The sequence below is a fragment of the Lipotes vexillifer genome, unplaced genomic scaffold, assembly GCF_000442215.2.
Source record: "Lipotes vexillifer unplaced genomic scaffold, Lipotes_vexillifer_v1.1 scaffold268, whole genome shotgun sequence".
Taxonomy (NCBI): domain Eukaryota; kingdom Metazoa; phylum Chordata; class Mammalia; order Artiodactyla; family Lipotidae; genus Lipotes; species Lipotes vexillifer.
In genome coordinates, this window is record NW_006796561.1 from 589137 (window position 1) to 661225 (window position 72089).

Sequence of the window (72089 nt, forward strand, 5' to 3'; positions counted from 1 at the left end):
ATAAAAAGCAAAACAACCCTTGTACTAGGTTTTAATTTCCCCTCTGCTGACCTTATCACAATCTATTCTCATATCCCAGAAGGAGATAATTCATTACAATTGTCTGAAACATAATAGAATATGTTTTTAGTATATAAAATTGAATCATTGAATTGAATATAGATTATATTGCTTTATTGAGTTTTTTTTTTATTATAAAACAAGTACATATGCATGTTGAAAATTCAAGGAATTCTGAACTGCCTAATTAACAAAGGAAAAAAATCCTAACCTGGCAACCACTGTAAACATTATGGGAAATAAAATTTTCAAATCACTATTTACGAGCATACACAGGCACACACACACAATTTTTATAATAGGAATCATACCGCTAACAGGCCACTTGATTTTCTTACTCAGTAATGTTTAATCTATCTTAAGTATCAATACTACCTTCTACAGTGTAGTGAGCATCTGTCGTTTTTGTTTGCCTTACACCCTCACCCTGATTCCTTCTGGGAAACTGCTCTACACTTGTATCTCTGGAGAGAGCCCTTGTATGACTCACACATTCCTCCCATGACCTCTGGAGCAAGAGATTGACACAATCTGGTTCAATCATGGTACAAATGAGGTAAGTGAACAACAAAAATCTTTGCCATCCAGCTGCCTTCTCCTCCTTCCCACTCTCAGATTCAGTGTTGGTACTTTGCACTCTGTAGGTGGCCTATCACATCTTGTCATTTGGGCCCATTTTCTTTATTCATATACTCTTTGCATTTCCATGTTTTTACTTTCCTTGTTTTAGTCTTTTTATTTGCTCATTTCCATCATCCTTGGTTACTTCAACTTTCCTCTGATGGTGAATTTCCAGATTCCACATTTCTCTTTTGAGCTACACCAGTAGCCGTCTCTAGTGTTGGCATTCTGTGTCAGTCTTTTCAACAGCAATGGATCCATTCCTATAGCTCTGTAGCTGTGTGAGCGTTTGCCAGCTCTGGCTCTCTATTTTTAGTCCTTTCATGAACACTCTTCTGCAAGCCTACTCTTTTGTAAAGAAAATGCTGAGTGGATGATCATGCTGACAGAGTGACTAACAGCTCTTGAAGGAACTGGCAGCTCCTGGCCCTGCAAGACTGTCATGATCCTCCAATGTGGGACAGCCATCATGGTCTCAGCATTTGAAGACCAAAGGTGAACAGGCAACCCTTCATCACTTCATTCATTTACTTAAGCAAATGGATTTCCAGATGCTATAAGACGGGCTGAGAAGTGAAGGGTAAGCAAGATAAGATCCTTACCCTTAAAGAGTTCACAATTTAGTGGGATAGACAGCTAAATATGTAAGGAGATAATTACAGTGAGAGATACGATTTTATAAATACGTGTATATTTTCTTAGAAAAACATGCACCAAAAGGAAATATGCCCAGAGTTAGCAGTGGTTGTCTCTATCAGATAATTTTTCTCCTTTTTACTTACTGTCTTTTCAGAATTTTTCCTTCAGTGTATATTTATTATTTTTGAAATGAAAAGAATCATGTACAAAAAGCAGCACAATGGGATACATGCTACACTGGAAGTGTGCACAGTATTCTAAGGAAGCAACTAACTTGTCTGGGGAAGGGAAAGAAAACCTTGCAATATCTTATACTAATATGGGTCTCTCACATACCAACCAAATGCAGCATATGGCCTAATTTGGACTCTGGTGTAAGCAAACCATCTGTAAAAATATTTATATGGCAAGTGGGGAAATTTGAACTCTGACTGGTTATGTGATGATACTAAAGGAATAGTATTATTATGAGATATGATAAAGGTATTACAGTAATGCTAGGACAAAAAAGAACCTTATCCTTTAGGTAAATATCCTGACATACTTGTGGATGAAATGATATGAAGTTTGGGATTTTTACACGTAAATCATCCATTGGTTGGGAATATAAAATAAAAACAGTGGTCATGGGCTTCCCTGGTGGAACAGTGGTTGAGAGTCCGCCTGCGGATGCAGGGGACACGGGTTCGTGCCCCGGGTCCAGGAGGATCCCACATTCCGCAGAGCGGCTGGGCCCGTGAGTCGTGGCCGCTGAGCCTGCGCTTCCGGAGCCTGTGCTCCGTAAGGGGAGATGCCACAACAGTGAGAGGCCCACATACCAAAAAAAAAAAAACAAAAAACAAAACAAAAAAAAACAGTGGTCATGAATTAATGATTATTGAAGTTAGGTAATGAATTCAAGGAGTTTGTTTCAGTATTTTTACTCCTTTTGTGTTTGTCTGAAATTTTCTGTAATATAACATGCAATAATAATATAAATTTTTTCCTCTAATAAATATAAGCAAGTTCAAATATCTCTATCTTCAAGACTCAGCACAAAAGGCATCTTCTATACCAGTGAATGAGCATACAACAATCAAACCATGTGTGTCCACACATATACAAACAGCATTGACAAAGTCACTGTGCATTGTATGTTGTCTATTTCATGATCACCTGATCTGTGTCAATGACACTTGTCTTGCAACTTCAACATATATTTTTATATTATTCAATGTTTATAGTGTGCTTATACACAATAATCAAATATTTTAAATTTTTATTATTAAGGAAAGAGATCTTCTCTTTGAAACCTTTCCTGATCATTCACTCCATTATTTGCACCCAACCCGAACTCTGCACGTATAACAGGGAACCCATAACACACTCTCATGTTTATTTGTTCACTTACATTTAAGTGAGATCAATGTGTAGCACATGAAACCTATTCAGTAAATAGTTGTGGTGGTGCTTGTTATAATCACAGTCCTTTCTTTCAGGCTGTAAGACCAGCAGTGACCATACCTTACTTATCTTTGCATACCCAGCAATTATCTCAATACCTGGTACATTTTGAATACTCAGTAAATATCTCTTAAATGAATGAATGAATGAATGAAACTTTATCTCTTAAATGAATGAATGAATAAATGAAACTTAGGATTACTCCACTCATAGACAGATACTACGTCTGGCAGAAACATCCGTAAGACTGAGGAATGTAAATGACTCCAAGCCTTACAGTTTACTCAGTGCTCCACAGCTCATTTGGTCAGCAACAGAACATGTTCTTAGATTTAACACAGTCACTTTGAGTACAAATGGCAGAGAAGAGTCAAATACCTTTTTCATTTTTGGCAAGCAATGCATCGTGCTCAATAGCCACCCCTTCCCTTAATTCCATCCTGAGTCCCTCCCAACTGCAAACATATGTTGTGGGGAGAGGTAAGTTAAGGACAGGACAAAGGATGCAGTGAGGCTGGGGCGACAGAGTAAATCTCAGTGACTGGCTATTTCACCTAATATTTGGTAATGTTTATGAAAAGCTGAAAACACTTCATAACTTATTTTTTAGGCTGTGTCAAAATATTCCTGGCATCAAAATGATTTGATCAAGACATGTACTCAACTGTTCTCCACAATTACACTGTAAGGTAAACAGAGCCTGCCACCTCTGTTTTAAAGAAGAGGAAATTTGCCCTTCACTTGGCTGGGATTTTAAATTGGGAGACAATTTTTTCATGCAGCCTACTGGGATATTAATGCTATGTCATCACTGCCAAGAAACAACTATTTGTTTCAAAGCAGGTGTTAGATCCAAAGTACTCCTTAGATTCTTAAAGAAAGTATTTGAGTGATATCCAAATTCAAAGACTTCCAGAATGAGGGAGATTCATCTGTTTATTTTTAGGTACTTGAACAACTAACTTGCTCCTTGAAAAGCAGGGGTGCAGAAATCAAAGGCCTGATTGTGCTGAATTCTTCTCTTTGGTCATTATTCAGACTAGTTCCCAGCATGCCACAGTCCAAAGGAAAGGGTCCAAGCTCTGTTTAAAAATCAGAGACTAAACAGCTTACTCAGCACCCTGCTCACATTAGTGTTGCTTGTATTCATCATTTTAAAGTCTTTTGATAGCTCCTTTTATGCAATAATCTTAGGCTTCTGGGAATATTCTCAAAATATAGAAAGAACCTCCCTGACCTAGTTATGATGAAAAATGCTTTTCATGATTACCCACTCTTTTCAAGGAGTGCTGGAACAACCAAGTCCTTAGGCATAATTGAATCCTAGGGAAGAATTTTACAAAAGTGCTTTTTTTTTTTTTTCTTTTTTTCCTTTCTTTCTTTGAAGAGGTGTTTCCCACGGTGAGGAAGGGGAAATTTTTTATTGAAACTAGCCCCTATTGCTCACCTACCCTGGACTGATGAGGATATTCACGCTTAGGGGAACAAACGATGATTTTTGTTGTTGTTGTTCTGTTTCCTCATCTAGGAGAGTGAGAGTGTGCTGCAGCAATCTATTTGAAAGAATGTTCCTTAAATATCCCAATTCAAAGGACTCCATAGAGCTCAGACACAAATAACAGCACCAAGGGAGCCCTGGTATGTCAACCCAAATCACAAAAGGCACGGCTTTTCTAAGAATATAAGAATTATATCTACCTTTTAGGTACAGAAGGTGGAATGGAAAGAAGGGCTTTTTGGAGAAGGTATCCCAGAATAATCTCTAAGCAGAACCCCTTGCACAAGGTTATCTAGCTTTCCTTGACAGGTGCACGGGCAGAGATGGCATTTGGTCCCTGAGGTAACGTTTACTTGGGAGGTTACGACAACGATGTGCACGCTTACAGCAATCCAGGTGACCGTGAGCGCAGGAGCACCCCTAGGACTGCGGCACCGAAAATACGCTAGCTAGTCTGTCGTCCTCCCCGCTTCCACTCGCTGTGGGGATTGGAGCAGCTTCCGAGTCGCTGACACCACCCCTTCCCGCCTCTGGCTCGCAGGGAGCATGCGCTTCCATCCTCACTTCCTCTCAAGGAGGGAGCGAGAGTAAGGTGACGCCCTAGCCGACCCGCTGCCCGCTCCGCGTCACAGGAACTTCAGCACCCACGGGGCGGACAGCGCTCTCCTCCACCTGAAGACCTGAGTCCCGAGCGCCCAGAGTCTTTCTAATATCCCTTTACTCCGGAGCCCCAGAGAGCTCCACCAGCTCCGAGCACCCGCCACTCGCCCTCCCCGCGCCCGCCCTCCTAGCTCTTCCTGTTTTTACTCCTCCTTTTCATTCATAACAACAAAAGCTATAGCTCCGGAAGCCCGGCGCCAGGCTGTTTCTGAAGCCAAGCGTGGAAGAATGGGGTTCCTTTGGACCGGCACTTGGATTGTGGTGTTGGTGCTCCACAGCAGCGCAATTCAAGCTTTCCCCAAACCCGCAGGCAGCCAAGGTACGTGGACACTTTTCTTCCCACCTCCCTTTTATTTCGCCATGAAAAGGTAAAGCTTGGTATAAGCTGTAAATCACCTTGCCTCATTTTCTGATCACGTCATATCCGTGCATACTGACAGAGAAATCAGTTCGAATTCAGAGCCAGAAGACAGATTTTCCTCCCTCACTTTTTACATGATAGAACAATAACATAAGTTGTTTTGAAAGATCTTATTTTGAAATTGGGAGGGGGTGGCTTTCCCTCCTAATATGTGGCTTGTTTTCTGGATTGTTTGTTTGTTTGTTTTTTTCCTAGTCGTCTTACAACCTTTCTCAGATATTCTATTCATAAAACGTGCAGTGTATGAAGAAAGCTTTTAATGTGCCAATAATACCAATCCAGACTATGCTCTGTCTAGTTGAAAACAGCTGGTAAACCAAGTGTTAGAACAATATGTTAGATTTCTGGTCAAAAAAAAAAAAGAAAAAGTGTAATTGTATTAACTCAGGAAATACACCAAGATAATAAGCAAGGCAACACTGATAATCATAGTTATTGTATAATCTTGATAATCTCTGTTAATATATATATATTTGTTTCACAGTCATCCAAAAATATTTCTCCTTTTTTAAGAAGATTTTATTTAATGAGACATATTGTCTTTCCAATGAACAATTACATTTGTATTTGTGTGTGTTTATTCTAGACAAACCCCTACATAATAGAGAATTAAGTGCAGAAAGACCTTTGAATGAGCAGGTAGGTCAGAAGTAAAATTATAAATGCTATTCCATTTTATTTTAGTTATTATTATTTAATGTAATTATGCTGCGAATTTTTAGCCATTTTGAATTCACAAACCTCAGGAGCTTAATAATATACATTGAAATTATGATGGGAAATATAATTTTGGTAATTTTTATGTCCCAACAGTTAAATATAGAGAGTTCAGTATAATACAAAGAGCTGCCTGCATAATGACCCAGTAAGCTCAACATCACATCCATTCTATTGTAAGATTTCTTTATCAGAGATTTATCTTTTACCAATATTATCAGAGAGGGAATTAATATTTATAGACCATCTGCCCTTTATTTTATCTCATTTAATCCTTATGACATACTTTGAGATAGAAATTATTAACTACATCTTACAAACAAGAAAGCTAAATCCCATGGAGATTAAATTACTGAGCTGTCATAAGTGGTGGAGCAATGATTTAAAACCAGATCTGTCTCCTGTTTCTTTCACAGATTGCTGAAGCAGAAGCAGACAAGATTAAAAAAACATACCCTTCAGGTAATAAGAAATTACACTGATGTTAATTTAAATAATGTAGGCTATGAGAAGCTTAACTAAAACGGATGTGCCTGGTTTGGGGGCTTTTCTTCCAGAAAACAAGCCAGGTGAGAGCAATTATTCCTTTGTTGATAACTTGAACCTGCTAAAGGCTATAACAGAAAAGGAAAAGAATGACAAGGAAAGACAGTCCGTAAAAAGTTCTCCAAGTGATAATAAATTGAACCTGGAAGATGTTGATTCAACCAAGAATCGAAGACTGATTGATGATTATGATTCTACTAAGAGTGGACTGGATCATAAATTTCAAGGTAAATGAAGAAAAATAAGTTTTGCTACCTATTTTCTCTAATTTGGAGTCTCCCATTATGCGTTAAGAGAAAGTCCTATATTTTAAAAATATCTCTTACACACTTACAATCCTTTATTAGTCATGTCCAAAATTGAGATAAAGCCCAAACTTACTGATAATGTGCAAAGCTCCAGCTCCACAGAAGCCCAGATTTTATTTTCTCTTTAAAGTTTCCTTTACTGATGCTTTGAAAAACATTTAAATCTACTCTCTATATTTTATGTTATTGAATTCATTTTAACATTCCAATTTAACTATTAGTACAAGCAAAATATCATAATTCTCAAACAATTAAATCAACAAAATACCCCCCCTCCCCAAGTGGAATATTCGTTACTCCCTTTTCAGTGTTCTCTTCCTAGCTATATCCTTTCTCCCTAGGTCATTCTAACCTTTCCACGGCTTCAGTTACCATCTGTATCCTGATGTTTCATATCACTAGCCCAGAATTCTCTGAACTATAGACCTATATCTAGCTAACTACCGACTTATCTTCCCTTGGAAGTCTCAGGTGCACCTCAAACTTAACATGTCTAAGATTAAATTCATAATTTCTGTACACCTTACAACTTAGCCCTCTTTCCTCTAGGAAAGGCACTACTATACATCCAGCTTTTCAAGACAAATCTATGAGTCAAACTATTTCTTTTTTTCTTTACCTCTCAAATTCTAATCCATCAGTCTTAGCAATTTTATCTCCTATGTATCTCTCAAAATTTTTTTCTCTATCCCAAATCACCTCCATCTTTTTCCAAGCTCCAGTCATGTCTCATTTGAACTAGAGCAAAATCTTCCAATGGATCTTCTAGCATTTGCTCTGACCCTCTCCATCTTATCCTTCATGTAGCAGCCAGAGTGATCTTTTCAACACACAAACATGAGCATGTCTCTGTTTTGCATAAAACCTGTTAATAGATTCCCATTTCTCTTACGATAAAACCCCAGATCCTTAACGTGGCTTCTACACTCTTACATGGGCTGTCTACTTTTCTAGGTTCATCCAGCACACATGATCTGATAGAAACCTTATTTCCTTCCTTCATGGCACTTATTGCAGTTTGTAATTTTACATCCTTGAGTGTGACTACTTATGATTTATCTTTTTCTCCTAAACTAAACTGAAAACTCCATGAGAACAGAGACGGTGTAGTCCAAGTGTCTGAAGCTCGTGAATTTGTTGCATGAATTGATAAATGAACAAATGCACAAATAAAAGAATACATGAGGGAATAAATTAACTATTGTACCTAGGCATTGAGGTCTTCCTCAGTGTGTCTTCCATTCTGAGTACTGGTGCTTAGGAGTGACTACAGATTTTCTTATGTGTCTTAATTCTTTTCCACGGACCACAAGAGAATTATACTGATTATCTCTGTCAGAAAAAACTGCCAATTAAATTTGACTTTTATAGGCTATTGTAGCCTGAGGAGAATTCAGAAGTGTGTTTTATATGGATGACATGGGGGAAATGGTTTATATTTTGACACATTTCATATTGTATACTATTCAGGGAAATGTTTTGGGGTTTTTTTTGTGTGAGGGCTTTGTTTTTGTTTTTGTTGTTGTTGTTTTGTTTTGGCTGTGCTGTGCATGGCTTGCGGGATATTAGTTCCCTGACCAGGGACTGAACGCGGACCCATGGGAGTGGAAGCGATGAGTCCTAACCACTGGACCACAAGGGAATTCCCAGGGACATTTTGTTTTGAATTCTACTTTTTAAACTAAAACATTTGGGCTAGAAATAAATAGGCACTGGGCATAGCCCCATGAAAAATAAATTTAACCACTTTGATTGAATCGACCGTTTGATTTAATAAAATAAAAAAATAGTCTAAAGTTTGTTTGACTGCATTTTTTGGTCAGATGGGCTGTACATGCAAACAGAGGCAGATCTGTTTGTGATCTGATCACTAACTTGAGCAACTTATGTTTAAATTGTTCAACATTTTATTAACATGCAAATAGGTTCAGAACTACCAAGTGCTAGTTTTGATGGTTCCAGGTTTACCCTAGGGGTCATTTTAAGTCCACTTGAGTATACAGAAAAGATTCTTGGAGAGAATGATATGAGTGAATTACTGATTTTCTCTCATACCCTGGTAATCCTGGAACCAGAAGGTTTGGGACCACTCAGGTGACTAGAACCTCAGAGGTATGCAGACTTACATCCCAGAAGGGAGGGCAAGGGGCCTAACTTCTGCAGGGTGCTTTTATACCTTTAGGAAACCTCTAAATGGGCTTGTGCTATAGGACCCACCAATTCTCCTTCTCAGTGTTTTCTACAGTATGTATGATTCAGGATTTTTGTAAGTTTCTTTTAGGAAATAGTGCTTTGTGGCTCCTGTGTGCACTCACCAAACAAATATTCATTGAGCAATTACTATGTATCAGTCTATGAGCTAGACAGTAAGCTCTGTGCAGTTAGGGACCACATCTAAACTCTTTATCACTCTATTTCTAGTCCTGGCCCATATTAAGACTTTAATACAAATATATTGAATAAATGAAGGTCAAGTGCCATATTAGATGCCTGGAGATTCAAATGTAACTGAGCAGATGACAACTTTGAACAAGGCCCTTTTGCATCCACTTAGAGTTGTAAATGCTTTAAAAACTCATAAAATATTGAACTCACGTTTGGTTTCCCTCTGAGGTCTGTATAGGAGGGTGAAACACCCCTTCACGAGCAGTAGAGAAGCCATTCTGAGTAATTCTGTCCATTGTAGAGGAGGAAGGGAAATCACTGGAAGGCAAAGGAGCACTGCCCAACTCCTCAACTATCAACCCCATCTAGCGAAGCTCTGCTAGGGGAGCCTGAAGTTCCTGGCTCAAGAGAATACAGCACTGCAGAGGAGGAAGCTATTTCTTCAGAGCGTTGCTAGTGTTCTTCCTGTTGTGAAGTAAATGAACTGAAAAACAGTCATCTCATTTATTTTCCAGCTTCAGCAGGCAACCACTATTCTTCCTTTTTCAGATCCTGAGGGATAAGTGGGAAGGGAAATAAATGCTTCCACCTCTGCCTAGACCCAGGGAAGTTTCTGCTCCACATATTCCCGAGAGTCTGACTTGCAACCCACAAATGGAAAAATCAGACCTAAGTGATAGTGAGTCTCTGCTCCTGAAAAACATGGGTGATGAGCTCAATTTTCAGTCGGCCAGGAGGGGAACTGATTTTACAGGGTTTTCTAAGGGACTTTTCTGCTCATTCGTCATGCTGGTACACAGGACTTAAAGGGCTCACAGCTCATGAGTTGGCCAACAATTCAGCAATCATATACTGTCAGAGAACTTCCAGCCCTCTGTGTATACTCACCCTGCTCATTTTCCTAAGCTTCTTTCCAAACAACAAGAAGAGGATATTCTGCCTGAGGCTGCACATACTTCCAGCTTCATAGAGTCCAGAAAAAGTCTATGAATCCCCAGGAGCTATGGAAGAAAAGGAGAGAATCAGAATAGAAATATGTACTAGGTTCTTCTTTCTTTGAGTGAATATGATCAGAATTATTAGGGTAGGATTTGGCTAGGGATGCAATGTCTATTTTCTCTAGAAGATAATTGTAGTTCCTTTATTTCAGGTACAAATCTACGGTCATAAAACTACGTTAACTTTCATACGATACTTTGCAATTTAAAAGGTGCTTTTACATCTTATTCCATTTGATCCTCACAATCCCATGAAATAGATACTCTTATTAACTTCCTTTACAGTGGTCCAAGGATATATAGATAACAAGAGGGATCACTGGAGCTAAATTTCTGATCTTTCCAAGCTGCCTAGAAGTGACAGGTTAAGTGCCTTGTAAACTTGCATATATGAATATACTGTTCCATGTGGTATAGATTGGAAAAGACGAATTAATTCCTGGGAGTGCTCTGTGGACATAGTGCAAAGCTTCCTTGCCACCAACCCTACTGTATCCTTCCTTTCCCTCAGGAAGGGCCCTTGCTTTAGTCTGGAGTAGTGCTGCCAAATGTATTCCCAGGAAAGCCAAGGATACATATCTGCGAGCTTCTCTGCTGAGATTTACATAGATTTACATATTGCTTTGTGCAAACCTGTGATCACATTTTAAAAGCTTAAATTCCAGGTACATAAAATAAGTTCCCCATTCTCTGGAGAAAGAGGCTTGTCACATTAAGCTGCCTTACATAAAGGTGCCCTGTCACATACTCACAAGTCAACAGTTATTCCAGGTAAGTCATAAAATCTTCAGTACATACTCTCTGATTCTGGGTGTAAGGCAGGTTTCCCCACCCTCAGCCCAGGAATTTGCCTGCAAAGGGAGTACATATGCAGGTAATTCCAATCTACTCTTGTGGGGAAATGGAATATCAAATTATATAATATATAGAAGGGTGCTTTGAACAATACTGCATACTATCTAACAGTATTTTACTTTTTGTACTATTAGTGCTAAAAACGGAGAGGCCTTTTGTGTTATTTTCAGATCTTCCTCTTATAATCACAAAAGAAGCTTTCAGAATTTCCATTATCATCCTAGGTTCTTAACTTGAAGTCAAATTTTATTTTAAACCAAGAGTTTACATGGGCTAAGCACCACCTTAAACATATTCCAAACATATTTGAGTGTACAAGATATAGATTATAAATCTAATGTAATCCAAGAAATAGGTCTGTGACCACCACAACGTGAAGTTGTGATTGCTGTGTCTAGATGATCCAGATGGCCTTCATCAACTAGATGGAACTTCTTTAACTGCTGAAGACATTGTCCAGAAAATTGCTACCAGGATTTATGAGGAAAATGACAGAGGAGTATTTGACAAGATCGTTTCTAAACTGCTGAATCTTGGCCTAGTAAGTCATATGCATGAGAATAAACCAAATCTTAGGTTGGAATATGCTAAGAAGCCAAGCCAATTCATTCAAAGAGCCAAATGTTTATAACACATCTACTTTATACCAGTCACCATGGGTCTCGAGGAAAAGTAAGACACCATTCTTTCCCTCCAGGAATTTATGGTTTATCAGAGGCACTAGACAAGTACGCAAGTGCTCATGATGCAAGGTGCATAAGAACCATCTGAGTGGTTCAGTGTGCCAGAGGGTGGATTATATCCAGTTGTGCAATAAGGAAAAGCTTCAGAGGAGGAGGTGTTTGAAGTGAGCTTAGAAGGATGGTTAGGATTTAACCAGCAGAAGTTTTAAAAAAAAATGTGTTAGATGAGAAGGAAATAAGATGTGCAAAGCCACGCAATGATTGGGAAGCCCTAAGCAATTCAAACTGACCCTGCCCCAGCTTGGCTCCCAGATACTAACACAGGCCTGGCAGGCTTTAGGAGAGCACTAAATTTGCAGGTTTCAAAGGTTACCTACTATGACCTGCAGCTGAGGACTGAGAAACAACCCTCAAGTTGTTTCTCAAATTAAGTATTCTGTGGGTTCCAACAGATAGGACTGATGGGGCCCAAAGACACTTCTTCCCAGGAGTGCTGAGCAGTTACTGTGAAGGCCAGCATGTAGTAGAGGCATATTCAAGGGATGTTCAGAAGAGGGACCAGAACATTCTCTAGTCTTCTAAAAATATGTGTTCAACTAAAGAGTTTAGTCTGGATTTTTTTTTAAATCACAAAAATGGGAATAACAGTTATATGTTTTGACTCTTTATAACAGATCACAGAAAGCCAGGCACACACACTGGAAGATGAAGTTGCAGAGGTTTTACAAAAACTGATCTCTAAGGAAGCCAACAGTTATGAAGAGGAACTCAATAAGCCAACCAACAGGACTGAGAGTCAGGCTGGAAAAATACCAGAGAAAGTGGTATGTATATGCAAATGTATATGCATCTATTATGTATGTGTATATGCATGTGCATGGATGTGTGTGTATACTTGTATTTGTATATAATTAATACAATCTGTGTATAATTAGTACTTCAGTTTGTGCCAAATAAGAATTGGGGTATGTGACATTTTTAGCCCACTTAAAATATATACATTAATGAGATACCAATGAGTTAAAAGATATTAATGAACTCCACTTTGAAAATAGTATAAAGATGCATGTTATATTACACAGTAAAGATTATGCCTTATACCCCAGAATAAAATAACGCATAATATTATGTGAAACGGTTATTTCACATAACAATTCGTATAATCACAGTGCCCTGGATCCAAGTATTTCACAACAGAAGTTGGTATCCAACTTCTGTTCACAGTGGATGTCATCATCTGCTCCCAAAACCCCAAAAAAGAAACTTGGGCTGATGTGATCCTTTTCCACACCAGCTTTTATATTCCTCAGAGCTAGTTGCCTCATGCTGCCTCTCTGTCTACCCTGTGTCCTTCCACCTGCTTCTTCCCCTTTCCATTGGCTCAGAGGCCTGTCTGTCATCCTTTACTTAGACTTGCCATTCACTTGTCCTTGTCCTTGCTGGACTCCTTGCCTCTTCATCTTTTCTTTGGCCTCAGCCAAACTACTAAAATCATTCTCTCCTCCTTGAATTCCTTTTTAAACTTCTAGATGGAGCTAACTATAGGAGGATATAAGAGGATATCAAACTCCTCACCTCTCCTTTCATTTTCTCCACCAGAGCACCCATACCCCATGGCTCTCCAACATCCTATCCCAAATACAAGGAAAAAGGGTACATGGTCCTATTTTAGGGAAGGCTAGAAAACAGAAATTGGTATAGATTGTTTTTGTTTTTTACTGCTAGCCAAAAATTCTCCTTTGCACTCCCGACTTCCAATCCCCACCATCTGCCATTTTTAAAAACAGCTTTTGAAGATCCACCCACCCTAAAAAAAAACTATCTAGATTTATCACAGAACTCATGGCTTTTACTCAAACTTACCAATCTGAACTAAAACTGACATAGCAATTTTCATGATCCTTCACTCCCATTATATACTCCTTACTTCCCACCTCTAAAATGTCCATATGCTTGACCTGCTCTCTCATATTATCTAAATGCATAAATGCAAACAAAATATTCTTTCAGTAAATGTTTATTGAGGTACCACCTATGTACCAAACACTGGGGGTACAATGCTCATTTAAAAAGATATAGTCCCTGCTCTCATTATGCTTAAGGTCTAAGGGAAGAGGTAGATGGTCTTCAAATAGTCATGTATTTTATTTTATTTTACTTTATTTTATTTTTTTAATAAATTATTTATTTTTGGCTCTGTTGGATCTTTGTTGCTGCGCGCAGGCTTTCTCTAGTTGCGCGAGTGGGGGCTGCTCTTCATTGCAGTGCGCGGGCTTCTCATTGCGGTGGCTTCTCTTGTTGCAGAGCGTGGGCTCTAGGCGCACGGGCTTCAGTAGTTGTGGCACGTGGGCTCCGTAGTTGTGGCTCGCAGGCTCTAGAGCTCAGGCTCAGTAGTTGTAGCACACAGGCTTAGTTGCTCTGCAGCATGTGGGATCTTCCCGGATCAGGGCTCAAACTCGTATCCCCTGCATTGGCAGGCAGATTCTTAACTACTGCGCCACCAGGGAAGCCCAGTCATGTATTTTAATTGTGACTGCATTAAGTACTCTGAGAAAAGAAACATGGTTCTACTAGACCTCATAAAAAAGGAACCTGTCTTGGACTTAGGCTTGGGGAAGGCTTCCCGGAGGAGGTGACTTGAGCCAAAAACTGAAGGCTGAATAGGAGTTAACTTGTGAATATGATAGGCAATATGTAGAGAAGGATGTGTGGAGTACCCAAGTAACTGAAACAAGGACAGTGTGGCTGCCACACAGAGAGAGCAATGAGAGATGAGACTGGGGAGGTGGACCCAGGCCAGATCAGCAGGGTCTTATCAACCATGTACAGATTCTGATCTTTATCATAAGAGCAATGGGAAAACACTGAAGGATTTTAAGCAAAGGAGTCACATGATCATATTTTTAAAAAGATAACTGGCTACAACATGGAAAATGCAGGGTTGGGAAGAGATTGGAAGGTGGGTGGTGTACCAGTTAAAAACTAAGAAGTGAAGGTAGCTTGGACTAGAGTGGGGTAGTGGAGAAAGTGAGAAATGTACAAATTTGGGATAAATTTAGACAGTATGGCCAATAAGGCTACTGATGGATGGAATGCAGGGAAATGAAGAGGCAAGAAAGGCTCTTACATTTCTTTCTAGTTCACTCAGTGGAGAATGGATCATTAAGATAGGGAACACTGGACACACATCAAGTTTGGGAAAAAGAGTCTTGTGTACCCTCCCAGCCAGCGTTTAAAATGTCACCCAGGAATCACTAAGGTATGATTGCTCTGCTAGTATTAGACATTGTGACAGGCTTTCCTGTATCTTGGCACCATCCCTCTTGGTAGATTGTATAAACTCAAAGCTCCCCTCCTTGGTGAAAGGCAGTTCTATGAAGAAACACTCATGAGAACTGGTGGAGGGAAACTTGGCCAGAGCAGCAACCTGTCCATTCTCCCCTGAGCAGGAGCCAGGGTCTTCAGGTAAAGCACCTGTCTCTAAATCCCAGTGATCTTCCCATGTAACTAGTTGCCCACACACCTGCAAAAGAGTTTGATCCTGCACGAGCTTACAAAGGAAGAGATATTCTTGCACTTCAATTCAAGGGCATCACAGAGGAAAGAATCATCCTGGATTGTCATCAGTTCTAACAAAAATGTTTATTTTGTATTGATTTTTCCCCCACTGTAGACTCCAATGGCAGCAATTCAAGATGGCTTTACTAATGGAGAAAATGACGAAACAGTATCTAACACCTTAACCTTGACGAATGGCTTGGAAAGGAGAACTAAAACCTACAGTGAAGACAACTTTGAGGAACTCCAGTATTTCCCAAACTTCTATGCACTACTGAAAAGTATTGATTCAGGTAAACATTGTTTTCTGACCATGTGGAACAGAAACAGTAATTCCAGGAAATGTGTGGGTGGGGTTTTTTTCTTCCTGTTTTCAATTTCTAAATTCAGCTGTCTATGACGTATATTATGGCCTCGGGGAAAATAGTTCACACTGATTTTTTTCAAAAGAAGTGTACTAGCCATGGAAATATTTAGGAAAGGGTAATCAGGAAAGGTGGAATTTCTGGATAATTTAATCTTCATGTTAACAGAGGGTTCATTTATTTGTTCAATAAACAGGTATTGAACACATGCTGTGTTTCTGGGATTGTAGTGAACCTTGTGCCGATATAGAGATGAATCAGAGTGTTCCTGGCCTGACCCAGTTCAGCCTCAACTTTTATTGCAAGTCTCTTTTCAAAAAGGCTTTATTTTCCTCTCTTAGTAAGAACAGTGAATGGAACATAATTTATTATTTTTAAATGATTCAGAATTTTGCTTTTTAGATATTTTCAACTTGTCTTCAAATGAATTGAACTAAACATTGGACTAATGAAGGTCAGGAGCCCAAAACACGCTTGGGAAATGTTCTGCTTTTTTTTTTTAAAAAAAGTCCTTAATGTGTTGTTCTCTTTTCTTTTATATGTGCACCAAAATAAGTTGACTGAAGATTTCAGTTCATGTTTATTTTTGGTTAATCTGCAAGGAAGATAATAATGTGCCAATTTTCTGTTGTTGTTGTCCATATAGCTGCCCTGCACTGCCTTATAGCTTTTCTTCTTCCTGTTTAAAGATTCATGGCCAGTTTGAACATTTGTAATAAAGATTTCTGTAATTGTAACATCTTTCCCCAAGAAGTGACCTTAGAGTAGACTTCATTTCTGGGGAACATCCTTTTGTCCTTCAATCCCAGACATTGGCCAGATGGTATCAGCCCCCCTGCTGGTGTCTGCAGGGCTTGTACATCTTGAGGGTCTATTCTTGGCCCACTGGTTGGCAGATACCCAGCTCAGAACCTCTGTCATTCTGGTGAGTCACTTCTTGTCAGAGAAGTGTATCAGCATAATACCAAATATTTATATGGATGTGACCTTGAGCACATAATGTGATTGCTGAAGTTATTATTTACCTGCCCTTTTCCAGGATTTCTCTCCCACACCTCTTCTCCCACCTTCCTCTCTCCCAACTTTGTGACTTTTGTGGTATTTTTAAGATTCCACTGTATGGAATATTCTTTATTTTGTGTGTTTTTATCTTTCAGTTTCCTTGACCCCGTTCCTTATTGCCTTTATTTGTATAGACTTTTAATTTAAATACTTACACTGAGGTCTTTGGTAGTACCCATCTTTTTTACCCAAGGTCTGAACCAATTGAGAAAACCAAAGTATCTTTGCTACTGATACAGACCGGGTTGTAGAATGTAGCTTGGTGTGAGAGCCAGCAGTGGGCTTGTCTGCTCCCTACCCTCAGTCTAGCTCATGGAGCAGCCAATCCTGGAAGAGTTTGAGTCTGCACAGCAGGCACATTTTTCAGTTCCCTGCCTTCCACTGTTCCAGGGGAAGATTCCAAATCCCCATCCGTCAAGAAAAGTAGACTAATGGCTGTTGGCTACCAACCTCATCTGTGTGGAGGATGAAAAAATGGGGGGAAAGGCTAGAAGTATGCAGAGAAAATCCTTCCTGGCAGCTGAAAGAATAGGGAAACAGTTCTCTAGCAACTTAGTTTTTCTTTCCTTCAAAAATGGAAATAGATTTTTTTTTCTGATTTTAGAATTAGTATAGCCACTGAACTATTATGGAATCATTGGCCATCTTGTTCTATCAGGATACAGAACAGTATGTCAAATATGAAGTTTCCAAGAAACTGTTAGTAGTGGTTGCTTATAGGAAGTAGGAGTTGTGGGGAGGGAGAGGAAGAGAATATTGCTTTCACTGTTTACTTCTGTACCATTGGAATATTTTCACCATATGCGTTTATTCTTTCAAATGAAATAAATGTTAGAAAGCAATATATACTACTGTTAAAAAATCAACATTGCATTTAAAAACTAAACATGTGTGTCCCTATTTCAAATATTAAGCTTGATTAATGAAAACAGGTCATTCCTTCCCTCAAAAACATACGACCAGAGTAGAGAAAGGTTGTTGGGTTACCAGTCTTCTAACTTTCCTTTTGAGTTTATATTATCTCAGGTTGCAAACTGTCTCTATCATCTACTCTATCAATAAAATATTTTAGATGAAGGTAAACCGTTTTGGAGAAGTTATAATTACCCATTTCTGAAAAAGTTCAGTATACCTGTACATTGTTCTGTATTACCAATCAAGTCTTGGGCTTTTCAGAAATTAAATATATTTTAGCTATAAATGGCTTAGCTATATATGTAGGGAGAACTATTTCAATAAGATGCTGTATTTCATAAATTAACATTGAAAGATGAAGCTATACTCCACTAGTCTTTAAAAAATTATTTTGTCCTTTTATATAGAAAAAGAGGCAAAAGAGAAAGAAACCTTGATTACTATCATGAAAACGTTGATTGACTTTGTGAAGATGATGGTAAAATATGGCACCATATCTCCAGAAGAAGGTGTTTCCTACCTTGGTGAGCGTCCTACCTCTTTTGTTTTCACAGTGGTTAGTTTTCATTGTCCAAAATGAATGAGAGATTTGGCAACAATTATTTTACTAAGTTGATAATTTATGCCAAAGTAGCCTGAATCATCTGGGTAATCAGAATTGCCCAGCCTGACAACGCATACAAATAAAATTAACCAGACGTTTGCAGCTCTTTATATTTATAGATCCAGTTCAAATACAGACATTTCACCTTTGTTATATTTTGTCTTATTAACATTTTCTAATAATCTCCCCAGAGATAATATTATTAAAATTTGACTTTTTTTTTTCCCAATTGTGTTGGCATGGTTGGGACAAAAAGAGTCTTGATTTTAACCAGTGCGGCCTGTGTGTGGTGAGGAGGAAGGAGCACTGGACTAGGCATCAGAAGTTCTGCTTCCTGGTCCCAGCTCTGCCTCAGACCAGGTCTGTCATGCTGGGGAAGGCACTCACCTTTCTCGACCTCAGTTTCTGTATCTGTGAAATAAAGGACTCTGTTACCTCTAACCGGGGCTGGTAAACTACTGGCCATGGGCCAGTCTGTCCCATCACCTATCTTTGTATAGCACACAAGCTAAAAACAGCTTTTAAATTTTTTAATGGTTGAAAAAAAATAAAAATAATAGTGTTTTGTGACATGAGAAAACTACATAAAATTCAAATTTCTGCATCTATAATCAAGTTTTATTGGAACACAGCTGTGCTTCTTTGTTTTAGTGTTGTCCGTGGCTACTTACATGCTACCATGACGACACTGAGTAGCTGCATATGGCCCGCAAAGCCAAAAATACTTACTAACTGGCCCTTCATAGAAAAAGTTTGTCAACCTTTGATTCCTTGAACTTTATAGATAAGCTTAAACAATCTTTGATTCTGCATGCAGGTTGTTAAAAGAAGAAAAGCCTTTTGTTTTCCTGCTTGGTTTAGTTAATCACCAAATACCATTCATCTCAGAGGTCCTTTGGGCAAGATGAACTCATGGCCCCTTACTCTGATCACTGATGGGGGAGGGAGAATTAAATGGAAGAGAAAATCTCATAGGATAGAGTAATCCAGAGTTGTTCTGTATAAATGCCATTTTTTTCTACATGAAAACTAGTTTTACTGTTTTTTTCTGACTATAAAAGAACATATTTATTTTAAAAAATCAGTCAATGTAAAAAGATATTAAAAAGACAGTGAAAAAATCACTCATAATATATGTATTATGTATATAATACATAATAATGTATGCGCACATACACATACATACCTATGTCATTTTTTTTCTTTTATTTAACAAAAAATGGGCTTAAGTTACACACCGTGCTTTGTGGCCTACTTTACCCACTTAACAGTAGATCTAAAACATTGTTTCAAATCAATCCTTGTTTCATATCAATACCCTGTGACCCATATTTCGCACTTAAGTCATTTATTCTATGGAAATAAATTAGAGATGCCGCAAAGGCTTGTGTGCAAACCAGGTATTTCCACTATTATTTATAGCTGTGCTGTCCAGTGTGATAGTCACATGTTGCTATTTAAATTAACAGTAATTAAAATTAAGCAAAATAAAAAATCTGGTTTCTCAGTTGCTCTAGGCATATTTCAAGCACTCACTTGCCACAGGTAGCTTGTGGCTACCATACTGAACAGCACAGAAATGAGTATTTCCATCGTTGCAGAAAGTTCTGTTGGACAGCACTGGCTTATAGAAACAAAACAATAGAAATAAACTTGCTACCCCACAAGAGGAGACTATATAAATTATTAGTTCTTATTTAGACTAAATTTTATTTTTTAATGTTTGCGTTTTTAATAATTGTATGTTTATAAATTATGTTTTAAATATTGTTTATAAACAATATTTTATAAACAACTTTTAATAATTATAGTGTTTATAAACAATAAATAAATATTGTTTATAAAGACTAATGATGGGGAAAATGTCCATGATATATTATTGAATGCTTAAAGCCACTTAGAATATGACCTTAATTTTGGTGTTAAAAAATGGATATGCATAAAGAAAGAAAGTTGGAAAAAAAAAAAAGTTAGAAAGAAATATACCAAAACACTATCTGGGCACAGTAAGTGTTATTTTTTTCCTTATAATTTTCTGTTCATTTTCGTATATAACTTTTACAATCAGAAAATGAGTTGTATGTAGAGAATTTTTCTTTACAAGCATGTTGGCTTTTGACTGTCGCTGCCATGAAGGTACACCCTCAGACCCTCGAGGGCTCAGGGGCAGCATGGGTAGAAGAGAGAGGATTAACTAACCTCCTCCATCCCAGCATGTGACAGTGATCACTGATCTACCCTTCTGTTCTGGTCCCAACAATGTACGGTGACTACAAAGTTTGCCAGCTGTGGTCGCTATTTCAAAGAAGAAAGCAGAATGTGTCACACAATAGGATATACTGATTTTCTTCTCAAAAAGGGATGGGGAAGGAGAAGGCAGAATTTTCTTGGGGAGAAGTAATACAAAGTAATAATGGACTCTTTATAGACTAATTGCAAAGAACTGCTTGTTTGCAAATAGCCCTGTCCTATTAGTAGGATGGATATGTGACTGGTTAAATAACTGAATACCAGGGTTGTGGATTCTAATTCATTGACTGCCTTGAGGTGGTCACAGTCTAGATTCCTATCTGGTAACACCTACAAGATGTTACTCCAAAGAGCAGAATTAGGACAAAGACAAGAATACAGATTTCAGCTTAATATGAATAGAGAAATTCTCGCCCTTAAGACATCTAACATGATGGAGGTGTTAGCTAACCGTGGTAATCATTTTGCAGAATATAAATGTATCAAATCAGTATGTTGTACTATACCTTAAACTTACACAATGTTCTATCTTAGTGAAAAAAATATTTTTTAAGACTAACAATAGAACAGGCTGCCTCGTGAATTAGTGAGAGCCCTGAATGACAGAAATCCAACTGTTTGGCTTAAGCGACAGGGGAATTTATTTCCTCATGTAACTGAAAAGTCCAGGGGTGGGGGTAGTCTGGCTTCAGGTCTGTGAAGCCCACCACAGTGTGAGGAATCTATCCCTCCCCATCTCACTCACTTTTTGTATGTTGATTGATTCCAGATAAACTGCCCCATTCTGGAAACAAGATGGCTGGTACAGCTCCAATCTCACATCCACACAGTATAGCAATCCTAGTGGAAAGAGAGCCTCTTTCTCTTAGCATTGAATCTCACTGGCCTGGCTTGAGTCATGTACTCCTCCTTGAACCAATCACCATAGCCTGAGGGCTGGAGCAGCCAGGCCTGGGTTATTCAGCCACCAGTGGAGCAAATATGCTGAGAGTGGGAGAGGTCTGGGTTCTCCAAAGGAAAATCAAGGTGTAGTTACCAGAAGGCGTCGAGTAGGCCAAAACCACAGTTGTCCATTATAGGCCTCAATCACAGTAGTCACAGAAATGTGGAAGGGACTTCTGCAGTTAACTGAGTAGGAAGCTGAACTTGAGGATCTCAAATTGTATGCCTTTCCATCTTGAGAGTCAATGAAATATAATCCATATCAAAGCCCCTTACTAGCAGTGCTAATATTGTGGAATTGCTGTTGTGCTATTTCTGGTGAGATTTAAACATTTTTAGGAAAACTTTGAAACCGTCTTTTAGGACATAAAATTTTATTTCTTCTTCTCCCCCCCTCCAGAAAACTTGGATGAAACAATTGCTCTTCAGACCAAGAACAAGCTAGAAAAAAATGTTACTGACAATAAGAGCAAGCTTTTCCCAGGTATGGTTTATTTTAGTATTTTTCCCCCAGCTTTTGGCAAAATAACCCTTTTGAGTGGTAAACCATGAACTTCAATAAACATTGATAAAGAATTACAGATTTCAAAAAGTTTGAAAACCTGAAATCCAACCATGGGATTAAGTAGCTATAACCTTGGCCAGTCAGCACAGAAATTTAATCCCAAGAAGCACTGAAAAGAGATGAGGACTTTACTGAAGCAGTGGCTGGTGGGCAAAGGTGAGAGCTATATCCCAAGTTGAGCAATCCTTCCTAAAATTCTCCTTTAGGTATCTTTTTCTCTCCCCAGATCACCACTGTCCCTTACCCTCCATCCCCCACTGCTGCTCCCTCCCATACTCTCCCCTCCCAGCTCTTCTTTCTCCTCTGGGACAGTCTGTACCCCCGTGTGGTATGATTTATGCCCTTCTCTTGGTTTCTTCACTTCTGCATCTCTACCCATCACCCTGCTTAGCATGGCGAACACCACGGAGCAGAGCAGTGCAAAGGAGAATTTCAGGGATGAGGAAGGCACAAAAAGAGAAAAGATCACAAACTCTTTTTTTTTTTTTTTTTTTTTTTTTTTTTTTGTGGTACGCGGACCTCTCACTGCTGTGGCCTCTCCCGTTGCGGAGCACAGGCTCCGGACACGCAGGCTCAGCGGCCATGGCTCACGGGCCCAGCCACTCCGCGGCATGTGGGATCTTCCCGGACCAGGGCACGAACCCGTGTCCCCTGCATCGGCAGGCGGACTCTCAACCACTGCGCCAACAGGGAAGCCCAAGATCACAAACTCTTATACTTTAATTTTGTGTCCCTATCACAGAAATTATGTACCTGTATTTGATAGAATATACAGCCCTTTAAAATGATGTTTTCAAGCAGTTTTTAATAACATGGAAACATTCTTCCATAATTATGCTAATGACAAAAGCAAGGAAGAAAATTGTGCCACAAGTATGAAAAAAATGCATCAAAAAAGTATATATATATATACTACAACACTAGTAGTGGATGTTTAAGGAGACAATAACTGATTTTTCTTTTTTCCTATTTTTCTGTAGTAATACACCTTTTACTGAAAAAAGAAAAAAGCTTATCATTAGACTGCTTGGCATTCCCTATTTTACTGACTACAGGGATGCATTACCATTGTTTTCAAGGGGTTACCTACTTCAAGTTTTATGATTCTTTAATTCAATATAGGATTTCTAGAAGGAAGTATAGTTATTTTTAAGTGAGAAGTGAGCAAGCATTATTATTGACAGCAAGGGTCCAATACTCTTCTTTGCATTAGGGTGACCAGGGATAAGAGAGTATGAAGAAAGAGGCAGGAGAGAAGTCCAGCCATAGCCCCAAACCCTTAGGTGCTACTCTGAGTAACAGACTGTTCTTCAAAAACAACATCAAGGAGAGATGGGGCAACTACAGAGTTATTTTCATTTGGAATCAAGACTCAAATTTACTTTGGAAACTGACCTATCCCACTTGAATGCCAACATTGATTAAAATAAGGAGAATAAGCTACACTCTAATAACACAGTGTGGCAGAACAGAAAAAACACAGCCAGAATCCAGAAAGCTGGGGGTGGAGGGTGTTGGCCCAGCTCTTCTGCTAACTCAACAGGTGGCCTTTGGCACATCTCTCCGCGCTTTGGGCCTCAGTTTCCTCTTCTGTGAAATGGTGGGGAGGGAGGAGTCACACTAGATAATCACTAAGATCTCTTTCAGCTCAAAAAATGATCTGACCTCAAACTACACCTTTTTAATAAAATTCATTTCTACACTAGGAATTAATTAATAGATAGGAAATAGGGTTATAATAGTGCACAATCTGATTACAGTGCCATCAGAGAAGAGTCATGAAGAAACAGACAGTACCAAGGAAGAAGCTGCTAAGATGGAAAAGGAATATGGAACCTTGAAGGATTCCACAAAAGATGATGACTCCAACCCAAGAGGAAAGACAGATGAGCCAAAAGGTATGGAATTGACAGCTCTACGTTGACAATGAAATTGGGGAAGCAAAATCTTTCACTTGAAGGGTCATCCACAAGTCAAGCCCCACCAAATCGGAGAAATTAACATCATCTGTATACAGAAGATTCAGCACGTGGTACATTTATTTGAATAGCAATTTTTTTTAATGGTCTTGAGTCTCCTGGAATGGCAAACTGGTTTCATATTTTGATGGACTTTAACGTCCAATGTGCTTTTGCACTTTGGGAGGAACACTCATGACCATTTGTGCATCGTTCAATGTCCAATTTATGATCTTATGAATTTATTAAGCAATATTCATTTAAACATAATTGACACTCTTAATAGTCACATACTACTTATTTAACAAAGTCATCAAAATTTATGGATTTAACAAAGCAAATTTTCTTAATCATTTATACTGATTGCAATCTGACACTTTCAAAGACTTGATTAAAAATCATAAATCAAATATATTACATTTCCTTAAATAACCTAAATACCTTAAAAAAGCAAAAAAGCACACACTAAACTAGCCCAGTAATTATAAAACTTGTTTTTATCCTTATTCTTACACATTCCTGGGGCCAAATTTTTACTCAGCTCTAGTAAGTCTATATGATATAAATTCACATCTTCCAAGGTTTGAGAAACTTGACTATACCCAAAGAAAAAGACCCTATATAGTTGCAAGTTCAAAGTCATTAACCCTCTGATTTCAGGTCAGGTTGTGGGATCTGGTTGCATAGTCCAATATTTCAAGCCCCTTTAATTACAAAGTGTGCTGGTTACATCATAGAAAATTTATGTCTGTATCTCAGATAGATATTTTTTCTGAAACTCAGTGTCTTTACCAGAAGCTGTGAACAGATGGCTTAAACCTACTTTATTTTTTGTCGTGATATATTGAACTCTTTGGTATAACTGGAACCCTATTTATATCTTTTTCTGTATCTCATTAGTAGGGTCATTTTGAGGTTTCCTTCCCTGGAAGCTGAGGGAATGGATCATTGCTCTCTTGGGAGAGAGGGTAGCAAGTGTGACGTTCAGCTAATTTATCATCTGGAAGTACACCATTGGGCTCCCTTTTCATTGTTTATTACATATAATCATTAGTGGCAATGAACTGAGGGACTTCCCTTATTCCTTGCTGTAATATGATAGGAGACCACAAAAGCTGATCATGTTCATGGTATAGCTCTTAATTTTGAAGAGACTGCTTGGCCCTCATACAAGTTCCCAGTCTCTCTTGCTCACACAGATAGAAACAGGTTCACATTCATACTTGATAATAGACCCATGCTTAACAGTGTCTATGTATTAAGTAGAAAAGAAAGAAGCTAGCTATGTATTTAATACCTTGTAACTTAATAACAGCAATAAAAGTACAAACTATTTCTCTCTTATATTACTACTCTCTTTGTTAACACTTTATATTAAATTTCTCCATTTATGTAAGTTGTTCCAGTTAATGATGGTAATGACGACGATGATGATTTTTCTGTTTAAATTGGTGTAGCTTGGGCAGTAACCCTGCCTCCAAGTTTCTCCTTTGTCCTTTTTGCCCTGTACCCAGTGGTTTTTAAAGCATCTATGCTCTCTGGCAACAACAGGCTATTTTTTTTTTAATTGAACTATAGAAAAATGTTGTATTAGTTTTCGGTATACAGCAAAATATATATATATTTTTTCAGATCCTTTTCCATTATAGGTTATTACAAGATATTGAATATAGTTCCCTGTGCTATACAGTAGGTCCATGTTGTTTATTTATATATAGCAGTGTGTATCTGTTAATCCCAAACTCCTAAACAGGCTGTTCTAGACCTACTCTGAATTTTCCTGTCCCCCCAAAAAAAGAAAAACTTGAAATCAATTCTCCTTCAAAGAGTTCCGGTTCCTTTATGTAGAAAATATAGAAAATCCAACCTGAGTTACATGAGTTCAAGTGAGTGGTGATGTTAGCCAAAGGTACTGCTTGTATTCCAGTTATTGGGACTTTTTGACACAGGGCCGAAAAAGAAATTTTTTAATATATCAACTTCATGTCGATTTTTCCTATCTCATGAAGTTTTAGATTATTACACCCCTCTTCTCTCTAGGATGGATTTCATAGACCACCACAATTTTCTCCTATATTGACATTACTGACATATGAACTCTAATTGTTTGGTGGTAGCCTATATTGGGAAAGGTTATGAGGTTGCATCTGGACTCAGGAGGAAAGAATGTTGCGATAATTAATTAATAATGTTTGTCATGGGTATGGAAACGGGGAATTGGTAATATATGTGTCGCTTTTGCTGGCCAGTCATGCTGCCTTGATGTTTCCAATCAACCCTAGGCCCACTTTGAATGAGTGGTAAACTTTTTTTAATATCTTTTTAAAATTATAGTAAAATATACATAACATAAAATTTACCATTGTAGCATTTTTAAGTGTACAGTTCAGTGGCATTAAGTGCATTCATATCATTGTGCTACCACATCACCACCATCCATTTCCAGAACTCTTTTCATCTTGCAAAATTGAAACTCTAAACTCATTAAATAGTAACTCCCCATTCCCCCTCCCTCTTCAGCCCCTGGCAACCACCATTTTACTTTCTGTCTCTATGCGTTTGACTAATCTAGGTACTTCAGATAAGTGGAATCATGCAGCATTTGTTCTTTTGCTACCAGCTTATTTCGCTTAACATAATGTCCTCAAGCTTCATATATGCTGTAACGAGCGTCAGAATTTCCTTCCTTTTTCAGGCTGAGTGATAGCCCATTGAATGTATATACCACATTTTGTTTATCCATCTGTTTGCCTATGGACACTTGTGTTGCTTCCACATTTTGGCTATTGTAAATAATGCTGCTCTGAACAAATATCTCAAGACTAAAAAATATTCAATTTGGGCAGGGGGAATATTCCTAGAAGTGGAATTTCTAGATCGTATGATAATTCTATTTTTAAGTTTTTGAGAAACCAGTGTTTTCCGTAGTGGTTTCACCCTTTTACATTCCCACCAAGAGTGTGCAGAAGTTCCAGTTTCTCCATATCCTCACCAACACTTTTATTTTCTGGTGATTTTTTTGTTTTGTTTTGTTTTTATGGTGGCCATCCTAATGGATGTGAGGTGGAGGATGAGTGGTAAACTTCTGAAAGACAGCTAAGCAGGAAAAGAGTGGTCCTGTGGCCTGAGATAGAGAGCTAGGAATTGGGCAGCACAAAGGACTACAGCTCAGTGTGCCTGGATCATCTCCTCTGGGAGCAACCCACATGTGATGACCATCCTTCCCCAGAACAGAGCAAGCCATATCTATCTAGGTCAACTGACTCACTGAGGCAGTATGCTCATTGTTTAGGACAACACCTTATATCGCTCTGCAAATATCCCTAGGAATGGGTGCTACCCAGTCTCTTACTTGTTTTAGGAAAGCGTTATGTAAAAGAGGACTATGAAGGAGTTGATTCTTGGTAGCCCACTACTTCCTGTTTAGGGTGTGAGTGTGTGGAGACTAATGATGAGGTTAGATTTCTCATTAGGATTTCCATCAGGTAATAATGGGGAGAGAGAAGAGTAAAACTCCATCCAGTTAGTGTTAATCTTCTTTTTTTTTTTTTTTTTTTTTTTGGTCTTTTTTTTTTTTTTTTTTGTGGTACACGGGCCTCTCACTGTTGCGGAGCACAGGCTCCGGACGCGCAGGCTCAGGGGCCATGGCTCACGGGGCCAACCACTCCACGGCATGTGGGATCTTCCCGGACCGGGCCACAAACCCGTGTCCCCTGCATCGGCAGGCGAACTCTCAACCACTGTGCCACCAGGGAAGCCCAGTGTTAATCTTTGTAATGGCTCTCCTGAAACATTAGGAAAAGGGTAGGGATTTGGGGCTAAAATTAGCCCCCCCCCATTATTTAGAGACTTAATTTACTCATGCTACCCCTGATCCTATTTACTCTGGGATAAGAAAAACTGATTCTGGTATGGTTTAGAAAACACCAAACTGAGCTTAAGCCAAGGGCCAACATTTCTTGGAAAAGATGTAATTAATGCCCAAAAGGATGTATTATGACATATATCTTTGTATTCACAGTTGCTTTATTTGCACTTTTCTCAAAGGCTATTTTGCTTCTTTGTTATAAAACCCAGGGAGAAAACACCTGTTGTCTCTAGGTGAAAAAATAAAAGAATCTACGTGGGTGAAGGCAGGGTTGGCTTTCTTGATACATTTATTCAGCAATAAATAAACATTTATTCCAATGGCATGTCTGGCACTGTGCTCAGAAAGCTACAGAAGGAATTTAAGGACCAATGCCTGCCTTTGAGGACTCAGGCAAGCTCTGAAATGACCTAAGAATAGGCCTTGAGTCATATGTAGGCAAATACAACACAAGCCACATATGTCTCTCCGTTACTGATGAGTCAGCAGCATGTAGAACAGGCTCCCTTCAGAGAGGAAGCTGGAGGACATTACAGAGCAGAGCAAGAGATGAGGTAATAGCTAAAACCACTTAAGGAAATAATTATAAGCAGGACACATTGGCAGGAATATCTGTAGGGAGTCTGTTTTGGTCTTGTGATGTGAAGTGATGGCCCCATCCAACAAAAGCAAATATTGATTAACCATGCCAAGCATATGCTGAGGCCTGTGAGGAATAACAACAACAGGAATAACAACAACAGACTACATTTATGTCACTCTTCAACTTACAGAGCAAGTTTACATGCATCTCACTTCAGCCTAAATGTAAAAAGTCCAATTTAATTACCAGTGATGAAAAATGACACGTTCACCTTTGAAAATATTTTAGACTATTTAAACCCTTGCTTTCTACAGAGACTCACACTAAGAATAATATTTTAAGACATCGATTTCTAGTTGGTGCAGTTATTTGAATGATTTGATAATTATTCCTAAATATAGGGATATGCCAATGAAGTCAGATTTACTCCAATTTCAACCATATCTATAATGGTGCTTAATTTTTCAAATAAATTGCTCTCTGGAGACCGAAGAACTTTAAAGTTTTATTCCATGGGCTAAGTGGGGCTCTTTTTGCCAGTTTGATGTTTACACATTCACTTCTGCTCTATGAGTCACTGAAAATCTTTTTAAAAAATCATCCAAGGGGTGAGATAAGCATTACAATACCCATAAACTCATTCCAGTGCTATCATTTGTCAAGTTTATGGCTAGATAATGGAATTAAGATGAAAAGGTCATCTCTAAGATAACTTTCCCCTAAATAGCCTATCATTCCCCTATCTTTATTTTTTTTAATCTTTTAAAATACTTATTTACTTTTGACTGTGTTGGGTCTTTGTTGCTGCATGCGGGCTTTCTCTAGTTGCAGCGAGCAGGGGCTACTCTTCATTGCAGTGTGTGGCTTCTCATAGCAGTGGCTTCTCTTGTGGAGCACGGGCTCCAGACACGCGGACTCACTAGTTGTGGCTCGCGGACTCTAGAGCACAGGCTCAGTAGTTGTGGCGCACAGACTTAGTTGCTCTTCGGCATGTGGGATCTTCCCAGACCAGGGCTTGAACCCGTGTCGCCTGCACTGACAGGTGGATTCTTAACCACTGCGCCACCAGGGAAGTCCCCCCGTATCTTCTTTACAGAAGCCAGAAAAGAGAAAGCAGCTTATTTAATTAATAAATTGATAATAAGTTGACTAACTCACGGGGATGCTTTTATTTTTAAAGCAACACAGGAGGGGAAAATTCGTGTCTTTATTCAAGCCCCAAGGCATTCTGTTGGAAATGTCCAAAAATAGTGAGGCTGTCTTCTTCGCTATGAGTCATCAAGTGTTCCAGGAGCTAAGGCAGGCCAGAGACCTACCACCAACACAGGATTTTCCAGGACAGCAAAGGAGAATTTCTCCCCATATACAGAAACCACGGATCTTCTTTTCAGAATTCACTCCTTAATTTACAAATAAGTAAACCAAGCCTTAGAAGATGAACAGTCTCGCCCAAGAGCTCATAGGCAAAGAGTGGCAGAGCTGGGGCTTGAACTTCTGTCCCTTGACTCTCACCAGTGGTCATCCCAGCATCCCATGCTGCGTCTTGCAGGCATGTCAAATGGCATCATTTTGTACAAGTTCTTTTTTTTTTTTGGCAGCGCCATTCGGCTTGTGGGATCGTTATTATTATTTTGTGGGGGGGCTGCGTTGGGTTTTTGTTGCTGCGTGTGGGCTTTCTCTAGTTGTGCGAGCGGGAGCTACTCATTGTTGCAGTGCACGAGCTTCTCATTGCTGTGGCTTCTCTTGTTGCAGAGCATGGGCTCTAGGCTCGCGGGCTTCAGCAGTTGTGGCATGTGGGCTTCAGCAGTTGTGGCACGCAGGCTCAGTAGTTGTGGCTCGTGGGCTCTAGAGCACAGGCTCAGTAGTTGTGGCTCGTGGGCTCTAGAGCACAGGCTCAGTAGTTGTGGTGCACGAGTTTAGTTGCTCTGCGGCATGTGGGATCTTCCCGGACCAGGGCTCGAACCCGTGTCCCCTGCATTAGCAGGCGTATTCTTAACCACTGTGCCACCAGGGAAGCCCAGCTTGTGAGATCTTATTTCCCTGACCATGGATTGAACCCAGGCCCTCGGCAATGAAAGCGCCAAGTCCTAACCACTGGACCACCAGGGAATCCCCACAAAAATTCTTTAATTGAATGGCTCTGGGGCCCACCTTGACATCCATGATACCAGTATCAGTTGCTTTGTTCAAACTTATAATCATATAATCTTTACTATACGGAATTTTAAGCATTATAGCAAACAATTTTCATAAGCACTGTTTTCAAACATTTAATATCTTCAGTATATCCAATATTCAGTAGGCTAAAGCTATTGACTTCTACAGAGTCGTTTGTTTTGTCTTGGTTTGGTTTGGTTTTTTTGAGGGGATGTTTGCAGATCAGGGGAGCATATCAGGATCAGGACAAATTCATGTATAATAAAGGATATTTTTCTTGCAGGGCTGAGAACCAGAACAGCCAGAAAAACAGGGCTGCATCTTGACTCTGGCCCTCTTCCCATCTGCTTCAGCATATGTTTTAAGGCTTGTGCCATATTACCTCAGCCATGAGCTATTTTTTTCCAAAGGAAGCTGAAATTAATTTGAAAAAAATAGGCCAGTTTTCCAAAGTGGACTCTCATGGGCTTTTAATGCACACTGTGTAAAGAAAAGATTTGCTTTACAGCTCCCGAGAAGAGAAAATGTAAACAGGAACCAGCTGCTTGTCTCTAAGAGCAGATGAACACCTGCTTTTATTCCCGTTGTTTCCAGTGCCCCAGCAAATGTGCAGAGGTCCCAATACTGGCGGCAGTGGTTCCCAAATTTTGCCCCACATTCAAATCATCTCGGGATTGCTTTAAAAAACTCCTGATACTTAGTCCCTCCTCCAGATATTCTGATCTATTTGGTATGAGGAGTTACCCAGGCATCAGGATTTTTAAAAGCTCCCCCAAGTGATTCCAACGTGCAGCCAAGTGTGAGAACCACTGCCTGTTGGCCAGTTTGGTAATGACAACAACAGTCACTAAATCTGTAGTCGAAAAGGTGAATTTTACCCAGTTCCACTCATTAGAGGTTCCAGATTCATTCTGGTTCAAGATCAGGCTCTGACCCTTACTCAGCTGTCTGCTTGGGCACATCACTTAGCCTCTCTGAGCCTGAGTTTCCTCATGAGTAAAATGGGAACAATAATGCTTATTTCATAGAGCTCTGTGAAGATTAAGTGACACATGGATATAGTATGTTTAGCACTTTGGTAGGTGTTTTATTTATTTGTTTGTTTGTTTATTTATTTATGCCTGCATTGGGTCTTCGTTGCTGCACGCGGGCTTTCTCTAGTAGCGGCGAGCAGCGGCTACTCTTCGTTGCGGTGCACAGGCTTCCCATTGTGGTGGCTTCTTGCTGTGGAGCATGGGCTCTGGGTGCTTGGGCTTCAGTAGTTGTGGCATGTGGGCTCAGTAGCTGTGGCTCACGGGCTTACCTGCTCTGTGGCATGTGGGATCTTCCTGGACCAGGGCTCGAACCTGTGTCCCCTGCATTGGCAGGCGGATTCTGCCCATGCGCCACCAGGGAACCCTCAGTAGGTGTTTTAAATTGTTTCTGATGTAATTATCATTTAAATTCAGAATCCATTGAATTTCAAGTCTTGTAAATAAACAATTCATTTTTTGAGGAAGGAGGGAAGGAAGGGAGTGAGGGAAGGAAGGGAGGGAGGGAAGGAGGGAGGGTGGAAGGAAGGAAGGAAGGAAGGAAGGAAGGAAGGAAGGAAGGAAGACTTAAACCATTTCTTTTTAAAAATTGTAGTTTCCCTAGTTTGGATGCCATGCTCACCAAACAATCTTCTGATTATGATTAGCTTCTATATAAGAAGCCTTCATCCATTTACTCACTCAACTAATATTTACTGAGTGCCTATTTTGTATTAGGCTTTATTCTAGGCATGGGAGTACATCAGCAAACAAGAAATCTTTCTAAGGGAGGAAGACAAATAATAAGCTTAATAAATAAATTATGTGATACGGTAGAAAGCGATACATACTATGGATAAAAATAAATCAGAAAATGGGAATGAGGGTGATGGGGGTGGGGGGATTCTATATTTTAAGTTAGAGAAACAGCCCTAATCATGTATGTTATGATCCATAAGATAGTAGTCTTTTAATGGATTACAGTCTAGCTTTCTTTAAGCTGCAGTAAACTAAGTCTTTATTGTGGGATGATAATGTTAATATGGTGAATGAAATTATTTTTCATGCAGTTTATACTTTTAAAAATTCAACACCATTTTTACAGGTAGTTGGTCACTGAGCAAAAAGCAACCTGACAAGATGACGCTGAGTGCCCTACTTCCAATTGTCTTAGGTTGGGTTCCCTCCAAAGCAGACTGAGAGGAGGATTTGAGGTGGTGTTTTTAATTGGCAGGTGACCCCAGGAAGCTCTACTGGGGGATAGGTCCATGAGACAGGGAAGGGAAAGAAGCCACTGTGGTGTGTTAATGAGCAGACTTCAGCTGTGGGTGTGGGGCTCAGTCCCGTGAGGACGTCTGGGGACCATGTGGACCAAGCCCGAGGAGTGAAGAAGCTGGGGTGTGTATCTGTCAATCCTGTCCATCACTGGCTGAGGGCTCCTCTATTAGCATATCTAGAATACAGGAAGCATGAAGGTGGGGAATCAACAGTGTCTGCTACACTATGGCCAAAACCTCATATTTATATTTTACTCTCCTAATTCAGAATTTTTAATATAGTGTCGAAACAGAGTCTAAGCTGGGATATTCCTTTTCCCAAATAAGCTCCCCACAGGGTGTGGAGAAAAGGGAACCCTCCTACGTTGTTGGTGGGAGTGTAAATTGGTGCGGCCACTATGGAGAACAGTATGGAGATTCCTTAAAAAACTAAAAATCGGGCTTCCCTGGTGGCACAGTGGTTGAGAGTCCGCCTGCTGATGCAGGGGACGCGGGTTCGTGCCCCGGTCCGGGAGGAGTCCACATGCCTCAGAGCGGCTAGGCCCATGAGCCATGACCGCTGAGCCTGCGTGTCCGGAGCCTGTGCTCTGCAACGGGAGAGGCCACAAGAGTGAGAGGCCGCGTAGCGCAAAAAAAAAAAAAAAAAAACTAAAACTAGAACTACCATACGACCACCAATCCCACTCCTGGGCATATATCTGGAAAAAAACGTAATTCGAAAAGATACATGCACCCCAATGTTCACTGCAGCACTATTTTCAATAGCCAAGACATGGAAACAACCTAAATGTCCATCGTCAGATAAATGGATAAAGAAGATGTGGTACATCACTCAGCCATAAAAAGGAACAAAATTGAGTTATTTGTAATGAGGTAGGTGGAACTAGAGTCTGTCATACAGAGTGAAGTAAGTCAGAAAAAGAAAAACAAATACCGTATGCTAACGCATATAATATGGAATCTAAAAAACGGTATTGATGAACCTAGTGGCCGGACAGGAATAAAGACACAGATGTAGAGAATGGACTTGAGGACACAGTGGGGGAAGGGGAAGCTGGGATAAAGTGATAGAGTAGCATTGACATATATACATTACCAAGTGTAAAATAGATAGCTAGTGGGAAGCAGCCACATAGCACAGGGAGATCAGCTTGATGCTTAGTGACGACTTAGAGGGGTGGGATAGGGAGGGTGGGAGGGAGGCTCAAGAGGGAGGGGATATGGGGATATATGTAGCATAAAGCTTATTCAATTTGTTGTACAGCAGAAAATAACACAACATTATAAAGCAATTATACTCCAATAAAGGTGTTTAAAAAAAAAGATATGGTATGTAAATGGAATACTACTCAGCCATTAAAAAAAATGAAAGAATGCCATTTGCAGCAACATGGATGGGCCTAGAGATTATCATACTAAGTGGAGTAAGTCAGACAAAGACAAATATCACTTATATGTGAAATCTAAAATATGACACAAATGAACTTATCTATGAAACAGAAACAGACTTATAGACATAGAAAACAGACTTGTGGTTGCCGGTGGTAGGGGAGGGGATGGATCGGGAGTTTGGGATTAGCAGATGCAAACTATTATATATAGGATGGATAAACAACAAGGTCCTACTGTACAGCTCAGGGAACTATATTGACTATCCTGTGATAAACCATAATGGAAAAGAATATGAAAAAGAATGTATATATATGTGTGTATATATATAACTGAATCACTTTGCTGTACAGCACAAATTAACACAACATTGTAAATCAACTATACTCCAATAAAATAAATTTTAAAACTTAAAAAAATAAGGGGACTTCCCTGGTGGCGCAGGGTTTAAGAATCTGCCTGCCAATGCAGGACACAGGTGTTCGAGCCCTGGTCCAGGAAGATCCCACATGCCGTGGAGCAGCTAAGCCCGTGCTCCACGGCTACTGAGCCTGCACTCTACAGCCCGCGAGCCACAACTACTGAGATCACGTGCCACAACTACTGAAGTCCGTGCACCTAGAGCCCGTGCTCCGCAACAAGAGAAGGCACAGCAATGAGAAGCCCACGCACCGCAACGAAGTGTAGCCCCTGCTCGCAGCAACTAGAGAAAGCCCGCGCGCAGCAGCGGAAGACCCAATGCAGCCAAAAAATAAAAATAAATAAATAAATTTATTTAAAAAAATAAGCTCTCCATATTAGGATATAATATCATAGGTAAGATTGTGGGAAGAATGCTTAAAGTTATTCAAAGAGCAAGACTTACTCTTTTTTTTTTTTTTTTTTTACATATAACAGAGTGAATCAGCTGTACATATACATATATCCCCATATCTCCTCCCTCTTGCGTCTCCCTCCCACCCTCCCTTCTAGATGGTCACAAAGCACAGAGCTGATCTCCCTGTGCTATGCGGCTGCTTCCCACTAGCTATCTGTTTTACATTTGGTAGTGTATATGTGTCCATGCCACTCTCTCACTCTCACTCTCTCACTGGGTAAGGGTCCCAGCTTACCCTTCCCCCTCCCCGTGTCCTCAAGTCCATTCTCTACGTCTGCATCTGCCATCTGCGTCTGTAGAGCAAGACTATTTTCACACATCCTCAAAAGTTTCAGAAGCCCTAATTACCTGATGTGCCAATGACAAATCATTATTATCTAGTCATTAAAGCAAGCCCTATGAGAACCACTAATGTGATTTAAATTCTTTAAAAATAACAAAGTTGCATTCTTTAGAAATAGTCTGAGATTTCTTTCCTTCTTCAGACCGAATTAATTTGAAATAATGCTGTGTTTTTTGGTTTTGCTTTTTGTTTGTTTTGTTGTTGTTACCAAATCTGATGATCTTCTTAGCAAATGGGCAACAGACAATGAAAATCTTTACATTCATTGTGCTGCAATGTTATAAGATCAGTCAGGAGGACATTGGTCTTTCACGTGCTCTAACATGCTTAAAAGCAAAGAATTAAAATCATTTACACGGGCAATTGAACTGAATAGGGGCTGAAAATTGTGGCTCTCTTCTTTTGTCCACTTACCCCTTTTTGCAAAGGAGTTTCTTTGTGCTTCATTGGGGACCAGGTAACATGGAACCCCAGTGGTGACGTAAGAGTGAGCTCACAAGATCAGGAAGAAAGATGCTCAGGAAGTCACTTAAGTAAATGTGGTGGTGGAAATTGGAACATCAGCAAATCTTAAGGCAATGATACTATTCGTGGACTATAGTCAGATGTACCCAGGTTCAAGCCTGGCTCTACTACTTACTAGCCTTGTGATCTTACTTCACAAGGCTAGTAAGTAGTAGCCTTACTTCCTCTCTCTAAGCCTCAGTTTCTTCACCTCTAAAATGGGGATTAAATAGGACTGCATCAAAAGGTTGTTGTGAAGAATAAAAGAGAGAATGTATTTTGGAGCACAAAACACAGCCCCTGGCACATAGTAAGCACACAGTACAGGTAGCTCAACCAAGAGGTCTGGGCAGTAGACTAGGGGTAACAGAGTTCAAAGGGGGTTCAGAACAGGTGGTCACCACACTGAGCTCTGACAGCCATTGCTTCTGCAAAGGCCCTGGACTTTAAAAGCCTCTTTTCTTAGGCCATCCAGTACTCTCCAGATCAACTGATCTCTTGGTGCAGACACTCTGAGCATTAGGGACCCACCTGATTAAGGAGATGGTTGATTTCTTTGAGAAAGAACAAAGCTACATCAGTGCTCATGTCTGAATACAAGTCTTATCTTTCAGATAGTGCAGGTAACAGAAACTTGGCCAGACTAGAGTCCAAATTTCACCTCTGTTATTTCCTGTATGGCCTCAGCCAAATCACTTAGCTTCTCTGAGCCTTAGTTTCCTCATCTCTAAGTTAATGATCATACCCACTTGCAGACAACAAGGCATCTAAAGGGTGTCACAGGGCGGGTGCTTCAGTGATGCCTGATATTTTCCTGCCACACTTAAAGCCCATCAGAGAACGTTTACATCCAGGGGAATTTTACTAGAACGAGTTCTAAGTTTCACTATCCAGCCTTGAAATGAGGTCCAGGTCTCTTCTTCATCTGAGTTTTTACATACTCCCTAACAGATTGGGCAGAAGACCTGTATAGCAGCTTACACAAAGCCACAAACTTGGACTTACTTCTCATTTATTTGGTGATGGAGTCTTAAGTATCTGCCACTCTGATTCAGTTCTTGACCTGATAATACTCTTCAGTTTGAAAGAACCAACCCTAACTGGAAATGACTCAATCTGAGACTGATAGGGACCCACCCATCCAGTGAACTGAATCAAAACTCTTCTGTGCCAGGACATCAAACTGTATTTATTTGTGTTGGGGGATAATGGCCTCTTGACATTGCCAGCCTGGACCTGCCTCCTGGACTCTTATCCCACCCACCCACAGAAATAGGCACACCACCTACTTAGGGATGGTCCCCACCAAGTGCTTGATAAGTCCAGTATTTGTTCATGGTCTCAAACATAAGTGTGGTCTTTAAAAAGGGATGCAGTGATATTTGTATGAGTGTTTAATATGGTTTCTCTTGCCTTTTCCAGGGAAAACAGAAGCCTATTTGGAAGCCATTAGAAAAAATATTGAATGGTTGAAGAAACACAACAAAAAAGAAAATAAAGAAGGTAAGGAATTAGTGTCGTTATAAACCACAAATTTCTCCAATTTGTCAGGAGCTCTTATTTTTCATTTTTTTATTTTATTTTGGCCGAGCAGCTTGTGGGATCTTAGTTCCCCGACCGGGGATTGAACCCCGGCCCACAGCAGTGAAAGCATGGATTCCTAACCACCAGACTGCCAGGGAATTCCCAGGAGCTCTTATTAAAGATTCCCACAATCGGGCTTCCCTGGTGGCGCAGTGGTTGAGAGTCCGCCTGCCGAGGCAGGGGACACGGGAAAAGACTCTAGGTGCTTCTCAGATGCGGAAGGGAATAGACCTCCATTTCTCTTATTTTTCAAATCAGCCTTTCAAGCAAAGGCATTTTCTTTTCTTTTCCATTTTATTATAAAAAATGTCAAACAGGAGCAGAGAGAACAGTATAATGAATTACCATGCATCCATCACCCACCTTCAATAATTATCAACATTTTGCCAATCTTGTTTTGTGTACCCACCCGCCCCCCTTCTCTTGGAGTATCTTAAACAAAGACGTTTCCTGAGCATATTAGGTGCACCCTGCAGTCACGAAGGTAGTCGCTCACTTAGTTAAAACAAAACACAGAACCAGACTCCGTTCTGAGTGTCAGAGATGTGAAGTGGTAAGATGCAGCCCCTCACCCCCTGCCAGGTTGCTCACACCATCAATAAACCTCCGGTGGGCACTGCACAGGGCTAACACAGATAACATGGTGGTGCAGAGGAGGTGAGAGGAGGGGGCACATCTCCTTACATTGGGAGAAAGAGCTGCAGGAAAGCCTTTGCTGGAAAGGCAAGGAAGAATTTACGAGTGAGGAGAGATAGAGGCAGAGGGAACACTGGTGCAAAGACATGAAGGGACAAAAGAGAGTGATGCATTACAGGAACTGGAGCCAGTTTTTCAGGAGCACTGAGGTCTGCAGACAGGGCTGGGGAGGTGGGCAGCGGCCAAGTCAGGAGGAGGCTTGTGCACCCTGCAAAGGAGGTTAATTTTAGCCCAAGGGCTTAAAATGAGGGCTTAATCAGGTTAAAGACTGAGAAATCTCTCTGGCAGCAGTATGGTTACAGATTGAAAAAATAAAACCCCAGGGCTTCCCTGGTGGCGCAGTGGTTGAGAGTCTGCCTGCCGATGCAGGGGACACGGGTTCGTGCCCTGGTCCGGGAAGATCCCACATGCCGCGAAGCGGCTGGGACTGTGAGCCACGGCCGCTGAGCCTGCGCGTCCGGAGCCTGTGCTCCACAACGGGAGAGGCCACAGCAGTGAGAGGCCCGCGTATAGCAAAAAAATAAAAATAAAACAAAAACAAAAACAAAAACAAAAAAACCCCAGAAGCCAGGTGAGAGATAGGAAGTAAGGATCTGGAGCAGATGTAATGCGACTTAAACCAAGGCAAAGCAGAGGAAATAAAGAAGAAGGGAGAGGCTCAAGAGCTATGTGGAGAGAGGATTCTAGTATGATTCCCAGGTGTCTGGCCAGAGCAGTTGCAAAGTGATGCTTTTAAAATGAGATTAGCAGTGCTTTTCAAACTTGAAAATGCATTCAAATCACCTATGGAGCTTCCAAATATCCTAATGCCCACAAGACCACTAAATCAAACTTGAGGGGCAGGACCCAGGCATCAGTATTTTTTAAACTTTCATGATTGCACTGTGCAACCAAGTTTGAAAACCAGTGAGATAGAACACAGTGGGAGCAAGAGGTATGTATTTTCAGTACCCCTTTAGCCTGTGATCACACAAGTTGAGTGAGATGGAAACAATTATCAGGTCTTCACACATACTTTATTTGGTTCCAAATGATATGAATTTCTGGGCTATCAGCTCCATTAAAATTCACATGAACCATATTTCAGCAAATCTGTCATGGATTGAAAAATGCACCATTGTTTCATGTACCACTACAGAAGAAAAATTAGAACATGCCATCAATTATGGCAAAGACTTTAAAAATTTTTTAAAGTTTATCTTAGAATCAGTGTAATACAGTATGTACCAAAATGCATTCTGAAACCAATGTAAATTGTAGGGACCAACCATTTAGAGTATTTATGTTATTTCTTTCACTTACTAACACATGAATCTGACTCCTGGTCATAATCAGCAACATCCTGCAATTCAGTCTTCCATTTCCAGAAACGACCAACCTAGTAAATCATGGAACCCTAGTGCATGCATATTGAAGGCTCTGTGAGCAAGCTTGCGAATGACAGTGGTGGGTACGAGGCTCCCTTCTGCCTCCACGAAGTGAGGGTGACATGCAGTTCACCCTTCTGAAGGCAGAAACAGAGAGCTCGTCTTCCACTGCCTTCGTACGTGCTCTGTCTGACTTGGGCAAATCTCTCAAAGCCTGTGGGGACCCAGTCCTCGAGCCATACAGCTTCTGCAGCTATTGGAGCAGGAAGTCTCACTATTAGTTCTGACATTTCTTAACCTCTGCAGATACCCTTTGCTTGACAGGGGGCTGGGTGACCTGAATCTCCTTTCCAAATGCAGGAAAGGGAAGTCCATGTGATGTGACAGTGAGGAAGATGATGAAATCTTATGGAGCCTTAAAAAGAAAGTTTGTACTTTTAGAAAAGTGAATTACAGCCCTTATCTCTTTTGAGCCTTACAGCCTTAAAACCTCCTTTAAGTAGCAAGTTAGCTACTCCTAGTGTATTCTAACAGCCAGCTAGGGCAGAGCTGGGATGGACTCCAATGGCCTTTCCTCTACACCATGCCAGTTTTCCCATGGCACACAGTGACAGCCATGTCATCAAGAGACCATTTTTCCATTTCAAAAGAAAGCAAAATATTTTCCCATTTGTCCATTCAAATCACCTGGATCACTTCACAGCTGTTTTGGGGAGTCTTTTGTCCCACTAAAGATATTGACCCAGAACATTCTGGGTCTGAACAACCAGTGATGATTAAAAGGTGCCTCTTTGTGCCCTGTGAGTCAGTCACGAATCAGCTTGGGAGATGCACACAGAATGTACACTCAGCTTGATTCTCTGACTCACGCCTGAGAGAAAGGGAAAGTCAACAACCAAAACAAAACTGAGCCTTCAAACACTTATTGAATGTTCTGCACGTGTTAGATGCTTCATATTCACTACCTCAAGGCCGTAGAGTGGTCAAAGCAGCGACTACAGACAGACCTGAATTCAGAACCTTACTCTATTATGACCGGAGCAAGTGACTTACCTCCTCTGTCCTGTTTCTTCATCTCTGAAACGGGGACAGTAACGCTTTCCTCATGGGGTTTTGTGAGGAGCAAATAAGATGATGGCTGTAAAGTGTCCAGGGCTGGGAGTTCTCACTTCAATCCTCATGGCTGAGCCCAAACTGAAAGGAGCAAATGCCCTCCTGGGTGGAGAGGAAACAACCTCTCTCTGAGCCTCAGCTCACCATGGTATGATAAACACCTGGTGCTTGTACAGAGGTCCTTCAAGTCTGGTTTTCCTTTCATGCAGGGGCTTAAAGATGCCCGAGTGACCCAGGTTCAGCTTCTATTCAGGGTAGCTAAAGGTGGCCATAGAATGCTCTGAGCTTTTGTATCCCCCTCTCTCCTTTCTCCTTCATAGGATGTATTGTATGTAGCCATTAAAAATGGTGTTTCTGAGGAATATCAATGCTCACTGTGTAAATTGAGTGAAAGGAATTAGGTATAAGGTTGAATGTACGCTGTGATCATAACTGTATTGAGAAAGATACATCCAAAAGCTAAAAGGAAACAGAACAAAATATCCACTCTGGTTATCAATGATTAATAGAATTTAGGTGATTTAAATTTTATTTTCATGTTTCTGTATTTTCCATATTTTAAAACAATAAGCATATAACACTTAAAGAATCAAGGGAAGATGTGGGGTTTTTTTCAAGCCTTCAGAAAGATGCCACCAGCAGCCTCCTTACTTGGTTGAGGATCTCTTTGTTTTTTGTGGACGGTTCAATGGTTTACCTAACTTTTTTGTTTAAGTAGGATAGAGGAACCACAAAGAGGTTATGGTTTCGTTTTTCATTCCATGCATGTAATTCAAACAACATGAAAATCAAGGTAATTCTTAATGTGGAAAAAAAAAAGTGGGTTGTCACAGCAACATGGACTTAACCAGTGTAACAAGTTCAAGTCAGAACACCTGGTTCTGATTATAACTTTTACTAGCGGTGTGACCTTGCATAAGGCACTTAAGCTTTAGGGTCATGTTACCCCAAGTGTGTTTCCCGAGCCAGCAGCATCAACATCTCCTGGACCTTGTTTAAAATGCAGAATCTGAGGCACCACCTCAGGCCTACTGAATACACATTTGCAACTTTCCAAAAGCCCCAGGTGATTGGTATAAATATTAAAGTTTGCCAAGGCCTGGTTTATGAGCCTGTTCCTTCTCTGGTCAAATGAGGGCTGTTCTCCGCACCTGAACACCTTGAAAAGTTGTGATGAAGAGCAGATGGGATAACATAACGCGTGGAAACATGATTTGAAGCTGCAAACTACAGCACAAATGCCAAGAACTAAAATGCCTTCCAACGTGAAAGACAGGGCATGGTAATGATGTTCTACAAAATGCTACTTCGTTAATGGTAATCACTGTAATGGGCTGTGCTTTCCTTATCTTTGCTCATGATAGTCTAATGATATTTTCCAGATTATGACCTTTCAAAGATGAGGGACTTCATCAACCAACAAGCTGATGCTTATGTGGAGAAAGGCATCCTTGATAAAGAAGAAGCCGATGCCATTAAGCGTATTTACAGCACCCTGTAAAAATGGCAAATGACCCAAGAGTCTTTTAACTGTTTCAGAAAACATAGTGTAGCTTAAAACACTTCTGTGATTAAAGTTATTTTGACCCAAGGATTATTAGAAAAGTGCTGAATTTATAGTAGTTAATCTGTTAGAAGTGGTTAAAACATAGCTTTCTTGCCATAAGAACGATCCAAAAAGTAAAGTTGTATGTAAGCTGACATTTTGTATATAGAATCCTTATTTCCTTATTGATTTACATTTTATAAGCAGATCTATGTTGCTTTGGAAAAGCCTGTAATGAACTGAACTTAAAACTGAACCCTCACCCCACTGTGTCACACATACAAGCACCCCCAGAAGAATTAGGGGGTTCTGTTTTCAAGGCATGCTGGGTACCAAAGCACCTCGTAGGGTATCTCTGTTATGTCATTTCCATACCTCTTCCCTTTTGGGAGTTTAAATAAATTCACATTTCCTCATAGTCTCTATAGCTTAAAGTATAGCCATCTGCTTTTTTGCCTGCTCCTGCTGGCTCTTTATCAGGCCCAATGGCACAGAAAGGAACCTGAAAAATGGGCATAGGATTTGCTGGATCTATTAACAAGTTCCCCGCACTCTCAACATTTTCTATTGGTGAGTTTTCAGACATTGAGTTTTTCTCTTAGGAGGGATACTACCTATGTACTTTCCAAGACAAATGAGGTTATAAACGCTACATAAAGCAAGATAAAAATTGATGCCAGGTCTGAGTTATCTAAATGGAATTTGATCCAAGCCAAGGTTTCTCAACAGAGAGCAAGAGGGCCAGGAAGTAGGGTAGATATAGAGATAAAAATCATTCCCTCCCCTGTGAACCAAAGCTGGTAGATGAGTTTCCCTAGAGGACAAGGTTAATGAATGTCAGATCCCTGCAACCCCTCTTCCTCAGCCACCACCACCAACACAGTCCTGGAAACAACACACAGTAACCCAAGGCCCTCCGGAAGTGTTAATGCTTTGAAAATGTATTATTCAGTATAAATTAAGTACATAAATATTTTTCTATACATTTCAGTTGAAAATCATAAAAATAACTTAATGCTATGTATATCAGCTGTCACTACTTTAGATGGCTTCTGAAACCTGTCTTGAACATCCCTACCTCATATTCAGTTTTTGGTGAGGACCGGGGAACATACAGGAAAGCTACAAGAGGCTGTTTTCACAGGGAGGAGACCACTGCTGCTCTTTCCTACTCTCTCTAGAATTGCAAAAACAAAAACCACAGCCTGACACACACAGAAACAAAACTCAGTATGTTCTAGAGAAGCCAATACCCGTTGGTGAATGGTGAGAGGGAACTAAAAACGTCTTTGCCGTAACTATACTTGCCAAAGCACAATGAGTCAGACTGTTTGCATGAGTCATCTTTGATAACATGGCTGACTCGACTTCACCATGGCCTGTAGTCCAAACACGCTGCTTCTGCATTAGAGAGAATTAGCTGATTATGACTCAAGCATTTTATCCATTCACTTTTCTATAGTTTATCTAAATACCTATGCAGTATTTTTAAAAATAAGACATTTACTAAGGGAGTTCATTGTAGCTTTCAGAGCACATTGACATTCCTTAGCTCCTACTGATAAGCAGGACAGAAGGGAGCTCTTCAGTCCTGTTTCATACATGAGGTTCACAGAAAGAGCACTGGGGTCTTCCCTGGTGGCGCAGTGGTTGAGAGTCCGCCTGCTGATGCAGGGGACGCGGGTTCGAGCCCCGGTCCGGGAGGATCCCACGTGCCATGGAGCAGCTGAGCCGGTGAGCCATGACCGCTGAGCCTGCGCGTCCAGAGCCGGTGCTCCGCAACGGGAGAGGCCACAACAGTGAGAGGCCCACGTACCAAAAAAAAAAAAAAAAGAGCACTGGACATGCTCAAACTCTGATGGCCAAGAAGTGGTAAAGTCAGGATTAGAACCCAGGTTCTTGTCTTAGTTCCTTCCTCCACAGCACTTCTGTGTGCAAGGCAACGACTAAAGAACTCTAGTCCAGGACGTTTCAACTGTGGTCTCAGTGAATTCAGTTTTTCGTAACTTGAAGATGAGGGAAGAGATGTTTTGGCTAGGAATTGCTAAGAGAGACCTTAGGCAAAAATAAGACTCAGAAAAATGTTTTTGAGATTGTGGTCTTCATTTCAAATTTGAACTTATGTCTTTTGGATAGTGTTTTTGGATTTGTGTCTTTTGGATTACTCTCAAATTTCAGATTATTTTATGTTAAATAGCATAAAAACTATTAACATTAAAAAAAAAAAATCCCTGGACTTTTTTTTAGAGGCCTTGATCTTTTCTTACATACACAACTATTTCCCTTCCTTTATTTTTTTCTTTTAGCTTTCTGCTTTTCCAACGACCTCCCCATAGTTCAGGTAGCGGTGGATAGAAGAAAATAGCAAGGCATGACAAGGAGATCACCCTATAGCAAAGATGATAATAACATTAGGAAAAAGAAACATGAGAAATAAAAACAGAGGTTATCATGAGAAAAAATAATGAGGAAAGAACCCCAAAATACAAGGGATTGTGGACGTTATGAACGAAGAAGAAATTCAAGACATGGGCAAACAGCTACTGTTTTCCCATTCATGTCCCTGTTAGTCTGAAGGGGTGGATATATGCAGTTCTGGTTCTACAAGTTCTGCTGCACCAACACCTAAGGGCACTTGTTTCCTGCTTAATGGAAGACCTGGAGGAGCCAGGCAGGGAGAAGAAAATGAGGAAAAAGAAAAGAGGGAGAAGAGAAGGGAAACAAGGTCCTTCTTGCCTCACAGACAGCAGACTCCTTTTGGGATGCTGGTGAGGGATAAATACAAGGAATTTTTGTGGAAGCTTAAAGATTTATTTAACCTGATACTTGAATAGAAATGGAGATCAAAAAAATTTAATTGCAAATAATACATTTCTTAAACTTTACTGCTGTAACCCGTACATATAAAAAACTAAGACAAATTATGTGAATAAAAACCTAACCCTTCAATTCAAATGAGCATTTGACTGTAAAATGCTGTAAAACATTCTATAAAGTGACTTATCAATGAAATCTAAGCTAAAATTCACCAGTGTGTCCAGTCATGGTGTTGTTTACTTCTTCTTTTGATATATTCCATATTTTCACTATACCTAAAACACCCCAAGTCAGGTATTATTTAAATGCAAAGGTTACTAGTAACTGCAATGTATTTGCTTTTAGATTATTGAAACCTTTTTCAAAACTGCAGTAATAATAATAAAGACCATTAAAGTAGAGGAGAACCTGTCACCATTTAAAACTATAATTTAAAAATCAATTTAATATTCCCATTTGTTGAAAAAAACTGAAGACTAAAATATGAAAACATAGTTTATTTTCTCATTCAGACTTTTGGAGTTTATTTTTACAAAATAGCAGACAAAATTTGTTTCTTTATAGTAATACAGAATATGTAATACATATCGAAATATATATATATATATATATATATATATAGCACTTAAGATATAAACACATAGCAAAATCAGCATCACTTAAACAGCAACCATGTTTTTCACATAATTAGGATTTCTCAGGAAATAAACATTTTTACCTTGAATATGTAAACAGTCTGTGGCTTTATGTCAACTAGCATTTACAAAAGCTAGTCTAAAAACTACCACGGCTTGCAAAAGTGATGAGCTTTAAGATACAATTTTGCTATCATGCCATAATAAAGAGTGAAAATCATAGAAAGCCAGAGGGAGCTAGTCACTTCAGTGCAATTGCTGTAGGTGGAACTACTTAACTGTGATTTAAAGATGTATGCTGTGAATATCCAAAAGGGATGCTTTTGAATCATCAGTTGTTGGTTTCTTTATGATCTAACCATCTCTTAACCCAGGTTAGATTATGCCCCCTGATCATCTAACTGTGATAGAGGGAAGCTGCAAAGAGACTTTCTTCATCTCTGAAAAAAAAGAAACACAGCATAAATCAGTGTTTAAAAACTGTACTCAGAAAACTAACACACATATTCATTATACAACGTAATATCCACTTGCCAAAGAAGGGCAGGAGTTATATCAACTTATAATATCATGCATGCCTTGAAAGTTGTACAAAATGCAAACACTCACTAAGGAATATTTCATTGTCCCTATTTTACTGCTGTCTCAGTTATTGGAATAAAGAATGGTACTTGTTATATATTTGTATTTGTTTATATTATATAAATTTATATTAAATTATAAATTAATTATATTCACATTTATATTTGTTTATATTTTTAATATTCTACCTGTTTCTCAAAAGGATTTGAGGTACCTACAACAGAAGGCATACATATACTATGAATAAAATAGAAATTAAAAATCACAACTAAGGAAAGGAGAACGATACAAATATATTAACCATAAGCAATATTGCAGTAGTTGAACTGAGGACCAGTTTTGGCTGCAAGCTTCCTGGTAGCCAGGGCAAAAAAGAAAACACAATACATTGTGCCATTCTTGGAATGGTAAAGGAAGAAGGAAACCAATTCTATAGGAGAAAGTTTTGCCCTAGTATCAAATTAAAGAACAAAGAAAAAAAGCTCACATGAGATCTTATATAGGAAACACCTGGTAACAGGTAATAAATGTCTTTGGCAAGTTTTATAAAGAACAGTATTTTACAAGTAATCTATAGGGCACTGCTTCCTCTTATGGTGTCAACTAGATGTCTACTTGGATGCTCTCCAGAACTACTAGCTGGACAGTTATGCTATTAAAGCAAAGAAGTAAACTTTTTATAAGAAGTAACAAAAACAAAAGCAGTGCAACAGATAAAGCTTTATGCAGAATGCAGTAGCTCTGTTTAGACTTTATACATTAAAAATGCCTGTCTACGGCTTCCCTGGTGGCGTAGTGGTTGAGAGTCTGCCTGCCGATGCGGGGGACGCGGGCTCGTGCCCCGGTCCAGGAAGATCCCACATGCCGCGGAGCGGCCGGGCCCGTGAGCCATGGCCGCAGAGCCTGCGAGTCCGGAGCCTGTGCTCCACAACGGGACAGGCCGCGGCAGTGAGAGGCCCGCGTAACGCAAAAAAAAAAAGCCTGTCTACAATTAAAATCTAGCTTTTAAAGCAAAAAATGAAAAGAGAATTTGACCAAGCAAGGACATCTTAAGAGTAATTTGTTCAGCCTCTGACATTTTTCCAGCATATTTTTACCTGCTCTCTTCCTTTAGCTTCTTGGCTGCCTGTGTTGATAACTTAATCTGCAAGTCCAGCCTCTGCAGGAAATCTCTGGCTGACACTTCCTCGGGCTGCATGGGCTGAGCATCAGATTCTTGAGGGCTGGGAGGGGAGAGGTCTTCCCCAGCCGCTACCAGGTCTTCTTCATGAGAAAAACTATCAACAGTTTCATTTTCTGGAGAATCTATTGAGTTAAGTCCATTAAACAGCAAAGGCTTCTCTGATATAACTGGGATGTTCAAAGTTTTCTTCAGAAATATACAATCATTGGTAAACAGTTTATTTGCCCTTTTAATCTGCTCCATCTAAAATATTTTAAAAAAGCAACAGAGTTACATATAAATAAATCCAAAAGTAGGGTTTATTATACCACACAAAATAAAAATATTCATAAGCAAAATGTGTGCAATGCTATCTCTGGATCTGAAATTCTTAATTCAGGGTTAGTCACCTCTCCAGATACCCCCAGTTATTTCAAGAGGTGCCATAAAATTCTCTTTCACAATTTTATAAGAAGAAAGACTAGTTTTTCCCCTGCTATATTATTTCCCCTACAAGGCAGCTTTTACCAAGCAGCCTTAAATCCCTGAAGTTAAAAAATGTAGAATATTTAGCACTTATTTAATACACTTCAATCTTATTTTAACATTTCTATTATCTGATTTAAAAAAGCAAAATTCTTAGTGCTGTGATTTTTCTTATGGAGTGCTTCACATCTCTAGAATTGTGTTTGGTAAATTTAATGGATACAGGAGGTGGTAAAGAAAAAAGTACAATGAGAATTAGGAAGAATGGTGTAGGCTGGGGCTGCAGTCATTAAGAAAGGCCTCATGGAGAAGGTGGGGTTCTGATTTTGATTCTTTTGACTTCAGATGGACCTTGAAGAATGGGTAGAAGTGGGACAGGTAAGGAAAACAGGTAGGGAGCACTTTACATAGAGTATCTTATTTTTTCTACCTTATGGATTAGGTATTTGAAGATCCACTTTTCAAATAAAAGAAACAAAACTCAAGGAGATTATGTACCATGGAATCATCATACAACCAGCAGATGAAGAAGACAGAATTTAATACAGGTTTCAAAACTTCAAACTCTTTCATACCCTGTGAATTCCTCCAAACCAAAGAAATGGGGATAGCAGGTAGGGGTGAAAGGGGGAATGGAATTTACATATGTTACCTCATTTAACTTTGCTAACAGAACTGCAAGCTAGATATTATCACCTCCTTTTTACAGATGAAGAAAGGGAGACTCAAGGGAGTTAAGTGGCATGCCTAAGTCCACAAATGTGGGTAAGTGCAGACAGGACTCTTGCAGAGCTGTCAGAGAAATACCTACCCTCATGTTCATCACACCGGACTATCATGCATCTGCAGACTTCTCCACCCAACTAGCCTGGGAACTCGCACCATGCTAGGTTCTTTACATGCACTGTACCATCTAATTTTCTTGTGCGGTATTGTCACCAAGACAGCTTGGTACAACAGCTGAGCACACAGGCTTGGGAATGTGACAGAGCTAATTTCAAATCCCAGCTCCACCAACACGAACTGTCTGAACATAAGCGTGTTACTTCTCTCATTGAGCCTATTTCCTCATGTGTAAGACAGGTATCATGTACCCTTCACAGGGTTGTTGGAAGGATTAAATGAGAGTTTATACATGTATATGCATAGAGGATATGGATGTAGGTGTAAAGATATAGGTGTGAAAGGGAGAGACAATTTAGCAGTAAATGGTATTTACTGTCCATTTTCCCATGAAGAAATTAAGGCATATAAGAGATAACTGATTTGACCAAGTGCATATGGCTCTGCAACTGTATGAGCCAGAATTTCCGTCTGACTCTAAAGTCCATACCTACAACACCAAGATTAAAGTGCATGACTAATGGAACCCAATTCTGGGATCCTTTAATGCCAAATCGACTGAGTGAAAAAATTAGATTTCCACTTCAAAGAGCCTGAAAAAATAATGGTTGAATAAAATGGGCCCTGTTCCTCCTGCTTTCTAGCTATAAGCTGAATCCACACAAATAGTACATTCAATGCTTTCTTTTTTCATTTAAAGATACTACTTTAAAGTATCTTTTGTGTAGGGTGGCTCTTTTATGTTCTAGTTTCTAGTTAAAAGAGAGAAGGCAAGGGTGAGAAAGAACATGAATAGGCAGGTACATTTTTAGAGACAGAATTAACATCTAAAACTCCTAAGTATCTCTAGTCTAGTTTAGGCTTAGATTTGAGCGAATTAAAGAACTTGAAAACTTATCCATAGCAGGTTCAGGTATATCCTAATCTGCCTTTAGTACCTCTTGTTTTCACCACCTGGCATCCATGCCCTCCATCTCTCTTAATATAAGGGCTTCCAGGGGAACTGAGTCCTCCCCTGGCTCCAGGGTGAGCACATGACTCATTCCTGCCCTTTGAAGCATCACAGTGCCCCCCGGCTCCTGAAAGGTCACAGTCCCGTCTCGGAACAATTCAGAGATGCAAGGAGACTTCTGCTGAGTCTGGGAGGTGAAGAACCTCTATTTTTTCTGTGAGAAAGAGACGGGCCTGGAGCTGCTGGCAACCATCCTTCCACCACAAGGAACCTAACAACAATGGCACCTTGAAGGAGAGCGATCAGACCTCTGAATCAAAGCCTGAAGCCAGAATACCCTCGCACCCTTCATTTCCAGTAATGAGCCAGTAAATGCCACTCTGTTTTGTTTTTATTGCTTAGGCCAACTTGAGTTTTCTGTCACTTGTAAATTAAAGAACGCTCACTGATACAGTGCCCTTGAAATACTTATTGACAGGGGCCTACAACTGCTAATAGACACTGTTTCCTGGGAATAATGATGGAAGACAGAAACAGCCAGGAACACCGGGATCTGATTGCTGAAGCTGGGCTGGGAACATAAGCCGTTAACTGTGAATTCCCTCAGGTCAGGACCTGTTATTTCTATAGCCTCCCAGGTTTAACAAAGATCTTATGCACACTAAGTGCTTAGGATGGATGGATTAATTAATTAATTAATAATTAATACAGGTCAGAGAAACAGGCATAAAAGATGAACCCAGAGAAGTAACCAGAAAGGGGTGGTAAGTTATCTGTTTTGTTGGTTATTCTCCCTTGAAACCCACCCTCACCTCCCAATCCCTGCCCCAGTCTTCTTGAACTTGCTCTAACTGCAGGAGGCTGACCTCTTCAGAACTGCACTCCCCAAACCCCCTTGTTCTTGGAATTCCAGTCAGTGTTCCCAAGGAAGTCACCAGCAGAACAACCACACCATGACTCTGGTGCCTGCATCCCTCTACAGCAGAGTTCCTACCAGGCAGCCCCTTGTCCACTCCTCCCGTTCTTCTCTGTGTCGGGTACCTCACTCCTTCCCCTGGCCCTCAGGCCTAGGGGTAATGTCTCCCTGCTGTTGCTAGTCTCGGGTGCGGCACCATTCCTTCCTGGTTCCCTTAATCCTATTCACACTTCTGTAAATGTCCCTGCATTAAATCTGGCCACACCCTTGGAGTGTGCTAAATGTATTCTGTGGGGACCCTGATACATCCATCACTCAGAGCAAGACAGGCCATCATAGCCAGGCAAGGGGCCGAAGACAGGAAGCACAAGACAAATGGACTGAGTAAAAGGCTGTGTGTAGTCAGGGAGTCCACAGGGAGTGAAGGGCAGGGCTCTCCTAGCTCTCATGCATGCCATTCTACCATTGATTCACCAATAGAACTGCCTCTTTTAACAAGTCTATGAGCTTCCCAATGTCAGGAACTGCTGCTTCTCCATCTCAGCACTGCCAGCAAGCATTTAAGGTGTATGTTGACCCTTATGGTCTAGACTCTAAGATGACACATGGTTGCCAGCATCAAGGACATCAGGGATATCCAGACATAGTTAGCATCAAGGTGGGAACCAATCTAAGGATGGGCAGATTTGAAACTGAAGGTGAAAACAGATAAAAGAGGTTGATATAAGGTAGTAGTTAGAAACAAGGGCTCTGGGGCCATACTTTCTAGGTTCAAATCCTGGCTTTACCACTTTCTAAGCATCCCCTATGTCTATTTTCTTTTCTGTAAAGTAAGGAAAATAGTACTTTCCACACAATATGATTATTATGAGAATTAAATGAGTTAATTCATGTAAAACACTTAGAACAATGCATGGCACACAGGAAGCACACAAAAATGTTAGCAACTATCATTAAACTTGGTTAAAAGTGAGAAAGCAACAAGTAAGGGCAGATCCTAACATGTATTCAGCAAATAAGGAGGAAGGAGGTAGGAATTTTCTCTCCATAAAAAATATTTCTGGGCTTCCCTGGTGGCTCAGTGGTTGAGAGTCTGCCTGCCGATGCAGGGGACACGGGTTCGAGCCCCGGTCCGGGAGGATCCCACATGCCACGGAGCAGCTGGGCCTGTGAGCCATGGCCACTGGGCCTGCGCGTCCGGAGCCTGTGCTCCGCAGCGGGAGAGGCCACAACAGTGAGAGGCCCGTGTACCGCAAAAAAAAAAAAAAAAAAAATGGGGACCCTGATACATCCATCACTCAGAGCAAGACAGGCCATCATAGCCAGGCAAGGGGCCGAAGACAGGAAGCACAAGACAAATGGACTGAGTAAAAGGCTGTGTGTAGTCAGGGAGTCCACAGGGAGTGAAGGGCAGGGCTCTCCTAGCTCTCATGCATGCCATTCTACCATTGATTCACCAATAGAACTGCCTCTTTTAACAAGTCTATGAGCTTCCCAATGTCAGGAACTGCTGCTTCTCCATCTCAGCACTGCCAGCAAGCATTTAAGGTGTATGTTGACCCTTATGGTCTAGACTCTAAGATGACACATGGTTGCCAGCATCAAGGACATCAGGGATATCCAGACATAGTTAGCATCAAGGTGGGAACCAATCTAAGGATGGGCAGATTTGAAACTGAAGGTGAAAACAGATAAAAGAGGTTGATATAAGGTAGTAGTTAGAAACAAGGGCTCTGGGGCCATACTTTCTAGGTTCAAATCCTGGCTTTACCACTTTCTAAGCATCCCCTATGTCTATTTTCTTTTCTGTAAAGTAAGGAAAATAGTACTTTCCACACAATATGATTATTATGAGAATTAAATGAGTTAATTCATGTAAAACACTTAGAACAATGCATGGCACACAGGAAGCACACAAAAATGTTAGCAACTATCATTAAACTTGGTTAAAAGTGAGAAAGCAACAAGTAAGGGCAGATCCTAACATGTATTCAGCAAATAAGGAGGAAGGAGGTAGGAATTTTCTCTCCATAAAAAATATTTCTGGGCTTCCCTGGTGGCTCAGTGGTTGAGAGTCTGCCTGCCGATGCAGGGGACACGGGTTCGAGCCCCGGTCCGGGAGGATCCCACATGCCACGGAGCAGCTGGGCCTGTGAGCCATGGCCACTGGGCCTGCGCGTCCGGAGCCTGTGCTCCGCAGCGGGAGAGGCCACAACAGTGAGAGGCCCGTGTACCGCAAAAAAAAAAAAAAAAAAATTTCTCCCACAAAGTAAAAATATGTAAGAAAATTTCATATAAATAAGCCCAGATGAATAACATAATATACTGTCACTGCCCTGAGGTGTGAGCGTTTTTTTTTCATAAGGTGTTTAATTTGATCTTAACTTTTTCTCCTTTACAACCATAGGCTCCAAACTCTATTACCAGTAGTGAAGTTAAGGAATGAAACCAGCCACACAAAAAGCCAGGGGAAAAAAAAAAAAAAAAAGGAGTCCTTCCAGAAAGAGTAGTTACAAGGCTCCAGAGCAGGAAAAAGTGGTGTGGTTGAAATAGGGAGTAATGAGCAAGCTGCAGGCCACTCATATTATAAATAAAATTTGGATTTTACTTTAAATGTGATGGGAAACCATTGGAGGGTAAAGGAAGGGAATGACATGATTTGAATATCACTCCAGCAGCTTTATGGAAAATGGATTGGTAAGAAAGAGGCATTAGTGGAAACAGGAAGCTCAGTTATGGAAGAAACTGCAATAGCACAGATAAGAAATATAAATAATTCCAAACAGTGAAATGATATTTTAATTTGCTTTGGAATGTTTTATGCTTTTATCTGAACTTGGATGGGTCTAATGTTCTGGGAATTTCACCTCACATAAAACTAAGAAAAGTCATGATCCAATACGAGGAAGAGCTGTAAAACTCTGCAGCTTTACCACCTGCCCTCTGTTCAATATCTCCTACTACCCAATGAACGCTGAGAATAGAAAGTGTCACCTTTTCAAAGTGACGCAGAACTACCCTCAGTTTCTTGAGAGCAAATGACTAGTGGGGGAGATACAGCAACCAAATGCTTTCATTTTAAAACTGTCTCCTAATCAGGATTGAGTAGCATGATTCAGTGAAATTTACCATCTGCTTACTAAGAAACAATTTATGGAATAATCAAGTAAGAGCTGACAGGATGGCCACAAGGTCGACCGTGGTGAAATCAGGTAGAACAAATACCATCAACAACTTGTTTAAAATGACTCCCCTGTAAATACATTTGTAAAGGTGAATTCACTGTGGAGGGAACTCACAAAACATCCCCGCCCCCAAGTTATCTCAATAGTTGCCCCTGGGCCTGATCAAGAACTCTCCCCAAAGGCTACTTTCGATCAGCTTCATTAGGCCACCTGCCTAACTGGGAATGCAACATTCAAAGCTTCTTTTTCTTCCTCTCCATCCCTTAAAAAAAGATAAACTGTTCTGAAAACATTTCAGGACCCATGATAACTAACATTTACACAGCACTGTGTTGCTTATGGAATATTTCCATATACGCACAACTCTCAGTTGATTATTATCATCATTATAGAGGAAAAGACTTAAACATTAAAGCATTCTCTCAAGATCATGTTCTAGTAAGGGCTGGATTCAACCTCCTCACTCCCCTGTCTCCCAGTAAGTGCTAGGTGTTGGTGGATATCAGCCTCCTCCATTGCCATGTGCTAATAATAAGGGAAAGGATTTTTTCTTCTCCATGCTATCTCAGAAGAATATATGAGATCCCATTTATGAAATGTCCAGAAAAGGCAAATCTATAGATTAGAAAGCCGATTCATGGTTATCTGGGACAATAGAAGAGAACGGGGAGTAAGGGATCTTTTCAGGGTGATGGAACTGTTCTAAAATTGGATTGTGGTAAGGGTTGCACAACTCTGTAAATTTACTAAAAGTCCTTGAATTGTACACTTAAGATGGGTGAATTTTGTAATATGTAAATTATACATCAATAAAGTTGTTTTTAAATAAAGAATGCATGAGAATCTATTAAAACCTAAAACTACTAAGGGCTACTTTACTATACTTCTTACAACAGGTGGCACTATTTAGTTATGGTTCTCTTCCCTTTGACCAGCAAAGGTCAACAATTTCCAGAAAGAGCAGGAGCTAAAGTTATAAACACAAAAGATGTATATACACTTACATTTCTAACTCACTGCACTTGTTCCCCCTAAAATGATAATCATTTCACCTTTTCTCCACAAGGTGGCATCTGATAGAAGTGTGAAGAAGCAAGTGGGCTTAGCAGCTCATTGGAGGAGAAAGAGAAGACCCCGGGAATAAAATTGGATAGGAAATGACTCAGGATATGGGGGGCAATGGTCTGGAGAGGGTAGAGGACAGGGAAGTTTCCAGGGGGTAACAAAAAGATGAAGAAAAAGTTTGTGCAAATAACAGTTTCCCTCACTGCCTCTCACCCACTTTCAGTTTATATACAGGGCTTCCTAACAAAAAGTTCACAGCAGCTGCCTGGAGCTGGTCAGTTCCCTCCAGAGGCTTGCCTCCAACTGAAAGGAGCTGGGATCACCACAAAAGCTGTAGCAAAATCTAGAATACTGGGTTGGGGGAGGAGACTTAATGTCTCAGTGGAGATGAGCAAAGCCCAGGAAATTCCAGCCCAAGCAAGTCTGTCTGAGATTTGAATTACATTTAATAGTTTCTCAATTCATCCGCAGCAGTTTCAGTTTCTCTCTGTGAGGTCTTCCACCGCCACACCATTTGACATTGCAGCCACCTCCAGCAGCCCTGTCTCCTTTCCCTGCTTAACTTTTTTTTCATTTTGCTTATCAATACCTGATATATAACATATTTTGTTTATTTACTAACTGTCTCCACTGACTAAAATATAAGCTCCATGAGGGCATGGATTTTTATTTATTCACTAATGTATCACCAGAAAGGTAGAAGCTGGGAAAAAAGAGGAAAGAAAAATCAGAGATGAATGATAAACACTGTTGAGAAAACAGAACAGGAAAGGGGGGAGGGGCACTGGGATGAGGGAGGGTTGCAGTATGACATGGAGGGGTCAGGAAGGCCTCAGGGAGGAGACATTTACGCAGACTTGAAGGCAGGGAGGGAGCAAGTCACACAGCCAATATCAGCTATGTGATTTGTAGGTCCCAGAGAAAAGTGAAAATGTGGGGCATTTGTTCACAAATTATTAAAAATTTCAAGACAGCAACAGCAGAGCATTAAGTGCAGGGCTCTGCTCAGCATGGGGCCTATGTGACTACACAGGTGCCACATCTGCATGTACCTGTGGCCCTGCATGCAGCTGTCAGGGAAAGTATTCCCAACAGATGGATGGAACAGCAAGGGCAAAGGCCCCAAAAAGGGACAGCATTGGGAAAGAGCAAAGAGACCCTGCTTGCAAAACAGGAACATTCCTGGGCTCCTTTACTGGATATTCTGATCCAGCAGGTTCAAGGTAGGCTCTAAATTTCCAACATCTCATCACCTACTCCTTTAAACACTAATTTAAATACAATGTGGGTGGGACTGCCCTGGTGGTCCAGTGGTTGGGACTCTGAGCTTCCACTGCAGGGGGCGTGGGTTGGATCCCTGGGGCTGGGAGTGGATCCCCCATGCTGCGCAGCTGAAAAAAAAACCAAAAACAGTCTGAATACGATGTGGGTGATCTTGGCAGTCAATATTAGAAACTTAACTCACTCAACTTCTTTCTGTTCAGTCGGGGAATGAAAAAAAACCTTTCTGCCTTTTCAACTTCCGCCTGAAATATCAATTTCAATGAGTAAATCCGATTAATCTCTGTAGTTAATATCTGCAAGAATATCAGTTCACTGTTATGGTGATTATCTTCACTTTCACTAGTTCTATAGAACCAGTGGAAAGAGTCTCTAACAATTTCATCAACTAGAGTTCAGGGTCCAAAGTAAATGAGAAACAGTGATTCTCAACCAACAGTGAGTGCTTCTCAGGGAATATCTGGCTATTTCTGGATGGGGGGGAGGGGGGCAGTGCTACTGGTATCTAGTGGGCAGAGGCCAGAGATGCTGCTAAACATCCTACAATGCAGAGAACAGCCCCCCAAGACAAAGAATTATCCAGTCCATGGAATCAATAGGGCTGCAGTTGAGAAACCCTGAAACAGACTGTCTGCGGCTGCAGATTATAGTTCCCAATTCATTACACTTGAGCTTAACATCTTAAAATCAAGTCTTTATAAAGGTAATGAAAAACCTGATTTATGCTTTAATGAAAAGGGATAAATTTATAAGTAACAGGATCTACATCAGTGAAAACAGGAATTAGAAAGCATTCGATCAGGACTTACCTGATGGCGCAGTGGTTAAGAATCCGCCTGCCAATGCAGGCGACACAGATTTGAGCCCTGGTCTGGGAAGATCCCACGTGCCACGGAGCAACTAAGCCCCTGTGCCACAACTACTAAGGCTGTGCTCTAGAGCTACTGAGTCTGCACTCTAGAGCCTTTGAGCCACAACTACTGAGTCTGTGAGCCACAACTACTGAAGCCTGTGCGCCTAGAGCCTGTGCTCCGCAAAAAGAGAAGCCACCACAGTGAGAAGCCCGCGCACTGCAACGAAGCATAGCTCCCGCTCACCACAACTAGAGAAAGCCCGTACTCAGCAATGAAGACCCAATGCAGCCAAAAATAAATTAAATAAATAAATAAATTTATTTTTTTTTAAAAGAAAGAAAGCATTTGATCAAAGGTGGAGAACCGCAGTGAGCAGATGTTCGGGAGCTCTGAGCAGCCCATATGAAGTCATGGAGGGCAGTGGGATGCAGAGAGATTGCTGTGGGTAGGGACCAGGGAAACAACACTTCTCTGGGTATCATGGATTCCTAGGTGCAGTCAGCCTGGCCTAGTAGATAAGATGCACAGAAACCAGACAGAAAAGACCTCCCTTCTTCAGTAATCAAGATGCTAAGAGAGCTCTTGATAAGACTAGGATAAAAATAAGGATGGAGGGCTTCCCTGGTGATGCAGTGGTTGAGAGTCCTCCTGCCGATGCAGGGGACACGGGTTCGTGCCCCGGTCCGGGAAGATCCCACATGCCGCGGAGCAGCTAGGCCCGTGAGCCATGGCCGCTGAGCCTGTGCGTTCAGAGCGTGTGCTCCGCAACGGGAGAGGCCACAACAGTGAGGCCACAACAGTGAGAGGCCCGCGTACCGCAAATAAATAAATAAATAAATAAGGATGGAAATCAGAAGTAATACCTAGGGCAAAGCAAATGCTTTGTCACTGTGATAATTCAAGCTGGTCTCAATGAATAAGCATACTTGGAAAATATCCTTACCTCTCATCCACCTTCACATCTGTAAAAAGGAGATTAATTACACCTATCTCCAAGGCTTACTAGGAAAATCAAATTGAATAAGAACAAGATGGAACAAGACAAATGCAATGCCTGGCACACAGCAGGCATTCAGCAGAAAGTAGCTGCTGATACTTCCCAACGCTGCTTTCCTCTGGCTCTGACTCAAACCAGGCCCCGTGAATGCAAATACAAGAATTGAAGTTCTATGTTCACATTTAGAAACTCCCAAGAGGGCAGAACAGGACTAACCATGGCATGAAGTCTTCAGTACATGCCTGCACAGCAAGATCCCTGCTCTCAAAATGTTGAAAGGATAGAAGGACCTGCCAGGTAAACACATACCAGCATGGGTGTGCAAAGGAGATGACTCAGTCTCTGTCACTGGTGAAGGGCCAGAAAGAGTTTCACTTAAAGAGAACGATAAAGATAAGATCACCTTTCTTCCCATTGCTGTCTAGGGTGCTTCAGGAAGGAACATTGAAAACTGATATAGAACTCAAATGTAAAAAGGTCATCACATAGTTCAGAGTTAATTATAAGTAATTTTAATGAAACAATATGTTCCCTCAGCTTTCCATGTTCTTCCCAGAGGTGTAATGCAATAGGCCCAAGACACACACACTTATAAATTTATAATAAACACAGCTCTGCAGCTCACCTAGACCACATTCTTGGCCGCTGCTTAGCGACAGGAGTCACGTTCACAGTTGCCAGTGAGCCCAGGGGTGTAATTTCACTTCTAAATAAAGAAGCATAATCAATAGAAACAGAACCATCCTGCGGGAACAACTGTACCCTTCCTGACTCATCACAGCGATTGTTTACCCAGAAAACAAAATTCTCTGCCCAAGTCCGCACCTCAGTTCGGCTTTCAGGAAATATATAGCACTACGACCGGGACTCAAAATAGGGCGAATTTGGCTCCCAGGGTGCCAACGCCCTGGTCCTCTTTGACCTTCCTTCCTCACTTGGCAGATGCGGTCTGAGTGCAGGCAAAGCATCGAGAACTAGATGCACCCACCGGGGGAGGGAGCCTTGGCGGCCCGCCCCTCTGGCTGCAGGACAGGCTCTGGCGACCGTAGCTGTCCCGGCAGCGCGCGCTGGGCAAGCGCTCGGGGCCGAGCCGCCAGGGGACGGCTGGCTACCTCCCCTTCGCCCCGCTACTCGCTGCGCCCCCGCCCGCAGCCGCCAGCACTGCTCACCGAGACTCCGTACTTGAGCGCGATGCCCTGCAGCGTGTCGCTGGGGCGGACCCGGTGCTCCACATGGCGCTCGATGACGCCGGCGCCCAGCGGCGCCCGCACGCTGGCCGTGCTGCCGTACGAGCGGGTCTTGGTGCGCGCCAGGCTCAGCGACAGCTCGGCCTCCTCGGCCTCGGAGAGCGAGCGCGACGGTGGCGGCGGCGAGGGGGCCGAGGGCCGGGGCGCGCGGGGTCCGGCTGCCCGCAGGGACCGCTCGGGCGAGGAATCAGCCATGGGTCCTGCGGAGGCCGCCGGGTCGGGAAGCTCGCCAAGAGGGCGGCGCCTCGTCCGCCGCCGCCTCCTCTTCCTCCTTACAGGGGCTGCGGAAGGCCGTTCCGCGGCGACGGCGGGCTGGAGGCCGCGGCGGAAAGCTGCGGACCGGCCATGGTGGGCACTTGCTCCTACGCGTCCCGCCTTCCCCAGCGCACCTGCAGGGAGGAGAGCGAAACGAGCTCCAGCTGCTGCCCCGCCGACGCCCCGGCTCCACCCTGCGCCCCGGGAACCAGCTGGCCCTGCGGTGCGAGGAGCGGGGCGCGCTAAGGCCCGTCGCCGTGGAGCTACTGGGCCCCATCCCTAGGCGCCCTCGGCCCCGGAGGCAACCCCGCGCCGGGCCGACACAGCCTGGTTAGAGCCCTACCCTGTCCACAGCAAAACACCAAAGCTTTGCTTTTTTGCCTTTATTGATTCCCCAGCAGGCGCCAGCTTTCTCAGACCTTCAAGCTCCCCCAGCCAAGGGTACTTCCGCTCCCACCCGATTACCCCAGGACCTCACAGAAAACATTAAGACCATTAAACACACACAGTTTCTCCAGGCCCATCTCAACAGCCTGGAGGGTCCAGTGTGCTCAACACTCCAGGGGGGATAGTGCTTCTAAGGCCGGGTGGCTGACCTCAAACTAACCCTCCAGTTGCTTTGCTTTCACCCTTCATTGCACACCAGTGCCAATTTTAGTCCTGTGCTGCCTTGAAAGTCTGCCTAGCTACCGTTCATTCTCCTGGCTCACTGCTTAGAATTTACTATCTGCACCCAACTTTTTCTTATCAGTTTCCTCCTTGATACCCTGAAATCATGACTCCCCAAAGTTTTGTCATTAACGCCATCAGTGACCTCTTATCTGTAGTCTTTATCTGAACACCCTCTCCTCAACTTTCTGGCTTCCGATCGTATTCTACACAGAGTGGGTGCGCGTTTACTAGAATCTAGCGCTCAGGATTCTGTTGTACTCTGGACAGCTCTCCAGGAGCAAGTACCCTACAGGCAGGTTAGGAGACTGGAGGTTTGATTCATTGGCTGAAGTTTTGATATGTCGCTGTGCTGGACAGAGGCAAAGGAACTAGATTATAGGAGACAGAACGAGAGTGGGGGAGGAACACGTGGACTTCGAATCACCCTCCCGCTCAAAAATTCTTCAGTGGCTCCCTGTGGACAGCAGTATTAACTCACACTGGCATTCAACTCTTATTTCCATTTTTATTATTCATGCTCTGGCCGTACCCCATCTACAACTCATCCTGCAAACTCCATATACTCCTGCCACTTGAACTTCTTACCCTCATGCCTTGCATATGCTATACGCTCCACCTGTAACCCCACTCTTCCAATACTCTCTGTCTACATTTAAGAAAATATTAAGGTCCATCCCAAATGATACATCCCAAAATGAGATCTTTCCTGATTCTTCCCACCTGTCCCCCTCCCCCAACTGCCCAATTGTTATTGTTTCTCCATTGAATATCAAGGTGGTTTGTACCTCTGGTTTAGCATTTAACTCGTGTTTTGTGCCATGTACTTGTCTTATCTCCTCTATACATACTCCTGGGAGGTATAACTAGATCTTACTCATCCTTTTTAGCTCCAGCAGTGCCTACCTAGCTCAGTGCCCTGAATAAAGCATCAAAAGTGGTTGAATTGAGGTGTAGTAAAAAGATCCTGAAAGCTAAATTCTGCCATAGATGAACTCTTGGGTGGTGTCCAGTGTGCCTATCCCAGGACCTAAGAAAGAGGCAGAACCCCAGAGTTTCAATACATAAATGAGATCAGGTAATACTTCAAGAAAACAGGAGAAATTGCCCTCAGAGTCAACAGTCTAGTAGAGAGATAGTATATAACATGTCTTCCACTAAAGAAAAGTTTACTGAAGAACTGGAAGTTTTTATTTGAAAATTAATGAACTGGGTTCTATGAGATATTATTAGGTGTTGTTTGAAAAGGGTTCCATGATCAATTAATTGGAGAAACACTGCGATATATGCTTCCCTTTTGGAGATTCACAGTGCACAGAGGATACTGAAGGCTCTAGAAGTCCTGTAGTAAAATAAGGTATTGGATTTTGCTTGACACTATATTTCCCAAACTCATTTGACCATGGAACCCCTTTTTTTCCTCAGAATTTTTACAATTTGGGAAATGCTGAATTAAAGTGGGGAAAGATAGGCCTAAATAAGGAACCAGGAAGATAGCTTTGGGAGTCAGAGATTCCCAAAAGGCAGAACAGTATACATAAGGAGGCAGAAAGTGAGCCAGGAAGGAAAAAGGCTAGGTGATGATCACTTAATTCCTTTACAAAAAGACCAAGTCCTCTGTAAAAGTGCAAGGGAAAAGTTATCACAAGAAATGTATGGAGATTCGAAAGCCATCCCACTTATCTCTTATCAGAGCTAATTTCTAAGCTGTCCCTAGTTATTTTCAATTTCTCCAGACATAAGAAATCCTGGGTCAGAAAACACATCTAGAACAGTTCTAAAATGCTCTGAAATAAATTCAACACAGTTCTCAGAATTTTCTCCATTATTCCCTTTTGTGATCTTCACTAGCGTTTCCTCTAGCTCTCAGAAATTAATCGGTTTAAATAAGTACTTATTTGATGTTGCATGGTTAGGGTTCTTTGTGAGTTGTTTTTTCCTAGATAGATTTGAGCTGTTGTCAAATATCTAGTGCTCCTGCGAATTTTTTTAAATAAATTTATTTATTTATTTATTTTTATTTTTGGCTGTGTTGGGTCTTCATTGCTGAGCGCAGGCTTTCTGTATTTGCTACGAGCAGGGGCTACTCTTCGTTTGGTGCACGGGCTTCTCATTAAGGTGGCTTCTCTTTGTTGCAGAGCACGGGCTCTAGGTGCGCGGGCTTCCGTAGCTGTGGCATCCAGGCTCAGTAGTTGTGGCTCGCGGGCTCTAGAGCACAGGCTCAGTAGTTGTGGCATAGAGGCTTAGTTGCTCCGCGGCATGTGGGATCTCCCTGGACCAAGGCTTGAACCCATGTCCTCTGCATTGGCCGGAGGAGTCTTTTATTTATTTATTTGTTTTATTTATTTTTGGCTGTGTTGGGTCTTCGTTTCTGTGCGAGGGCTTTCTCTAGTTGCTGCAAGCGGGGGCCACTCTTCATCCCGGTGCGCGGGCCTCTCACTATCGCGGCCTCTCTTGTTGGCGGAGCCCAGGCTCCAGATGCGCAGGCTCAGTAGTTGTGGCTCACGGGCCCAGTTGCTCCGCGGCATGTGGGATCTTCCCAGACCAGGGCTTGAACCCGTGGCCCCTGCATTGGCAGGCAGATTCTCAACCACTGCACCACCAAGGAAGCCCTGGCCGGAGGATTCTTAACCACTGCGCCACCAGGGAAGCCCCTGTGAATTTTATATCGATCTCTCCCTAATCCAAAGTTAATATCTACAATTTGTGGCTCAGATTGAATTTTTTGTACATTTAATTTTCCTTCTTCAACCAGAACTTCAAAATTAGTTTTATGTATATCTACCTACAACATAGAACAAACCTCATCATTAGTAGTGAACATTAGAAGCACTCCCTCTGCGATCAAGAATAAGAACAGGAAGGCTTCTGTTACTACTCCTGTTTAATTTTGTTCTGGAGGTCCTAGCCAATGCAATAAGAAAAAGAAGGAGAAAGGGAAATGAAGATTGAAAAGAAATAAACTGTTATTTACCAATAATAAACAATACTAAAATGTTTACAGATAATGTCTACATTGGAACTGTTCAAACTATAAGACATAAGACTATAAGACACATTATGCAAATATCAATTGCATCAATCAATCAGAAAATATTTTGTGGAAAAGGCAACCTTTTAGATACCAAAAAAAAAAAAAAAAAATCTAGGAATAAACTTAACAAAAGAGAAGCATGCTTTATATGGAAAAATTATTACATTCTATTAAAGGACATAAAAGAAGATTTAAACAAAAACAGAGATATACCATGCTTATAAATGGGGACATGCAAAATTTTCATTTCCTTCCCAAACTCATATATAAATTCATTGAAATTCCAACCAAAATCCCTATAGGATTCTTCAAAGGACATGACAGGCTTACCTTAAAATTCATATGGAAGATAAAGGCTAAGAAGAGCCAAGACATTCCTGAAGAAGAATGAGAAAGGGAGACTTAACTTTACAATCATCAAGATTTACCAAAAAAGTGATGAGAACTAAACTATTACAGTAGTGATGCTGGGAAAGACAAATAAATATAAGAAGGGGACAACAAAGAAAGCCCAGAAGCAGACCCACACATATCAGAGAAATGTATCTATGACAATAAATGCTGCTGCCACAATTAGCCATCCACGTGGAAAAAAACTGTAGCTCTCTACCTTATACCATATGCCAAAATCAATTATAGATTGATTAAATATATAATTGGGAAAAGCAAACTTTAACACTTTTAGAATATCGTTATAACCTTAGGATAGCAAAGAATTTCTTAAGCAAGATACCAAAAATACAAACTACAAAGAAAAAAACTGGCAAATTCTATATATAAACATAAAAACCTCTGTCCTGAAAAGGCACCTGAAAAATTTCAATAGACAAGGTGTAAAATGGGAAAATATATTTGAATACCTATAACTGACAAAGTATTACTATCCAGAGTATGTTAAAATGCCTACAAGTTATTAGAAGAAAAACACCCACTAGACAAATGGTCAAAAGATATGAACAGACAATTTACAGAAGATAAAACTCAAATGGCCAAAAGAAAGATGCACAACCTTACCAAAGCAGAGAAATTCCATTTAAAACTACAATTTCATAGGCATGAAACTAGCAAAAATTAAAGAACTGGACAATTCTAAGTGTTGGTAAGATTCCTGTTGAACAACAGAAATTCTCAAACAGTGTTGGTGGCAGTATAAATAGGTGCAACCACTTTGAAGAGCTGTAGGACAATATCTAGTAAAGTTGAAGAAATTCATATCTGGTTCTGGTTCTGGCAAGCTGGAAGTCTAAACTAACTTGAAGTCCTCCTAATATAAGTATTTATAATTTAATTTTTTAAAGAAATTCATAATTGAGTTGGCAATAAAAAAGGGACAGCCTTATGTATCAAAACAAGAGGGATTTGTAAGCTACAGCCATAAACAACTTGCCTAAACTAATACGTGACAAAATAGAAAGTCTGAATGGTTCTATAACCATTAAAGAAACTGAATCAGTACTAGAGTTAAAAATCTTGTTACCAAAAAAAGTCAGCATCGGAAGATCTTATTGGAAGATTCTATCAACCTTTCAAAGAACAGATCAATCCAATTTTATGTGAACTCTTTCAGAGAAAAGAAGTAGCAGGAACAATCTTCAACTTAGTTCATAATATAACCATACACCCAATCCCATATCTATCATGGTATAACCATGACCAAAACCAGTTGAGGAAGGTATCACGCTCATAAAGATGGATATAAGAATCTTAAAATATCATTAAGCCAAATCTAGCAGTGCATAAAAAAGATAATCCATCAGAAACAAGATGACTTTATCCCAGAAATTCAAGGGTGCCTTAATATTAAGACATTAGTAGATTAAATGACAGAATAGATAGAACAAAGGAATGAATCTAATAAAGGATGGGCAAGACCTTTACAGAGAAAAAAATTTTAATATATGAAAATACATTAAAGAAGACTTAAATAAATGGAAAAACTACACCATGTTCATGGACAGGAAGACTCAACATCATACAAAATGTCAGTAGTCTACAAATTGATCGTATATTCTATGAAACAGCAATGGGTTTGCAAAAAACATGACAAGCTAATTCTAAAGTTGATATGGAAAAGCAAAGACCCACAGACAGCCAAGATATTTTTGAAGAATAAGGAAAGGGAAACTGCCCTACCAGATATCAAGAATTATTATGAAGCTATAAGAGTTAAGCCAGGGTGATATTGATGCTGGAAAACCAATGGATAATAGTGCACCCAGAAACACAATCACAAATGTATGAGAACTTCATCTATGACAAAGGTAGCATTGTAGGTCACTGGGAAATGGTCTATAAAACACATGATGTCAGGACAATTAGTTATCCACTTGGTAGAATCTCTACTTCCTACCACACACAAAATTTAAGTTCAGTTGAATTACAGACTTAAATGTGAAAGATAGGGCTTCCCTGGTGGCGCAGTAGTTGAGAGACCGCCTGCCGATGCAGGGGACACGGGTTCGTGCCCCGGTCCGGGAAGATCCCACATGCCGCGGAGCGGCTAGGCCCGTAAGCCATGGCCGCTGAGCCTGTGCTCCACAACGGGAGAGGCCGCAACAGTGAGAGGCCCGCGTACCACAAAAAAAAAAAAAAAAAAAAAAAAAAAAAAAAAAAAAAAAAAAAAAAAAAAAAAAAAAAAAAAAAAATGTGAAAGATAAAACTTTTAGAAGAATATAGAGAAAAATATCTTTATGATCTCAGGACAAGAAAAGATTTCTTTAGTAGGATGAAAAAAAGCTCTATTCATAAAAGATTGATAAGCATGACAACGTTAAAATTAAGAACTTCTAACAAAAAAGATATTTTAAAGAAAATAAAAAGACAAATTAGAAACTAAGAGAAGAAACAGGTGTCCTAGGAACCAAAAATATTTGAATAAAATGTTGAATTATCTCATTATCCAAATTCTAGCTAACTTTTATATGAAAATCAAGAACGAATAGATTCTGAAAACTAGGTATTCTTCATTATTTGAACTCTGGTTATCTGAATTCAGAAACTTCATAAATTCTGGTAGCAAGGAATGTCTTATTTGTAACATATGCAATCAACCAAAGATTAATATCTAGAATATTTAAAGAGCTAATTCCTACATAACAATAAAAGACATAATCCAATGGGATAACTAGAATTTTATAGAAGAAAAAATCCTAATTGTGAATAAACATATGAAAAGATACTCAATCTCATTAAAATCAGAAAAATTCACATTAAGATCACAAAGAGTAACCCTTTTACACTCACCAGATGGGCAAAATCTAAGTTTGGCAAGACCAGTTACCAGTGAAGATAAGAATTCTATGCAGTGCTGGGAGGAGTACAATTGGGTACAGCCACTTTGAAAAACACTCTGCCACTATCTTGCAAAACTGTACATGCGCATTTCCTACAAACCAGAAATTCCAATACTAGACACTGTATATCCCCTGTTGAAAATCTCATACCTATACACCAGGAGACATGTTGTGAAAACGTCCATAGCAGCATCATTCAGAACAACAAAAACTGGAAATAATCAATTATTCGGCAGGAGAGCAGATAAGTAAATTGTGCTATAATTATATAATTGCATATTTTAACAGGCTTATTGAGAAATACTTCACATGCCACACAATTAACCCATATAAAATGTTTCGGGCTTCCCTGGTGGTGCAGTGGTTGAGAGTCCGCCTGCCGATGCAGGGGACATGGGTTCGAGCCCCGGTCCAGGAAGATCCCACATGCTGCGGAGCGGCTGGGCCCGTGAGCCATGGCCGCTGAGCCTGCGCGTCCGGAGCCTGTGCTCCGCAACGGGAGAGGCCACAGCAGTGAGGGGCCCATGTACCGCAAAAAAAAAAAAAGTTTCACATTACATTATTAGTTTTTTAATTTGCGGTAAAATATATATGTATAATATAATATAAAATTAACCACTTTAACCATTTTTAAGTATACAACTTAGTGGCACAAAATACAATTCACAATGTGGTACCACCATCACAACACTGTCTATCTCCAAAACGTTTCATCACTCCAAAAAGAAACTATAAACACTAAGCAGTGACTTCCGATTTCTACTTCCCACAGCCCCTGGTAACCTCTAATCTACTTTCTATCTCTATGAATTTGCCTATTATAGACATTTCTTACAAATAGAAACTTAGAATATTTGTCCTTTGTGTATGGTTTGTTTCACTTAACATAATGTCCTCAAGGTTCATCCATGTTGTAGCACGTGTCAGAACTTCATTCCTTTTTATGGTTGAATAATACTTCATTGTATGGATATATCACATTTTGTTCGTCCATTCATTGGCTGATGGATACTTGTTGGGTTGTTTCCACATTTGGGCAATTGTAAATAATACTGCAGTAAACACTGGCATATAAGTATCTGTTCAAGTCCTTACTTTAGATTTCTTTAGAAAGATACCTAGGACTGAAATTGCTGGGTCATATGTTTAGCTTTTTGAGGAACCACCAAACTGTTTTCCATAGCAGCTGCACCGTTTCACATTCCCACTTGCAGCAACGTATGCAGGTTCCAATTTCTCCACATCTTTGCCAACAAATATTTTCCCCAGTCTGTGGCTTGCCTTTTCATTCTTTTAACAGTGTCTTTCTCAGAGCAGAAGTTTTCAACTTTCATAAAGCCCAACTTATCAATTTTTTCTTTCCCGAATCTGCTTCTGGTGTTGTATCTAAAATGTCATCATCAAATCCAAAGTCACCTGGATTTTGTCTTATGTTATTTCCTGTAAGTCTTATAGTTTTGTGTTTTGAATTTAGGTCTATGATCCATCTTCAGTTAATATTTATGAATGGTGAGAATTCTGTGTTTAGATTTATTCTTTTGCATGTGGATGTCCAGTTGCTAAGCACCACTGGTTGAAAAGACTATCCTTTCTCTATTGAATTGTCTTTGCTTCTTTGTCAAAGATATGCTAACTGTATTTGTGTGAGTCTATTTCTGGGCTCTCTATTCTGTTTCATTGATCTATTTGTCTATTTTTTCACTAATACCACACTGTCATGATTACTGTAGCTTTATAGTAAGTCTTGAAATTTGGTAGTGTAAGTCCTTTGACTTTGTTCTTCCTCTTCAGTATTGTATGACTAGTCTGGGTCTTTTACCTTTCCATATAAACTTTGGAATTAGTTGGTTGATACCTACAAAATAACTTGTTCAGATTTTGATTGGGATTGCCCTGAATCTATAGGTCAAGTTGGGAAGAAATGGCATCCTAACAACACTGAGTTTTTCTCTCTATAAACATGAAATATCTCACCATTTAAATTTTCTTTAACTCCTTTCATCAGAGCTTGTCGTTTCCCTCATATAGATACATATACCTAAGTATTTCTTTCTTTCTTTCTTTCTTTTTTTTTTTGGTACTAAAATAAATAATGTTGTGTTTTTAATTTACAATTACAGGAAGTTGCCTTTGTCTATTGACCTTGTAACTTAACAGCCTTGCTATAATCACTTATTAGTTCTGAAAGGTTTTTAAAATAATTCTTTGGGATTTTCTACATAGACAATCATGTCATCTATGAACAAAGACTTTCATTTCTTCCTCCCCAATCTGTATATACCTTCCCTCCCCTTCTAGTCGCCCTGCACTAACTAGGATTTTCAGTATGATGTTGAATAGGAATAATGAGAGAAGATATCCTTGCCTCGTTTCTTTTTTTTTTTTTTTTTTTCTTGCGTTATGCGGGCCTCTCACTGTTGTGGCCTCTCCCATTTGCGGAGCACAGGCTCCGGACGCGCAGGCTCAGTGGCCATGGCTCACGGGCCCAGCCGCTCCGCGGCATGTGGGATCTTCCCGAAACGGGGCACGAACCCGCGTCTCCTGCATCGGCAGGCGGACCCTCAAGCACTGCGCCACCAGGGAAGCCCCCTTGCCTCGTTTCTGATCTTAGGGAGAAAGCATCTAGTTTCTCACCATTAAGTATGTCAGCTGTCGAGGACGATCCCCTCTATTCCTAGTTTTCTGCGTGCTTTCTATCATGAATGAATGTTGGATTTTGTCAAATGCCTTTTCTATATCCATTGATATGCTCATATAAGTTTTTTCTTCTTTAGCCTGCTGATGTGATGGATTAATTGATTTTTTAAATGGTGAACCAGCCTTGCCTACCTGGAATAAACTCCACTTGCTAGCAAGATTCTGTTTATGCATTCCTTAACTCAATTTATTAATATTTTGTTGAAGACTTTTGCATCTATTTTCATGAGAGATAGTGACCTGTAATTTTTCTTCCTTGTAATATCTTTGTCTGGTATTGGTATTAGGGTAATACTGGCCTCATAGAATGAGTTAGAAGTGTTCCTCTGCTTCCATTTTCTGGAAGAGATTATAGAGAATTGGTATCATTTCTTCCTTAAATTCTTGGTAGAATTCACAAATGAAACCATCTCAGCCATAGTAAAGTTAATAAGGATTATAGCAAAAATAAATGAAATGGAGACTAGAAAAACAATAGAGAAAATCAACAAAACCAAAAGTTGGTTCTTCGAAAAGATCAACAAAATTGACAAACTTTTAGCTAGACTGACCAAGAAAAAAAGAAAGAGATGCATATACTAAAATTAGGAATGAAGGAGGGGAACATCTCCTAAATCTTCATATCTCTACTGATATTACAGAAAGAAAAAGGATAATAAAGAAATATTATGAACAACTGTTGGCCAACAAACAAGGTAACTTAGATGAAATGGATAAATTCCTAGAAAGACACAAACTAATAAAACTGACTCAAGAAGAAATACATAATCTGAATTTAACCACAAAGACTGAATTAGTAATTTTTAAATTTCCAATAAAAAAAAGCCAAGGCCCAGATGGTTTCATTGGTAAATTCTACCAAACATTTAAAGAATTTAAAAAATTAATACCAGTCCTTCATAAATGCTTCCCAAAATTAGAAGAGGAAGCAATACTTCCTAACTCATTCTATAAGGCTAGTATTACTCTGATACCAAAACTAGTCAAAGCATCAAAAGATAAGAAAACTACTGACCAATATTTCCTATGAATATGGACACAAAAGTTTTCAACAAAATACTAGCAAACCAATTCCAACGATATATAAAGAGGATTATACACCATGACCAAGTAGGATTTATCTCAGGAATGAATAGGGAATTTAAGATCTGAAAATAAATGTAATACACCATATTAATAGAATAAATGAAAAAACCCACATGATCATCTTAACAGACACGGAAAAAGTCTTTGGTGCAATCTAACATCCTTTCATGATAAAATCATTGAACAAAGTAGGAATAGACAGGAACCTCTTCAAACTGATAAAGGGTGTTTACCAAAGGATACCATCAAGAAATTAGAAAAAAGAACAACCCACAGAATGGGAGAAAATATGTGCAAATAATATGTCTGATAAGGAATTTATAATCAGAACACATAAAAAACATTTATAGATCAATAATAAAAAGACAAATAGGGCTTCCCTGGTGGCGCAGTGGTTGAGAGTCCGCCTGCCGATGCAGGGGACATGGGTTCGTGCCCCAGTCCGGGAAGATCCCACATGCCGCGGAGCGGCTGGGCCCGTGAGCCATGGCCGCTGAGCCTGCGCGTCCGGCGCCTGTGCTCCGCAACGGGAGATGCCACAACAGTGAGAGGCCCGCGTACCGCAAAAAAAAAAAAAAAAAATAGCCCAATTTAAAAAGTAGGCAAAAGATTTTTTAAAATTAATTTATTTATATATTTATTTTTGGCTGTATTGGATCTTTGTTGCTGTGCGCGGGCTTTCTCTAGTTGCGGCAAGCGGGAGCTACTCTTCATTGTGGTGCGCGGGCTTCTCTTTGCGGTGGCTTCTCTTGTTGCGGAGCACGGGCTCTAGGTGCGCGGGCTTCAGTAGTTGTGGCGCACGGACTTAGTTGCTCTGCGTCAGGTGGGATCTTCCCAGACCAGGGCTCGAACCCGTGTCCCCTGCCTTGGCAGGCGGATTCTCAACCACTGCGCTACCAGGGAAGCCCAGAATTGTACACTTTAAGAGGGTAAATTTATGGTATTTGAAATATATCTCAGGGAAGCTGTATTTTAAAAATACAGAGATTTAAAAAAATAATAATAAATTAAAAAAATAAAAATACAGAGATTATTCAGCCGCAAAAAAGAATGAAATCTTGCCATTTGCGACAACATGGATGGACCTTGAGAGCATTATCCTTAGTGAAATAAGTCAGATGAGAAAGACAAATACCGTGTGATCTCACTTACATGTGGAATCTAAAACAAAAACAAAAACAAAAACCATGTTTGTAGATACAGAGAACAGACCAGTGGTTGCCAGAGGCAAGGAGTGGGGAGTGGGTGAAATGGATGTAGAGGGTCAAAAGATACAAACTTACAGTTATAAAATAAATCAGTCATAGGGATGTAATGTACAGCATGTGACTATAGTTAATAATACTGTATTGCATATTTGAAAGTTGTTAAGAGAATAGATAAAGTTCTCATCACATGGAAGGGGGTCAAAAGTTATCAAAAAAAAATGCAGAGAGAATGGTTTAATAAAGCTCCATTACTCAGCTTCAACCATTATCAACTCATGGCCTATCTTGTTTCATCGATACCTCCACCCTGCCACCCTACCGCTACTCTCATGCTGGATTTTTTTTTTTTTTTGCAGTCCGCGGGCCTCTCACTGTTGTGGCATCTCCCATTGCGGAGCACAGGCTCCGGTCACGCAGGCTCAGCGGCCATGGCTCATGGGCCCAGCCACTCCGCGGCA

At 40.5% G+C, this 72089-nt stretch overlaps 2 protein-coding genes across 3 annotated transcripts; one reads left to right on the top strand and one right to left on the bottom strand.

The window, feature by feature from the left end:
* The first annotated feature begins 4849 nt into the window (after nucleotides 1-4849).
* On the top strand, nucleotides 4850-42792 carry SCG3 (secretogranin III). Of its 2 annotated transcripts, XM_007468712.1 has the most exons (12): nucleotides 4850-5240; nucleotides 5929-5981; nucleotides 6476-6521; nucleotides 6617-6832; nucleotides 11550-11692; nucleotides 12509-12658; nucleotides 15508-15685; nucleotides 18142-18258; nucleotides 21931-22014; nucleotides 23856-23993; nucleotides 37484-37564; nucleotides 42204-42792. In XM_007468712.1, exons 1-12 carry the CDS (start codon nucleotides 5150-5152, stop codon nucleotides 42320-42322), a joined length of 1416 nt encoding a protein of 471 aa, XP_007468774.1. In that variant the 5' UTR covers nucleotides 4850-5149; the 3' UTR covers nucleotides 42323-42792. The 2 variants fall into 2 exon arrangements, with proteins under 2 accessions (XP_007468774.1, XP_007468775.1); XM_007468713.1 differs by lacking the exon at nucleotides 5929-5981 and having other exon boundaries at nucleotides 4901-5240; nucleotides 42204-42524.
* Nucleotides 42793-45668: 2876 nt separating this feature from the next.
* Nucleotides 45669-59584, bottom strand: LYSMD2 (LysM domain containing 2). The gene is made up of 3 exons (XM_007468714.1): nucleotides 59312-59584; nucleotides 47499-47827; nucleotides 45669-46259 (listed from the first exon to the last, which is right to left on the bottom strand). The coding sequence occupies exons 1-3, from the start codon at nucleotides 59582-59584 to the stop codon at nucleotides 46217-46219; spliced, it is 645 nt and encodes a 214-aa protein (XP_007468776.1). The 3' UTR covers nucleotides 45669-46216.
* Nucleotides 59585-72089: the final 12505 nt, after the last annotated feature.

Bases quoted from the DNA above. Each gene is read 5' to 3' on its own strand.
- SCG3 (XM_007468712.1), top strand. From the start codon at position 5,150: ATGGGGTTCCTTTGGACCGGCACTTGGATTGTGGTGTTGGTGCTCCAC. The intron at 6,833-11,549 runs GTAAATGAAGAA...TGCTGTGTCTAG, and splicing joins ACTGGATCATAAATTTCAAG to ATGATCCAGATGGCCTTCAT. The intron at 23,994-37,483 runs GTATGGAATTGA...TGCCTTTTCCAG, and splicing joins AAAGACAGATGAGCCAAAAG to GGAAAACAGAAGCCTATTTG.
- LYSMD2 (XM_007468714.1), bottom strand. From the start codon at position 59,584: ATGGCTGATTCCTCGCCCGAGCGGTCCCTGCGGGCAGCCGGACCCCGC. The intron at 47,828-59,311 runs GTGAGCAGTGCT...AAAATATTTTAG, and splicing joins CGCTCAAGTACGGAGTCTCG to ATGGAGCAGATTAAAAGGGC. The intron at 46,260-47,498 runs GTAAAAATATGC...CTTTTTTTTCAG, and splicing joins AAGCTAAAGGAAGAGAGCAG to AGATGAAGAAAGTCTCTTTG.